This window comes from Natator depressus, chromosome 19 (assembly GCF_965152275.1).
Source record: "Natator depressus isolate rNatDep1 chromosome 19, rNatDep2.hap1, whole genome shotgun sequence".
NCBI lineage: Eukaryota > Metazoa > Chordata > Testudines > Cheloniidae > Natator > Natator depressus.
Genome location: NC_134252.1, coordinates 11,713,186 through 11,783,167, shown reverse-complemented (window position 1 = coordinate 11,783,167; position 69,982 = coordinate 11,713,186). Strand labels below are relative to the sequence as shown.

General features: G+C 52.2%; 2 protein-coding genes and 1 long non-coding RNA gene across 3 annotated transcripts in view; all 3 read left to right on the top strand.

Moving 5' to 3' along the window:
* Positions 1–5,260, top strand: part of LOC141974547 (uncharacterized) — a 5,934-nt gene extending 674 nt beyond the window's left edge. Inside the window, exons 2-3 of the long non-coding RNA XR_012635767.1 lie at positions 673–730; positions 5,239–5,260. This is a non-coding gene — a long non-coding RNA (uncharacterized LOC141974547). The remainder of the gene's footprint in view (positions 1–672; positions 731–5,238) is intronic.
* A 9,880-nt stretch (positions 5,261–15,140) lies between these two features.
* Positions 15,141–34,587, top strand: CATSPER4 (cation channel sperm associated 4). Its single transcript, XM_074934330.1, is given in 11 exon segments — positions 15,141–15,272; positions 15,645–15,728; positions 17,597–17,740; positions 22,445–22,546; positions 24,210–24,307; positions 26,630–26,750; positions 27,701–27,834; positions 28,742–28,934; positions 30,690–30,904; positions 32,190–32,352; positions 32,658–34,587. Coding segments are annotated over 11 exon segments (1,503 nt in total). The 3' UTR covers positions 32,775–34,587.
* Positions 34,588–44,454: 9,867 nt separating this feature from the next.
* Positions 44,455–69,604, top strand: E2F2 (E2F transcription factor 2). Its single transcript, XM_074934275.1, has 7 exons — positions 44,455–45,323; positions 59,495–59,600; positions 60,262–60,481; positions 61,701–61,861; positions 62,778–62,890; positions 66,389–66,545; positions 67,170–69,604. The coding sequence occupies exons 1-7, from the start codon at positions 44,856–44,858 to the stop codon at positions 67,382–67,384; spliced, it is 1,440 nt and encodes a 479-aa protein (XP_074790376.1). The 5' UTR covers positions 44,455–44,855; the 3' UTR covers positions 67,385–69,604.
* The last annotated feature ends 378 nt before the right edge of the window (positions 69,605–69,982 follow it).

Sequence of the window (69,982 nt, the reverse complement as noted above, 5' to 3'; positions counted from 1 at the left end):
AAGCCTCCGTTCTGCCCCTGCCTTGGCACCCACAGATTTCTGCTGAGCCAGTGGCAGTCGGGCTACGGGCTAGCTAGAAACCAGGGCAATTTCTGCCCCATTGTTAGCTGCTGACAAACATTCCCAGGTAAATAACCTGTTGTCCCAGGCTGGCAGAGCCTCGTAACTGGCCACACAAGGCTGTTTGGGAAAGGGGCATCGGCGATCGTTCCGTGGTGCTCCCTGCCTGATTCCCAAAGCACTTGGCTAACTAGGGACATTGCTGTCAAGCGGAGGTGCCTGCCTGTGGGCACCCAAACGAGAGGCCTGAGTAGGGTGACCAGGCAGCAAACGTGAAAAATCGGGACAAGGGGAGGGGTGTAATAGGAGTCTATATAAGAAAAAGACCCAAAAATCGGGACTGTCCCTATAAAATCGGGACATCTGGTCACCCTAGGCCTGAGTTTGAGGACCCGAGCACCTGCTGTTCCTGAGGGACTTTGATGGCACTTGGGGGCACTCAATGCCTCTGAAGATCAGGCTACTGCTTAGGTGGCCAAAATGTGGATTTAGCTTCCTACCGTTAGGCCCCCAGGCATTGAGGAACATTGCTGACACCTGCGAAGGAATCTGTTCCTCTACCAGTGAAGTGCAGCTGAGTCAGGGGTGGAACATGTTCTCTGTTTGGAACAGGAAGGATGCCATAACCAGTGGGAACGGCGAGGGATTATTGATCTGCTTGTCAATGCAGGTGAGGCATTCCTAATGGACCCGGCACCACGTCTACACTGCAGGTTAGGTTGGCTTAGCTACGGTGCTCAGCGGTGTGGATTTTTCACTGCCCCGCAGGTCAGCTTATTGTTAAGTATAGTGTAGGCTGTCCAGGCCCAAGTATCTAGACACTAGATCAACTGAGCACAAAAGAGCATTTATCACCTTCCACCCCTGCCCCCAGAGGGAACCCAGCCCTCCTCTGGTGCCCTTGGAGATTCTGTTCTCGTTGGTTTTTCCATCGGTGTAGGAACACCGTTTCCCCGAGTGCCAGTAGCTTGGGCCACAGAAGTTGTGTCTATGCGAGGGGTTAGGTCACTGTAGCTCCATTGCTCAGGATCAGATGATTTGTCGCACCCTGGGTGATGCAGCTCGGTCACCCTAAATTTTAAGTGTAGACTAGGCCTGGCTTACTGGGTGACCTTAGGCAAGTCACTCCATCCACCTTGTTTGTGCCTCAGTTTCCCCATCTATAAAAAATAGTCACGTACCTCACAGGTGCATTGTGAGAATTATGATTTGTAACGCACTTTGAGAGCCTCATTTGAAAGGCCCAATGCAAGAGCAGGCTGCAGAAGTGCAAAGTAGGGTTATTATTTTACATGTGAGTTTCCTGGCTTCTGCTGGTTTACAGCACTTTCCATGTCTGTAGCACCGTGAAAGATCCCAACGTATTTTGTAAATGATATACATGCACCACTGAAATGCAGCCACCTCTGGGGTGGAGAACATTAGCCCACCAACAGTGCACAGGATGCCACACAAAGCTGGGGGTTGGGAAAGGCAAGTCCTTGTTTATGCCATGCAGAGCAGCCAGGATCTGAAATATTCAGGACACCCAAGAATAAAAATTGGACTGCTTTTGGAACAATTTGTATAGTGGGGGTGCTGAGAGCCAATGAACCAAATTGTAAACACTTCTGTGATAGAAACCACTTGGAGCCAGGGGGTGCAGCAGCCCCCCCAGTTCTAGCACCTATGGCTTTTGGAGGGGGATGTTCTGTGTCCCTGCTGCGGCCCCAGGGCTGAACGAGTTTACTCTCACCCCACGGTCCTGGGGCCGGAGGAGGTAATTCTCCCTGCCCAGGCCCTGGAGCTGGAGGAGTTCTGTGCCCCTGCTGATTTCTGGGGGACCCCGTGCTCCTGCTTGGCCCCCTTGTGCACACCCCTCAGGAATCCTTAAAGTGTCCCCCCCCCAGAGCAAATTGCATTGGGATTAAGTGCAGTCACCTCTGGGGTGGCACACGGCAGCTGCTTAACAGCGCTACACAATAATTTAGGACAGGAAACTGAAGAGGGATATTCACTTGATAGGGGATATTCAATTGAAAATACTGTGGGGATGTTATTAACCAACCTAGAATTGGGACTCACATGGGAAGGATAGCCCAGCTAAGAGGGAACATATGTGATCGTTCAAAAATCCCCTTCGAATTGAGAAATAAACCCTAAGAGACACTTCTGGGTCTGAGCCATAAAATCAGAATCCAGATAGGGCGACCAGGCAGCAAGTGTGAAAAATCAGGACAGGGGACGGGGGGTAATAGGAGCCTATATAAGAAAAAGCCCCAAATATCGGAACTGTCCCTATAAAACCAGGACATCTGCTCTCCCTAAATCCAGAGTTCAAATATTTGGGGGAGCCCACATCTTGGGGCAGTGGATTAAGACTCCCGTGTGGGAATCACGCTCTCTATTTAAGGCCAGGCAAACTTTCCGCACACCCCGTCTCCTGACCCACACACAGGGGAAAAGTCAGACCCCCGGAAAGAGGGCGCCCCCCCAGACTTGTTCCTTTCGGGGCGGTGGGTGCGTGGCCTCAGGGGATCAAAGAGAATTCTCCAGCTAGTGAATGTTTGAAAGCTCTTTTGAACCGAGCAACACAGAGATGATCCCCCCCCCCAAAATCCCTTTGTCCCCCTCCCCTTAAAAACAGGAATTTGCCCCGGATTGCATTTCAAGCGTAATTGATGGGGCTTGGAGCAGGGCTGGAAAGTGTTACTGGGGCCGCCTTTGCTCCCGGTCCCTGGGCTTGTTTGCCGACGTGTGAATGGGAGAGGGAGGCGCTGAGTGGACTTGGAATTGGAGGCGAGCCAGAGAGCAGGAGGGGGCGGGGTGGAGGGGAAGGAGCAGGGCCGGGAGCTCAGACAGCCCGGCGCCAGCAAACACCTGCAAACAGCTAACAGGAACACAATGGCAAACACAGGTGGGGGAGTGCTGTCATCCCCAGCCGCTCCCCTCTGTTAATCACAGCTGATTGCATCAGTTTCCAGGCCCTGCCAAGACCCACCAGCAGCAGCAGGAGCCGCCGCCGCTGTAGCCAGGCCGGGGTTATTCTCTGTGTCAGGAGTTTGCTAATTTAAAGCAACTTTGCGTTACTTTTCCCCCCTTGCAACACAAAGGGGAGTTAAAAACAGGTGGGGGGAGGCTAGAGCCAAGCCTCGCTTCAGAGTAAAAGCCAGCCCAGATTGGCCTGGTGCTTGGGGTTTGCCCAGCCCCGGCGCCTAGGAAAATGCAGCGGGAGGCAAAATGCCAGGCCAGATAAAGTCCAGGGCCTGATTCTGGTCCCGTAAATCCGGAGTAGCTGTATTGTTGTCAAGTCAGGCCTAGTGTAAGGGAGCGTAGAATCATGGCTCAGCATTTCTGCCGTACCAGGGTCCAGGATACATTTTTTTGTTTTTAAACACGGGGTCCCCTGGTGTGTGCTAAGCCCCCGTCTCCCGAGGGACATGTGGGGCGGAGAAGAGCCAGGAGGGACTGGGGAGCGGAGCCACTTGTTTTCCCATCACCCAGTCTGAGGAGGAGACAGCAGACGCAAATCAAAGCTGCACATGGCTGGAAAGATTTTTCCGTTTGTTCCGGGAAACTTTCTGGAGTCCTGATGACACAGAGGAAGAAGAGAGACGGGCTTCTGCCCTGGGATGCTTAAGAGTACTTTGCACAGGATGCAGCAGGCTCCGTTCCAAAGGTTTGCTTCTTCTGACCGAAGTACTGAGCCGTAGGGATCCAGCACCCCTGGCTGGGTTCAGCTAGGAGCCAAAAAGGGGTGATGTCCCTGACGCAGATTGGAGTTCATTCTACCCCAGCAGTGAGGTGGTATCACGGACCTGCTTGCTGAGCGAATGCCGTATTGGGAACTGTCGCTTTTGCCATATAGGCTCGGTTTAATCACCCTAACAATCCTGCATTCATATAAGGGATGATCTTATATATGGCGGAGAGGTCCTTTCACCTACCACTGAAATGCAGCCAACTCTGGAGTGGAGCGTGGTAGCTGTTTAAGAGCAAGACATAACAGTTCAGGACAGGAAGTGAACAGGTATGCTGTATCCACCTGAAAAAACAGCAGGAGGGAACATTGTTCTTAACCAAACTGGACTGCGGCCCCATTCTGGGGATATCACCATAACTCTTGCAAAAGGAGGCTTGTGGTTTTGGAAAGCCCCTCTGTGGTCAGGCCCTTGGTTTGATGTCTCACTGTATCCCCTGTGACCGCGCTGGGGCCCTTGGTCCGATCATTTTTCAGAGGGAAGAGTAACCTCTTCTCAGCCACTGTCTGCTGCTCGATTGGTTTTTATTTCGGCACTGAGCCTGACTCAGCCCACCAATATTGCTTAAGCTTATGAGATCTGACAAGATCACATCTGGGGGCGGTACCCGTATGGAAGCCAATAACTGTCATTATGCCCCATTTTATAACAAAGGAAAGAAGTGTCACAGACAGCCTTTCCCACCCCCCCAGTTTATACACAGGGAGTGGCTAGGGGTGTTTATAAAGCGTACAATTACTCTGTTATTTATCTTGGTGCAGTCCTTCTGATTAGACACCTGGGCCCAAGGCTACATGGCTCTCTTCAATTCTAAGCAGCTCAGTCTCAGCAAGCCTGGATTTCCAAGCTCAATAATAATTCTGGCTCCTTTAATGCCTTTCACGGAGGATCTCAAAGCACTTTTAAAGTACTAATGAGTATCCCAACCACCATGTTGCGATAGGTGGCGTTGCCCACTTTTAACACATGGGGAAACTGAGGCACAGAAGTGGCATGGCATGCCTGGAGACACCTATTTAGAATGGATTTTTGCGCGAGCTAGAGAAATTACCCATTGTTGAGCGGTGGTCAGCACGCCCCCTTCACCTGGTGTTCGAAGTGGTTGGGTTGCTACTGCGGACAGGCCCCAGTTGTTTTCAGTGCGATCAGAGGTCCCTTTCCTTGTGCCCTCAATGTCGAAAACGCAGCTCAGACTGCGTCGCTGCTGAGCTCCGACAACGTGTCGGTGCCCCAAGAGAGCCACACAATTATTGGATAGCGGCTCACAGGAGCTCCCAAAAGTGTCACTCAGGATCAAGTCCCCATTGGGCTGGGGGCTGGGCACCCACACAGGAACAGCACCCCCAAGTCTCTGCCCCAGAGGGCTTACAATATAACGTGCGCTCACGCTCTGTTGTGTTATGGTGACTTTTGCCCTCCTGATTCTTTTTGGTTACAGATCTACCTGCACAGCGCTTGCACACGAACGTCCCTCCCTAGGACTGTCCTTGAATCAAAGGTTGTTCCTGGGCAGACGTGCCAGCCACTCAGGATAATTAAACTGGATTCTTTAATCAGGCAAACTTAAACGCTGCCATAATGTCTGTCTCCTCCCTTCCAGCTTTCAGGGGCCATATAGCGTTGGCAGGTATGTACTGCACCCACTCACCCTCTATTCCATTATTATTATTATTTGATCCAAACCCCAAAGCTTTGACATTTTAAGGCTTGGAAAGATATTTTTGTCACCTTGTGGCAGCTTTTGCCCTCCTGCATTCTGGCCAGAACAGGCACAAGGGCTGACATGTAATAATTACCTCTGATCAGCCCCTTTGCTCAACGCAATTTACATAGGGAGGCTAGTATCTTTACAATATTCTGATTTTTGCGGATGGGGAAACTGAGGCAGGTAGGGGCAGAGAGAGCAACTTGCCCAAGGCAAGTGGCAGAGGTGGGAATGGAACCCAGGTCTCTCAACTCACAGGCCTGTGCCCCACCCACTAGACCACACTGCCTTTCAATACAGCCAGGTATGGAGGAAAAGGGCGGTCTTTTCCTGGCCCTGGCCCTCTGTGGGTTACTGTAATTCACCCTTCTGATCCTGTCACTGTGGCCGACCCCTACAGTTGCTAGACCCCACCTTAATGAGGAGCATCCCTGACTCACCAGCTGTCAAGCCCCCTTGCTACGCATGCGTCCATGTGCCATGCAGGCTACAGATGTCCTCCCCTGGTCTCCTACATGCTGTAGTGCACAGGGTGTGTGGCCCTGGCCACCCCGTAATGCCCTTTGCATCACGTGCGGCCCGTATGCAGCTGGGCCCTGTTGTGCGGCGCTGGGCCAGAGCTGACAACAACGTGCGCAGTCACTGGCCTCCTGGGTATTTCCTCTGTAACTCTAGATGAGAGCGAGTCTGAGCCCCTCATGAATTCTTCTGGGGGGCAGGGAGCAGCCTCGCTCTGCTTGGGGTTACGGGCTAGTGAGCTGGTCCCGTCTCGCCCCCAGATCCAGTTTCCTAGCTCAGCAATGCAGGAAACGCCAAGCTGGGCTTGGGCCATTGTCAGCCGGCGGCCTTGAGGGGATCCTGGGAGACGGCCGACTCTCCCTTCTGTGCACATCCACCAACTCTGACCGGGGCTGGGGTGAGGGGGGTGATGGTTTCCATCCACTTGGCGCAGACACTTAGTCAGAGCTGGCCCCCTAAACAGCGTCCAGGGCAGCCCACCCGCCTGTTCTATTCGTTCGGTAGGATTACAAATCCTTTGCACCAGCACCTTCCACCTGAAGATCACAGTGCACCCAGCAGGTGATTTGGGTGGCGTTGCCAGGTGCCCGCTACTCCCATGAACATCAGCTGGAGATGTGGGGGCTCAGCACCTTTGAAAATTAGGGTTGTCATCTGCGTAAGCGCCTTGTGGGGGTGGGGAGGGGAATGAGAATGGGGAAACTGAGGCACAGAAAGGCAAAGTAACTTGCCCAAGGTCTCACACAACAGGACAGGGGCAGAGAAGTGCATAGAACCCAGGGAGTTCTGGCTCCCAGGTCCCCACGCTCCACTCTGGTCCCCTAGCCTGTCCCTTTGACCACAATATACACCCACCTGCCACTCACTGTTAGCATCGCTGTCGGATGGAGTCATTTGTTTGCCTGCTCTTGGCTCCCTCGAGCCCTGCTCTTGGCTCCCTCGCAGGCAGAGCAGGGTGACAGGAGCCATGGGCAAAAGCACGGAGCAGATTGATCCACGCTCAGTGAATCTCGTCCCTTCCCTCTCCCCATCGCCTGAGTCCAGGCTGGGAGAACTGTCCCCGCAGAGCCAGCACTTCTGGGGCAGCCACAGCCCCTCTGCAGGCTCCTCTGCAGGGCTCGACATTCACCTCCGGCATGCTGGGGAGGATCCTGCAGCTATACTGGCCAGCCCTGGTGGGGAGGGAGCAGGACTGGGGAGAGCTTGGCTGTGCCCAGGTGGACTGATCCCGTCTCGTGGTCTGCTGTGAGGAGACACCACTCTATGCCTCATTGCTGCTCCCCTGACTTCACCCACCACTGAGTGCCTGCTTCCCGCTGGCCTCCCTGGGCCCACCCGCTCTGCCCCCTGCAAAACCTCTCTGACTCTGTCAAGTAAGGACCAAACCCCAGCCCTGCCTCCACCCATCCAGATTTACTTACAAGCCGTCACTAAATTGCTGCTCAGCCTTGGGTACATCCCTGCCCCTCCACGTGCCTCAGTTTCCCCCCTCAAGCAGGGAGGATAGTACTTCCCTGCCTGCCATGAGGAGCTGCCACGCTCCGCTCCTTACTGTGCATAAAGTGCTTTGAGATCCAAAGTACCATGAGCTTGGAGGTGGTGTCTCTCTTTGGGCCCAGCTCTGATACGGATCAAGGGTAAAAAGCTGCTGAGTCTGCAGGTCACATCTTCGCTGCCCGTGGGACACTTGCCCTGTGCACAGGTCCCTGCTGATGCAGGTGGGGAATATCTGCAGGGCTCCCCAGTGGGGTAAAGGCTCTGCTACGGGCGCTCTCCCCGCTGTCCTGCACTCCCCTCACTGGCTTGATGTATCCACCTAGAGCGTAAGATCTTTGGGGCAGGGACCCTCTTTCTGCCACGTGTCTGTACAACTTCCCAGCACCACGGGCCCTGATCCTGTCAGCGTTGCCAGCTCTTGTGAGTTTTTTCCCCCGCGAGACTCTCGATAGTTGCTATTTTGGTTAAAACCCTGGTTCCCGGATGCAAAGTTACAACACCACCAGAACTGTCCCTTGTGCCGTCCTCCTCTAGCTGCCACAGATCTACTGCCATCGATATCCGCCACCTGTATCAATCCTGTAACCACGGTTACGTGGGCAAGACAATTAGTTGCCCCTTCAGCATGCAGCTGCAGGTCTTGTTAACGCAGCCGCGGCAGGGGAGGAATTAGATATAATTATATGCCTGGGTGGCATCCCAGCTGCGGTGGAGGGGCACTGCCGGAGCTAGCAGACTGTCGGCATTTCCCGGCTTGCGGGGATCAAACATTGTCTGTGAAACGTCTTTCCCCTGGGCTGAAACTGGGCAAGTGTGGCTCAGTGGGGAGACTGGCTTCCTGGGGGAGCTGCAGCCGCAGCCAGGGGAGGCACAAGCCGGGCCACAGGGCACAGCAGTGAGAGGAAAGAATATTGGCTAGGTTTGGCAAACCCAAGGTCGACCAGAGCCTGATCCAAAGCGCTGGGGAGTGAATAAGGATCATTCCATTGACCTCCATGGATCAGGCCCATAAGGATGAGTTAAGACTTGGGGATGGAGGGTGGGAGGTTCCTTTGTTGTTTGAGTCGTTTTAGGGCAGGTGAAAGGAGCTGGTTTGAAAACCCTTTGTGATTCCACAGCTCAGGTTAGACAAGAGCAATGCTAGCTTCCCACAGAGCTCGTGTGACTCAGCCCTGCCTTCTAGAGGGGAGAGGAAAGAGTTTGATCTCCAAACCCGTTCAGTCCGTCTGCCGGGACTGCCAACAGGCCTGCAAAATAGATGCTAACAATGTGGACGTCAGGTTTACTGGGATCCTGACTGAGATCCACCAAACTCATTTCACACAGGCTGCCAATCCATCAGCAAAGAGCAAAATCTTTCCCTGGGTTGGCTTTGACTCAGCAATCAGGCAAGGAAAGACCTTTGTCGCTAATTTCCCGAGCCATCCTCCAATCGCTATGCATCCAAGAGGCAATTCCTGGCCGGGTGAGACTAAAGGGAAAATGACCCCAGCATCAAAAGACATTGATGGCCTTTCTCCATCCAAAGGCTTAAAATGTGTCATGGTCTCTTCATTATTGACCAGTCATACTTTAGCAGGGGAACGACCCTGATCCCTAAAGCCCTGTTATTTGTACCAGCATAAATGTGACTCCTTCGCCCGATACAGATTGTTATGTAAAAATCTATGCGTGTGTCGAATGAAGCCAGTTCTCTCACCCCAGGGAGAACTGGCTTGTATTGGGTACAGTGAGTTCGGTCCACAGCACAAGACAAAAACCATCTGCAGCGCCTTCAGGCCGCTATATGCTCTCATTTACTGCCCCCTAGTGGCATTCTGGCATGATACGGAATGTATTTTTTAAACAAATATATACTTGATAAAGGACCATCTTTCCTAACTGAAGTGGAATTCACTTCAGGAATTCCTCTTGGATGCATAGCGATTGGAGGATGGCTCGGGAAATTAGCGACAAAGGTCTTTCCTTGCCTGAGTGCTGAGTCAAAGTCAACCCAGGAAAAGATTTTGCTCTTTGCTGATGGATTGGCAGCCTGTGTGAAATGAGTTTGGTGGATCTCAGTCAGGATATATGGAAATAATTGTGGACAGGGAAATATTAGGAAGGGGTTTATCAATCCAGGACAGATTTGCCTTTTCTCTTCTCACCTCTTCCCGGTGGTGGTGTTGGGAGGTCAGAATCTCAATAAGGGAAAATAAATGATGACAGCAGGACCCAACGGAGAACAGCGTCCCAGTGTGCCAGGCGCTGTACACGTGCATAGTAAGAGACAAGACAGATAAAGGAAGGCTCTTTATCTCCATTTTACAGACTGGGAACTGTGGCATATAGAGATAAGCAACTTGTCTCAAGTCATGCATAGTCTGCGGCAGAGCCAGGAAATGAACCCAGGTCCCTGGCTAGTTGTCTAACCATGAGACCTTTCCTTCCATTTGGGAAAAATATGGCTTTGGGCTGTTGTGATGGGAAAAGGTGCTTTCAAACTTGGTTATATGAGGAATAACAAGGCAGCTCTTTCTCACTGTGCTGCTGAAGGACTCATTGGAAGAGTCAGAGATGTGTGTTGGCGGTTCTTGCTGCCTGTAATTGCAGGGACGGGGATTATTCTTTAACAAAAGCCTGGTCCTTCCAACTCTTTGACCGGCGTTGAAGTGAACTGGATGCTGAGCAAAATGCTCTGATTTCATCCAGGCAAGCCCTTCCCCGTCTCGGCTAATCAGGGTTCACATCCTGGGTCCCCGTGATGTCACAAACCTATTAGTTGTCCAGTCCTGCATGGAGTGTTCCTGGAAGAAGAAAGGGGTAGTGTGAGAGGGCATCAGGGAGCTGGGTGTGGGAGTGTGTGTCAGAAAAGGGTGCCCACTCCTCCCTATGCTCAGCCTCACCTCTCCCCTTCCCTGGCCTCTGGGGGTTTGACGATTTGACTCTCCATGCAGGGGGTGGCTGGTTCTAGGACTCAAACAGAGTGGGCTCACTGGAGCCTAAGAATGGCCATACTGGGTCAGACCAATGGTCCGTCTATCCCGTCTCCTGACACTGGCCAGTGCTAGATGCTTGAGAGGGAATGAAGAGAGCAGGGCAATTATTGGAGGATCCATCTCCTGTTGTCCAGTTCCAGCTTTTGACTGTTAGCAGTTTAGGGACACCCAGAGCATGGGGTTTGTGTCCCTGACCATCTTGGCTAATAGCCATGGAGGGATCTATCCTCCGTGAACTTCTCTAATTCTTTTTTAAACCCAGCTGGCCTTCACAACATCCTCTGGCAATGAATTCCACAGGTTGACTGTGTGTTGTGTGAAAAGGTACTTCCTTATGTTTGTTTAAAGCTGCTGCCTGTTAATTTCATTGGGTGACCCCCTGGTTCTTGTGTTATGGGAAGGGGTAAATAACACTTCCCTAGGCACTTTCTCCACACCATCTGGAGTGAGGAGGGCAGGAGCCACGCACCCCCATGTAGTGATTTAACTGAATCTAGGACCTTTGCTTCTAAAAGGTTGAGCTTCTACAACGTGAGCTCCAGCACCCATCTCGTTAGCTGGGCTGTAGCAGGCTCATCCACCTCTGTCTCTGGCCTCCTGACCACTAGAGGGGGAGAGAGCGCCACACTGAGTGGGTGTGGCTCACACCAGCCTATGACTGGCTGGGGGCGGGTGGTCTCCGAGATACATATGGGATCAGCCAGTGTCACCAGCTTAGTTGAAAGGGGGCTGCTGGCGATGGCCAGCGTGGCAGGCACTGGACGGGGACATGGGACAGGCCTTTTGCGTAGGGATGAGGTCGCTCCAAGCATTTTGTGACCCTTGGGCAAAGGATGCTACAAAACGCATCTCATTGTGTTGACTTGGTCACTAAGCATTTTATTGCACAGCCTAGGAGCCCAGGCATGGACCAGCCAGCACCCCATCGTGCTAGATCACAAATTCCCTGGGACAGAGGCTGCCTCTTGCTCTGTGTCTGTAGCTCCCAGGACAATGGGGCTGGGTTCCTGAGCCGGGCCTCCAGGTAATAATCAATAGGCTCCAAATGAGAAAACCACCAGAGAGCAGGCTTGCTGTGGCACCGAGGAATGGTCAGCTGGCCACTAGAGGGCAGCCTCACTTGCTCACTTATTCACACCAAACCAGTATGTTACCAGGAGCGAGGGAAATGGAGCAGAAATGGGTGTGGAAGCATGGCCAGGATCCATCTGGGTTTGGCGGGCCACCCCCGAAGCTGCTGCTAGGGGCCTCGCGCCCATTGATATTGTAGATTGTGAAAGGGGGGGGAGGGCAGGGGGGGATGAGGGCTGCCGGGCTGAGGTGACTGAGCAAATACGTTGGGCGGAGTATTTAGTTAGCAGCAGAGAGTAGCTGCGTCCCCACTGCATCACGAGCTGGAGTATCAGCAGCACTTGAGCTTTAACCCCCAACAGGCCGGTTAGCGTGGGTCTAATACACCACCTGACTCGAGCTAGAGATTTTTAGGTGTGGACAGGAGTGGGGTTAAGGGCAGCACTCAAGTTCTACCTCGTGCTAACACTGCAGCGAAGACCAGCCCAGAGAGAGGCCTTGTCTGAACATGCCCAGGCGTTGGAAGCTGACCATGGACCGAAGCCAGATCACCAGATACCAACCCGTCTGAACGTGCAGGGCATAAAAAATCCAGGTTTGAATGTTCCAGCTGGAACTGATCTCTGATCACAAGTCTCTGAATCTGCAGGGAGCAAAGGAAATGCAGCCTATGATATGATCCAAACCCTGAGAAGGCTTCTGTTCAGTAGGGAAAGTATCCCATCTCCATTCTCCCCCACAACCAGTCACACCAATTCAGATCTTTCTTGAGAGGAGGGGGCAAATTCCAGTCTCTACCCCCTGGTGGGGACCCCATGCCAGTCCCCATTTGTCCCCCCTCCTCCCATGCAGGGTCCCCCGATTTCCTTTGGCTGGGGATTCTCCACTCTCTCTTACCCACACAGCACATGAGCCAGTGCCACCAGGGGTCGAGTTCTTGGCAGACTCCCCCACGCTTTGCCATCCAGGACCCGACTCTTCGTCCACCAGATCGGAGCGCCATTTGGCCCGGCTGCAACTCTGTCTGGATGGAGAGTGGCTGGGCTAAATCTGAGTGGCATTCTCAGCCCATGCACCAGGTCGCAAGACCCCTCATTGCAGTGTGGCCTGGACCCCCTCCAGCTGTATGGAGGGGTGGACGGGTGACATTTCAGTGGCGTTGGGACCATGCACACAGGGCAATGCTCTGGATTACTCTGGCAGCAGCTGTACTGAGATACTACGGGACCATGGCTGAAAAGTAGTTGGACCAGGGCCTCCCCCGGCTCCATGGCCAATGGAATTTTGAGCAAGTGTAAAAACCTGGGGGGGGGGACGGGGAAGGAGGGGGATTTGCTCCCCCTAATTGGCACAACTACCTCCCACCTTCCCCTCCCTCTGCTGTTCCAAGGTCTTCCATGGTGAACACACTGGAACAGAACTAGAGAAGGTCCCCTCTTTCCATCAAGGCTGGGATGAGAACCAGCCGTGACCTGTTCCTCAGCCTTCCACTGGCCTCTGGTGGGACAAAAGCGCAACTGCAGGCCCAGCAAAAACGGGCGTGATTACAGGCAGAAAAATGAAAACAGAGGAAAATGACCTACTGTAGAGGTTCGACCACCCCAAGGAGACTGGGTCCTGGCAGGGGTGTTGGAACAATTTTTATAGTGGGGGTGCTGACTGAGAGCCATTGAACCAAACTGTAAACCCTGCATATAATGGAAACCACTTCAAGCTAGGGGGTGTGGTAGCACCCCTAATTCCAGCACCCATGGGTCCTGGGAGCTGAGGTCTAGTCGGGCATGGGGTGAGGCGTGGATGCTGGTAGATGGGGGGCAGGTTGGAGGGGGCTGATATTGATACAAGACTTTGTTGTTAGGACAGGACACTGGCAGAAGGCAGTATCTCCAGCTGGAATTTGGCCATGGCGCCAGGGATATCCCCCTTTGTCTTGTGAAAAATGTCATGGGATCGTTAATGACAAGCAGACAAGCCCTCATCTGAAAGGGGGCTACTGGAGGGACCATCTACGCCTCACGCTGAGGCTTTGGCTCAGTACTGGGTCATCCCAATATTCCTTCCCTGTCATCCGTTACCCCCTTCTCAGTTCATTTTCAGACCCTGTCCTATGTGTCCTCCACTGAGTCTCCACCAGCCTCAGTCCCCCAAGCCTCTGTCCCCTGTTCACTCCCTCCCACCCTCAGACCCCCCCATTCTGTCTCCCCATCAGCCTCCATCCCTTTCATTCACCAGAAGGCAAATCAGAAGAACCCCAATTATTATTTCTAAAAAACTCCTGATTTTTAAGCCAATCTCATTTTTTGGGGGGGGCCCCTGACTCATGGTTTTTGGATGCTTGGTGTCAGTGTTCATAAAACCAGGTAGAAGAAACAAAATCCTCCTTAATCACCTTGTACAATCCCATCCTAGAGCCGGCGCCTTCTAGACCCTTGTAAATATCTTAGGACGTGTGATGTTGCATGAAACAGTAGCCAGAAAAGTTACTCATGGCAGGAGAAGGATGGCCTAGTGATCTAGGACTTGGAGACCTGAGTTCAAGTCCCTGTTGTACCACAGACTTCTTGTGTGACCTTGGGCAAGTCACTTAGCTGCACTGTGCCTCAGTTTCCCCATCTGTACAATGGGGATAACGACACCGCTCTACCTTCCGGGGTGCTGTGAGAATAAATACATTTCAGATTGTGAGGCCATCAGATACTAGGGTAAGGGCAGCAGTACCTGGCACGTTTCCCTTGTTTTAGTGACACAAATAAAAACCGGTATTGACAGCGATTCAGGCATGGGCCTCGTTCTATCCAGTGTTAATAGCCAAAGCAGCAGCACTTCTTAAGGCCGTGTCCACACACACACCCAAGTTGTGCCGCTTGAATGAGGTCATTCTAGTGGTACAACGTCCCCTAGTGTGGACGCGGTCACACTGGCATAAATGTGCTTCTACTAGAATCGCTATTCCTGGGTGGGAAGGGGGCTAAGCTGTACTGTCCTAAGGCATCTTTATACCAGTGGAAAGTCCGCACTAGGCCCTGCTAGTTCCTGCTCTAACTAGATCAGTAAAAGTCCCATCCCCTAACCGACAAAGTTATACCGGTCCATCCGTGTGATGTGCAGGCCTAAAATGCAGAGAGCAGGCTAGAGTCTGCGGCCTCCAAGTAGGGTGACCAGATGGCAACTGTGGAAAAAACGGGACAGGGGGTGGGGGGTAATAGGCGCCTATAGAAGGAAAAGTCCCCAAAAATGGGACTGTCCCTTTAAAAACGGGACGGACGGTCACTCTACCTCCAAAGACCCTAATTCTTCTCTCCCTTACTGTGGGGTCAATCAGGAGTGACTCCACTGGGTCACTGAAGTTACTTCGGTTTAAAAGGGGGGGATGAGACCAGATTCCGACTCCCCCTGCCCAGCTCCCCCCTTCTCTAGACCTGCTCCTGGTTTCTGGCTCTTTTTTTTGGCTCTTCCTTCCTTCTCTCTTTTTCTCTCCGTCCCCAGCAGCCAGCTCCAGCGGTTTGCTCATCCCTCCCCTGCCGTGACGGGAGGGAGCAGTGACCGCAGAGAGAGCGGGCCGGTGATGACATGCTTGGCAGGAGGCATCCATTGGGTTAGAACCGTGATGTCATAATGCCGGTGGCTGACATCAGGCAAGGAGGTGCAGCTCCGAGGCGCCATGCTGGAGCTGAGATGGCTGCTTATCTGGGGTCCCGCCTGGTGAGAGAAAGGGGCTGGTGCCCTCAGCCTGGGGGACAGAGGGGTTTGCAGCCCGTCCCCTTGAGGACCAGCACTCTGCCCACACCCCCCATGCCATCCCTCTTGTGCCTGGAACCACAGAGACCCTGCTCCTCCAGATGTGTCTTCTTCCTGCACATTACAGATGTGCACAGCTGGAAGCCCACGCTGGACCCTGCCTCGCTGCCCCCCTCTGGCCTGTCCCCCAGTGCATGGGAAGCTCATGATGGGGTGGATGTGTAACCCCTGGGGGAGGGCAAGCTAGGATGGGCTTGTGGGTGTGAAGGATGACTGGGGCCCAAAGATGGGGTGGGGGTGAAGGAAGGGTGTGTGTGACCGCATGTCTCCTACCAGTGGAGGCATCATACCATGCACCAGGAGAAGGAAGCCAAGGAAGTAGAGCTGAAGATCAACTGCAGAGACATCATATGCGTCCAGGTATGCGCTGCCCCCTTCCCCTGCGGGACTGTACCTCTCGGGGCTGGATCCAAAGCCCACTGCACTGGATTGGGCCCACAGGCATGCAGGAGAGCAGGACTGGGAGATGTCCTACTCTCGCTGCTCCCCATGTTAAATGGCTCTGACAGCTCACGTTGATGATTAACCATCTGTGCCTCTAGCCCCTTTTGCCTGCAGAGCTCCATCCCCCAATAGAGGTGGGACACCCCCATTTTACAGATGGGGAAACTGAGGTCCAGAGGGGGGAAAGTGACTTGGCCGAGGTCACTTGGCATATCGGTTGCAGAGATGGGAATGGAACCCAGGATTCCCAGCCTCCGGGCCCTGCTCTAACCACTACACCAAACTGCCTCCCGTTTCAGTGCTTTATGTTGGCGGCAAGTTGAGCATGTTCATAGTTTACAGGAGCTGGGATGTGCCAAGGAGCCTGTTTGCAGTGGAAGACACTGTCAGTGGGTATATCCGGGTCTTTATCCAGATCCTTTTCTCTTTAGCTGAGCATCCTGTATTGGTACTGGCAAAGGGGGCTCACTCACCATGCGGGGCTACATCTTCATGTGCCCACAGCTGGAGCCGGGTTTTCAAAGGAGCTCAGCTCCCAACATACTGAGCTCTTTGGGGAACCGGGCCATTGCCTTCCTGCTGTGACATGAGGCCCCAGGATGAGACGCTGTCTGCGGGGATTGAACCCACAACCTCTGGCTCGCAGCCCCTAGTGCCTGAGCAAACAGAGGCAGCTCCGTTGAATGACACTCTTTAGCAGCCTCACAAACCTGTATGTGGTCCAGCGACTTGAGGGCAGAGAAGAGCCACAGTGTGTTAGCCCGGGGTGATACTGCAGTGGGCTGACTGCTTGAGCTGGTGGGAGAAACTTAGCAAACCATATTCCATCGGCACATGCAGGTCTGTCCACGCTGGGGCAGTTTCGCTGGAGTTTCAGACTGGGGAAGAAAACTGGGGCAGGTAGGGCAGGGCAGAGGAGGTTCTGACCTTTTCTGAACAAAGTGTTTCAATTTGTTGTTTGGAAACGAATTTTTGTTTAGAATATTTTGGTTTTTGTATCGTATTCATATAACGTGGTGAGGAGTCGTCCCTGAACTAGCGGCCTCATTGAGCCACATGTGGTGATGAGTCACTCCTGTGCGAGGCTCCAGCCAATCCGCAAGCCAGGAGTTGGTCAGGTGACTCTCAGGGGAGGTATATAAGCCCCACAGGAGAACGAGCTGCCCAGTCTGGCCAATGTCACTGCGTGGCAAGGAACCGTCCCCTGCCTGACAGTGGTGACGGACTCCGCAGACCTCAGCCTGCTCTGGCACCAGCTCCAGCCTCGTTCCCAGTCCTGCCCTTGTGCCAATCCATCTCCCGGCCTTACACTTGCCTTGTTCTGACCCCACTCTTGACTCCTGGCTCTGGTTCTGACCTCTGGCTCTGGTTCCCAGACCAACCGCCAACGCACCAACCAGTAGGCCCGTCTCCCACTGCTCCAACCATAGGCCTTGCCCATCCATGTCTTGGTTTCTGACAAGGAGAGTTCTGCAAGACAACATTTTTAAAAAGGTTGAAATTGAAATGACTGGGTCACAACAATGTTTTGATCGACCCAAAAGGATTTTTCTTTTCATGTGGATTTTTCCTTTTTGGAGAATTTTGAAGTTTTCAGGTTCCGTTGCTCTTTGAAACCCTTCGTGAAATGGAATTTCCCTCCTCCACACACCCCTTTGCTCCCCTCCTGCAACACAACAGGAAAGAAGAGGAGCCCACAACTGGGGCTGAAATTTCTTCCTGCAGACGGCTGGCTCGGCCCACTTCCACCCCGGTGGTGACGCAGCTCTCTGCTTCCCCCCTAGGATAACTGGGATGTGGAGGAGTTTGTCTCAAAGGTGTGCATGGGCAGGTTTCTTAATCATCCCGCCTTTAAAATCATGCTCGCTGCACTCATCATCAGCAACGCGCTCATCATCGCTAGCAGGACGGAGGCGGGGGTCGAAGAGGTACGTTTGCGATGTCTGAATCAGTCCAGCACGCAGCAAACTCTGAGCAAAGGTAAAGCACAAGCTCAGACTCGGCCTCCTCAGGACTGAGACCGGGACCCCGTTGCGCTAGGTGCTGTCTATACGCATCGTGAGAGCTGCTGCCCGAAAGAGCTATTTTCATTTCCATGCTTCCTCTCCCCTTTTCCTTTTCTCCTATTCTTCTTCCCATGCTGGTTATATTTAGTGCTTTGCTAAAGACCTTAGGGCCATGCTAATCAGAGAGAGAAAAGACACAGTGGGCCAATCCTTGCTCAGAAAGGGGCGAGAGGGCAAAAGCAGATCAAAGGTCCCTTAATCCTGGGATAGCTGGGTGCAAAGTCAGTGTCTCAGCTTCAGGCTACTTAAGATGAAGTCAGCAGTTAACAACCCAATACAACGGCTGGGGACCACTGGGGAAAAGAAGGCCTGGCTCTGTCCTCTTTCCCCTGGCAGCCTGGAGCGGGTGAGTGTAGAAGCTGCCACGCTGGCTCTATTCCACAAGTGGATCTCCCTACAGTGGTGTGATTTACCCATGCCAGCTGGGTGGCACTGGAGGATCTGGGCCCCATGAGTTCATTCCCCAGCTAGTGCAGGATTATTTCCTCATTGTCATTTTCTCACGCATTGTGCTTGTTGCTTTCCAAATTCCTGAGCAATACGGCTCCCATTCGTTCATTAGTCTGGAAGCACTGGTCGCTGTCCCCGAGTTAAGGCTGAGTGGGTTTTGCACTTCAAGCAAGGCCTCTGCGATGGAGGGAGAAGGCTGCGTGTTCTCCCCACTCCCTCTTTGAGGACTAGATGAATTTTCTGAGCATCTGCAAGTAGATCGTTTAATTCGTTTATGAAAATGTATTTGTATTGAGGCAACACCGAGGAACCCCCAGTCCAGGGTCAGGGCCCCTTTGTGCTAGATGCTGTACAGACAAAGAAGGAAAGATGGTCTCTGCCCCAGGCTGTTTATAATCCCCCAGCAGTTGATTCCACCTCTGAGTAGATTTCACTGTCAACGTTTTTCCGCCCCCTAATATTCAGCCACAGTTTTGTCGTTCTAAAGTTTGTTCCACATCACCCTCTCCTATCTAATTAGCTAGAAGATCTCCGAGTCATTGTGGACATAGGCGCTGACTCTGTGGGTGCTCCAGGGCTGGAGCACCCACGGGGAAAAATTAGTGGGTGCTCTGCACCCACCGGCAGCTAAGCTCCCTGCCCCCCTGCCCCACCTGACCTCCTCCGCCTCCTCCCCTGAGCGCGCCACGTCCCCGCTCCTCCCCCCTCCCTCCCAGCGCTTGCCGCCGCCAAACAGCTGTAGCAAGCTCGGGGAGGGAGGGGGGAGGAGAGGGAACGTGGCGCACTCAGAGGAGGAGGTGGGGAAGAGGCGGGGCTGGGGCGGGGATTTGGGGAAGGAGTCAAATAGGGGCAGGGAGGGGGCAGAGTTGGGGTGGGGACTTTGGGGAAGGGGTTGGAATGGGGGCAGGGCACGGATGGAGTTGGGGCAGGGGCAGGGAGGGTCGAGCACCCACCGGTGCCATTAGAAGTTGGCGCCTATGATTGTGGATAGTTCTCTGAAAACATCCACTCAATGTGCAATGACAGTCAAAAAAGCAAACAGAATATTGAGAATCATTAAGAAAGGGATAGATAATAAGACAGAAATTATCATATTGCCTCTATATAAATCCATGGTGCACCCGCATCTTCAATACTGCATGTAGATGTGGTTGCCTCATCTCAAAAAAGATATATTGGAATTGGAAAACGTTCAGAAAAGTGCAACAAAAATTATAAGGGGTATGGAATGGCTTCTGTATGAGGAGAGATTAATAAGACTGGGACTTTTCAGCTTGGAAAAGAGATGACTAAGGGGGGATATGATAGAGGTCTATAAAACCATGACTGGTGTGGAGAAAGTAAATACGGAAGTGTTAAGTATTCCTTCTCATTACACAAGAACTAGGGGTCACCAAATGAAATTAATAGGCAGCAGGTTTAAAACAAACAAAAGGAAGTATTTCTTCACACAACGCACAGTCAACCCGTGGAACTCCTTGCCAGAGGATATTGTGAAGGCCAAGACTATAACAGGGTTAAAAAAAGAACTAGATAAATTCATGGAGGATAGGTCCATCAATGGCCATTAGCCAGGCTGGGCAGGGATGGTGTCCCTAGCCTCTGTTTGCCAGAAGCTGGGAATGGGCGACAGGGGATGGATCACTTGATGATTCCCTGTTCTGTTCATTCCCTCTGGGGCACCTGGCATTGGTCACTGCCAGAAGACAGGATACTGGGCTAGATGGACCTTTGATCTGACCCAGTATGGCCATTCTTATGTTCTTATCACCTGCTATTTATTCTTTTCTTCCTATCTTCCTCTTTCAATTCCCAGATGCCAGTCACGTCGCTGACTGCCCTGCTGGAAGGCACTCACAGCGAGGGGCAGCTTAGAAACCCGCAGAGAACAGGACAGAACTAGAGCTAGTTGAAAATTTCCACTGCAAATGTTTTTCAACGGAAAATAGGGTTTTTGACTAATCAATTATTTTGCAAAAAGTGTCTATTTTCTGCCAAAAAATTCATTTTTTTCTCAAAAAAACTGAACACCTGAAAACCATTTTGGGGATGAAAATTGAATTCAGTTTGGAAATACTGCAGCAGTGCCTAATGAGAGTTGTAGTTCATAGAATCATAGGACTGGAAGGGACCATGAGAGGTCATCTAGTCCAGTCCCCTGCATTCAAGGCAGGATTAAGTATTATCTAGATCATCCTGACAAGTGTTTGTCTAACCTGCGCTTAATAATCTCCAATGATGGAGATTCCACAACCTCCCTAGGCAATTTCTTCTAATGTTTAACCACCCTGACAGTTAGGAAGTTTTTCCTAATGCCCAACCTAACCCTCAGCCTTCTCTTTTCCAGATTAAACAAACACAATTTTTTCAATCTTCCCTCAGAGGTCATGTTTTCTAGACCTTTAATAATTTTTGTTGCTCTTCTCCGGACTTTCTCCAGTTTGTCCACATCTTTCCTGAAATGTGGCACCCAGAACTGGACACAACATTCCAAGCTGAAATCTTATCAGCACAGAGTAGAGCGAAAGAATTACTTCTTGCGTCTTGCTTACAACACTCCTGCTAATGCATTCCAGATTGTTTCTTCCTAAATGGAGTACTTTGCATTTCTCCTTATTTAATTTCATCCTATTTACTTCAGACCATTTCTCCAGTTTGTCCAGATCATTTTGAATTTTAATCCTATCCTCCAAAGTACTTGCAACGCCTCCCAGCTTGGTATCGTTCAAAAACGTTATAAGTTTCCTCTCTATGCCATTATCTAAATCATTGATGAAGATATTGAACAGAACCGGACCCAGCTTCCAGCTTGACTGTGAAATGCTGATAACTACTCTGTGGGAACAGTTTTCCAACCAGTTATACACCCACGTTATAATAGTTCCATTTAGGTTCTGTTTCCCTAGTTTGTTTATGAGAAGGTCATCCGAGATGGCATCAAAAGCTTTACTAAAGTCAAGATATATGACATCTACCTCTTCCCTCCTATCCACAAGGCTTGTTACCTGTCAAAGAAAGCTATTAGGTTGGTTTGTCATGATTTGTTCTAGACAAATCCATGCTGATTGTTACTTGTCACCTTATTATCTTCTAGGTGTCTGCAAATTGATTGCTTAATTATTTGCTCCATTATCTTTCTGGTTACTGAAATTGAGCTGACTGGTCTGTAATTCCCCAGGTTGTCCTTATTTCCCTTTTTATAGATGGGCACTATCTTTGCCCTTTTCCAGTCCTCTGGAATCTCACCCGACTGCCATGAATTGCTAATGGTTCAGATATCTCCTCAGTCCGCTCCTTGAGTATTCAGTTGCCTCATATCCACATTCTCCTCTATAGGCCAAGCTCTCTCTGGCTGGACTACATCTCTCATGATGGATCATGGCCAGGCACTCCCATGATGCACTGCTTCCTCTCCCCAAGAGAGGAGACTGAGGTGCATCATGGGAATTGTAGTCTGACCAGGGAACGTGTCTCCTGGAGGAGAAATGGGAGCATGAGACACGGAAATTACAACTCCCATGAGGCAACACAGCAGTATTTCCAGACACAAATATTTTAGTTTTCAGCCAAAATATTTCGGCATTTGAATTTCTGCCAAAAAAAATCAGTTTTTCACAGAAAAAAAAAATTGTTTTGACCCTCTTACTCGTTCTGTGATTTCTTTTCTTTTTAAAAATTGTCTTTTCTATCCCCAAAGGTTTTTCCTCACCCATATTTTTTCTTGCCCTCCTTTTACTATTACCTTTTCTTCAGTCTTTGCAGCACTTTTCTTTGTCTCTCCATTATACATTTTCTCCTTCTGTCCATCATCCCCAGCCCTCTGTCCACGTCCCTCCTCCTAGCCCCGAGTCAGCCAGCCACTTAAGCACCTAAGTAATCTCCTCCCTATTCAACAAAGCACTTACGTGTGTGCTGACCTTTAAGCATTTGCATAAATCCCATTGAATTCAAGCCCATCCCTAAGGGCTTTGCTGAACTGAAACTGTCCCCTCACTCTGAGCTAGGACTGATTTTGGTTTTGACCACAGTTGAACAGTGACATAGGGTGAGCAAGACACAAGCAGAGTCCCCTGGGGACATGGTTGAGTTTGTTTTTTCTTCTGTTTTCTATTGTAGAAATACTATGGGTTGTTCTCTGCTATAGATAACATTGTCCTGACTGTCCTTACCTGTGAAGTGCTTCTCAACTGGTACTATGGATTCCAGATGTACTGGAAGGTGAGTGCTGAGCACAGCTGTTTAGATCCAGTATTTCCTGGGCCATTAGCCACATTCCTGTTATTCTATCGCCCTATTCCCATTATCAGGGTCCCATTGCAACTCTTCCTTGCCCCTCTCCAAAGCCTACAATGTTGTGCCTCGAATTGTATCACTTATCCTACCTGCCCTGCCAGGCTTTGCACAGGTCTTACCGTTCTGCAACATGATCATTGTTAGAGGCCAAGAATAATCATCGCCCTATATTTGATTGGATCAGGTCTATCAATCAAAGTATCGAAAGCAGGGGACATGCTGTCCAGAGGTTAAAGCAGCCAATTGGGAATGAGGACTCCTGGGTTCAACTCTTGGTTATCAAATCACTCGGACCTTGGACAAGTTACTTTGCCTCTCTGTGACTCAGTTGCCCTGTCTGGGTCTAATAATCCTTACCTACAACAAAGGGGCTTAATTATGCTTTGGGATGAAAGGAACAATATAAGCACTAAGTATATGCAAGATTATTACTTGCTTATAATAGAGAGCATATGTTTGAGATGCTTTGAAGTAAAACTAATTCAGATTAAGGGCCTGCTCCTTCTCTTAAAGTCAGTGGGAATGTTACCATTGATTTTTCAGTGAAATGACTAAAAGCACACTTGACAGGCTATTCATATCTGTGTGGAACTGTGAATAATGTCTATGGGCCGTGCCAAGGGCCTTCTGGAATAGAATTGTCTTTAAAAGAAACAAAAACAGTCCAAAAACAATGAGGAGTCCTTGTGGCACCTTAGAGACTAACAAATTTATTTGGGCATAAGCTTTCGTGGGCTGTAACCCACTTCATCAGATGCATGGGGTGAAAAAAAGTAGTCAGGTATAAATACACAGCACATGAAAAGATGGGAGTTGCCTTACCAAGTGGCAGGTTTCAAAACCAGTCCAGGTTTCAGAGCTAGACACTTACTTACCTAGGGCCCAATTCTCCATCGTCCAGCACCTTGTGTAGTTGTTTGTTTAGTGCAAAGTGGGTGTGGCAGCACTACCACTCGGAGTCAGTGGTGTCGCACGTCCGCTTTGCACTGATGTAAAGGACTCCATCAGGTGTAGGACAGCAGAGAATCAGGCTCTGCATATTTTTCATCCATCAGACCTCAGAACACTGAAAGGTGGGTAAGTAGCACTAACCTCATTTAACAACTGGGGAAACTGAGGCCCAGCGAGAGTGTCTTGTCCAGCATCACATAGTAAGACCACGACTGAGCTGGGAATAGAATGTAAAATCCTTCACATTCTTGATCTGGCGGTGAGTGGTAAAATCAGATTTTAGAGATGTTTTTATGGGTCAGATCCTCATCTGGTATAAGACAGAATTGTCCCATTGATTTCAACAGAGTGATGCGGATTCACACCCACTGAGGATCTGGCCCTTCTTATTGGCAGGTTTCAAGCCGAGATGCACCCCCTCCCTCTGTTCTTTCATTATTACCATGTATTATATGTATTATGGTAGCTCCTAGAGGCCCCAATCTGGGATCAGGGCCCCGTTTTGCGAAGTGCTGTGCAAAAATACAGTCCCTGCCCCAGAAGCTTACAATGTCATTGCTCCTAGGGCCTGTGCTGACCAGCCCTGCTGTGAAAGCTTGTCCTCTGCTTCTCAGGGTGGGGTTTTCTCTTCCCGCAGGATGGCTGGAACGTCATCAATTTTTTTATCGTGGCATATCTCTGTGTGGGGCCTTTCATCTCTGTGCTGAACAACCAAAAGATTTTCTGGGTCCTCAGGTAGGGAAAGGGCTACTTTGTCTTAAAGCTTGTCAGGCTGTTATTATTTGTTTGTTGACAAGATCTTGGTAAAACACAGATCAGGCCCCATTCTGCGAAGTCCACATATTCCTAGGGTGTGTCTACCCTGCAGTTAGCGGTATAGCTGCAGCATGTGTGGACGTACCTATTGGCTCAAAGGTGGACCCAGTTGTTTGACTACAGACATGTTTTGTTCTTAAAAATGTTCAAGAGTCCAAATAACCAAACATAGCCAAATTTATTGTCCCAGGAAAAACAGTACAATATGGAAAGGAGACACAGATGCCCTCCTTCCGGAAAGCAAATTCTTGCAGCATGTCCACCTTACACAGCCGGCGTGCTTCCAAGATTTGCATTTCAGCTAATAGCATTTAAAGGATGATTTTCCAAGTTACAAAACTTTTCACGCATCACTCAAATCCAACCCACCCTGTTCCTTAACTTGCTGTTCTGAACTTTCCTTCTCTTCGTTTTGGATACTGGCATTCCAGGTACTGCTCCGTGAAAGTACCTCCCCAGCTCGAACCAGGCAGAACACTCGTGTATTTTGCCTTTGACAGGTTCCCTATTTTCTAATGCCAAAGCACACTTTAGCTTTGCAAAGTGCTGTGAGATACTTGACGTCGGTGAACAGAATTGTGGGAAGAGCAGAATACTTAACATAACTTCCCAACACTTATATTCATTCCGTGCACATAATATTTATAAGCCTGGTGTATACTACGCCTAACATACATACATTGGCTAACATGCCCCACCTAGCTTTGATCTGGCTACCTCCAATAAAAACAGCAGCGATGCTGCCGCAGCATGGGTTGTACGATGCCACTCAGGACCCTGGAGATGTAGTCAAATGACTAGCCCATGCTATCACCTATGCTGTTGCCAATCCACTGATATTGTTACTGAAGCTAGCCAAATCAAAGCTAGCTCAGGTATATCTACTATGCTGCAGTCACACCTCTGACTGCAGTGAAGACATACTCTAGTAAGAGACAGTCCCTACCCCAAAGAGCTTACAGTCTCGATAAGTCAGACAAAAGGTGGGAGGGGAAACTGTGGCATGCAGTGAGGCAGTGACTTGCCCAGAGTTGCACCGCCAGTCAGTGGCAGAACTGAGAGCTCCTGAGGGTATTGCTGGTTGGGACTTGTTCGACAAATTGTTTTTGAAAAATTGAAAAAATGCCAATTTGTCAAGACAGAAACTGTTTGCAAAGCAGGGTTGGGTCTGGCGAATCTCCCGACTCGATAAAAATGTTCAGGAAATGTTTTAGAACCATCAAAATGTTTCGTTTCAACGCTTTCGGAAAGAAAACGCCCAGTTTTCTGGTTCAGAACAGCATTTCATTTCAGAATTTAAGCTAATGAGACCGAAAAAAAGTTTCAAAAGAGAGGAGGTGAAAAAAAGGTTGGAATCAAAACCAAAATATTTCAGAATGATTGGGAAAAAACGGTTTCAGTTGACCCACTGTGGGGAAAAAAAGGTTTCGATTGACCCAACGTGGGGAAAAAATATTGCTTCATTTAGCAAATATTGGTGAATTTTCAATGTTTCATCCCGATCTGAGATGGGACAAAGTTTGGGACTCTTGAGAGGGAACAACGTTTCCTGCCCAGCTCTGACTGAGTCCCAGTGTTGGAGCCTGTGCTCCCTCCAGACCGAAGTGGGTCTCTAAGAAAGAAAATGATCCCGGGCAGAGCAACCCCAGCACTGCACTGCGAGTCCCGGTGTCTACAGCAAACTTGGAGTCCACTCGTGGGAATGTCGGCCTCATTGACGTGTCCCTGCTCCCACAGTAAATTTGGGTGAGGTTACGCTTGAAACGCTGCAACAGCACAGCTGCGATGCTTCAGCACAGCCACTCGTTACCGCAACCAGAGGATTAATTACTGTCACTGTAATAAATCCCCCTGCCTGAGGCAGTCGCTAGGTCAAGGGAAGAATTCTTCCATCGACCTAGCGCTGTCGACACCAGGGGTTAGGTCGGCTTAACTGCGTTGCTCGGGGGTGTGGATTTTTCACACCCCAGAGTGCCGTAGCAGGTCGACTTAACTTTTGCGTGTTGACTGGGCCATAGTGGCAGAGCTGGGTGTGGAACCCAGAAAATCCTGGCTAGCAGATTTCTGCTCTCGTTCCTGTGTTGAGCTATGCTGTCCTTGCTGGCCTGAGCCGTGGGAGGAGCTGCTTGGAGTCTGGAAGCCCCGAAAGATTCTTCCAATGGTTTTTCTTCTAAGTCACGTGGACCTGGCATCATCTTCCTCCCAGCACACGCTGCTCACGACTCCTCTGTCTCCTCTCAGGGTGATGAGGCTGATGCATGTCTGCACGCTGGTCAAGGGGCTGGCCAGGATCATCCGGGTGATCCTACAGTCCATCCCAGACATGACCAACATCTTGGTCCTGCTCTTTGCCATCATGCTGGTGAGCTAGTCAAGCCCTTTGGGTGGGGCCCAGTATAAAACTGGAGTTCTCCCTCCTTCCTTCCCTTTCCACTTCCCTTCTTCTCCTCTATGTCTTTCCTCTTCTCCTTTCATTCCACTTCCTCCTGTTCCCCTTCCCCTCCACCGTGGGCCTTCTGGTTGGAAGGCAACGCCCGTGGAAACTCCACACAGTGCTGTGCCGGGGGTCCACAAACAGCGGTGGGAGCTGGCCTGTTTGTGAATGGCATCAAAGAGCCTTCATCTTAACCTGGTGCAGTAAACGGGAGATCCACAGGCGCCGCCTTCCTCCTTGCCCCAGGGGTGCTCAACCCCAGCTCCGCCCCCGGCCCCGCCCCAGGCCCCACCCCTGCTCCACCCCTTCTCCCAAGCCCCCCGCCCTGCCTCTTCCCACTCACTTCCATCCCGTTCCTGCTCCCACCCTTGCCTCCCAGCACCTCCTGCATGCCCCAGAACAGCTGATCGCGGCAGACGGGAGGTACCAGGAGGGAGGGGGAGGAGTTGATTGGTGGGTGGCGGGCGGGAGGCACTGGAGGGGAGTGGGGAAGGGGGAGCTGGCTGCCGGTGGGTGCTAAGCACCCACTAATTTTTTTCCATGGGTGCTCCAGCCCTGGAGCTCCCCCAGAGTCGGCGCCTGTGAGGAGATCTGGTTAGGGATCTTTGAGCTGCCTGTGGACTCTACCAGGGGTAGATTAAGGTAGCAGCTGGATGGTGAAAGGGTGTGGATCAGCCTAGAACAAGCACAGAGTTCAAGGAGAGAGAGAGAGAAACCTAGTTCCGGAAACGCCCACCTGCCTCCGAGCCCTAGTCTGTGAGGGGTTTGTTTTACGGTAGATTTGTGGGAGGTGGCTGCTCATTTTAGCTGTCTGAGGCTGACCATGGGTCTCGGGCTGGAGCTGGCCAGAGCTTCCGGCCAGCGCTGTCTCTCTGCAGGTCTTCTCAGTGTTTGGAGTGACTCTCTTTGGAAATCTGGTCCCGATGCACTTTGGAAATCTAGGGGCGGCTTTGTATTCGCTCTTCACCTGCCTCACGCAGGACGGATGGATGAACATATACGAGACCTTTGTGTGAGTGAACACGTTAGGTTTCAGATGCACCCCCACATCCTCCATAGGGAAACAAGCCCCCCCCCCACAGCATACTCTTGCCAGAGGAGTGCACCCCCACTGACACACACGCACAAGCAAACAGCACAATGCTTTCCTCGTCTCTGCAATGCACAGACACACCCAGAGATAGCTAATGCGTGCACACGGACACACCCACAAGCCGGTAATGTAATCCATACTAGGAGAGTGAGTGTGGGTCTTTGGGCTCCTTCCATCTCGGAGGATAAGAGTCTGCTACAAGTACCACCAGCAACTTCCCTCCTTTAGCTCAGGTGGTAGAAACTGAAGCCACTGGTGCTAAAGATTTGGGGTTCAAGCTCTGCTGGTGACCCGTGGCGGTGGATTGTTACGTAGATACAAGCAAGCCTCTGCGGTCAAACCCCTTCCTTTGTCCTAATTATTTCAAGCCAATTTGAGAGGGTCTTTAATTGTGATCCGAGCAGGCGGCAAAGCCTGGGGTGTTTGGGCAGAAGTTAGGGTGACCTGATAGCAAGTGTAAAAAATCGGGACGGCGGTGGGCGGTAATAGGTGCCTATATAAAAAAAGCCCCCAAAATTGGGACTGTCCCTATAAAATCAGGACATCTGGTCACGCTAGCAGAAGTGGGAAGTCTGACCCCCATGTGGGACCTTGGATGGCCTGCTTTTCCTTTCACATGGGGGGTGAGAGGGAAATGCGGGAGGTTCCCCCTAGTTGGGGCTTAGAGGAAAATTGGCAGGACTGCTTCCCTTCTCCTGATTTGGGAAACAGAGGGGGGATGGGTGGGGCTCCCCTCTGCATAAGTCTCTGAAGGCTTTACAGGAAGGTTTTGCAGAGTATCCCTGCTGCTCACCCCCATGAATGAAATTCCTTCTGTCCCCATCAGGGAAGAGGGGATCGCCCTGAAAATAGGGGGTGCCCTTTACTTTTTCATCTTCATCACGGGCGGGGCCTTTATCTGCACCAACCTACTGGTGGCCGTGGTGACGTCAAATCTCGAGCAGACAATGCTCGCCTACGCTGAGGAGAAGAAGAAAAGAGACCAGCTCCTCTACCCCGACAAGTATGTGGACCAGGAGGTGAGTGCCGGGTGCAGCCAGTGTGATGGTTGAATCCTGAGGCTTTTGCTCGCGTTTTGCTCCCACTAGGAGTTATACCTGAGTAAGGACTGCGTGAACATTGATGAAGGAAGAACCTCAAGATCTGGCCCTAGAGTATTAAAGCAAAGCACTGTAGCTTGAAAAAATTCAAAGATCCTGTATTTTAGGGTGAGCTACAGACCAAAACACAAATGCCCCAAAATCAAAATTTGGAAATGCTGCCATGGTGCCTCATGGGAGTTGTAGTTCAGTTGCTGGATGTTCCCATTCACTTCTATGGGTTGGCTCCCCAGCCAGACTACATCTCCCATGATGCACTGCCTCTTCTCTCCAAAAGGGGAGCCTGTGGTGCATCTTGAGAGGTGTAGTCTGACCAGGGAGCCCCTTTTTTGACCAGCTGTACTACAGTCTCCTATTGGGGATCGCATTCCTGTGCTGAGAGCCAGCACAAGGTCTGGGCACTCCACTGAAAATCGGTGTTGGAGGCTTGAGGGTACGTCTACACTACAAGAAAAAGCAACCGACAGCAGCGAGTCTCAGAGCCCGGGTCACCTGACTCAGGCTCCCGGAGCTTGTGCCATCGGGCTAAACATAGCAGTGTAGGTGACTGGGTTTGGGTTTGAGCCCAAGCTTTGAAACCCTCCCACTGCACTGGGTTTCAGAGCCTGAGGTCCAGCCCGGGTGGGAAAAGCCACAGTGCTGGTTTTAGCCCTGCAGCGCAAGCTCGAGTCAGTTGACCCAGGCTCTGAGACTTGCTCCCCCGAGTCTTCTTGTTGCAGCGTGGACACACCCTCCAGGACATTCCTATGGTGCCTGGAACCTGCACACGGGTTAACTTCACCAGGGAAGAGCCATTATGCCTGCACAGCATGGCAGTGGTTGAGCGCGACCCAGTCCCTTCTCTGAGCTCGTCAAGAAAGGTACCAACCAGAGCTGAGCAAAGTTCCAGAATTTCTGTCCCGGGGAAATCCCAATACGCCAACATTTGCTTGAGTCCCAAATTGTGAGGACATGTCAAAACCCCAACACTTTGATCAGGGTGAAATATTCTGAAACATTTCAGTTTGACATTTTCAATCAAAATTAAACACTTCAGCCGTCTGAAAGAGAAATGTCTCATTTTGGTTCTTTGAACTAAATCAAAACCCTTTATTTCGAGCCAGTTTGACATTAAACTGCTGTGTGCCCTATTGTGACGCATTGCTTCGTGAGATTTATATTTCGGAAGCCTGATACACCCATTCTTCACGACTGGCCAGATCCCTGGTTGAACTAAATGTCTTACAATGCACCATGTGATTCCTGGGGAGCACCACACAGCTGGTTTAGAGGGGAGTTCATAATATCGTCCCTCAAAGAGCCCAGTCCGTTGGAGAGAATACGCCACAATAGGGAGGTGCAGTTTAGTGTTGCAACTGGCTCGAAAAGAAAAATTTGGGGTCAGTTCCATAAAATGAAATACTCTGATTGGGGTTGAACCAACTTGGATCATTCCTGACAAAATCAAAAAAATGTCAGCAAAATTGACATTTTCCTGTGGAAAATTTTGATGTTTGTGGAAACTGCATTTTCTATTGGAAAATTCCATGGGCGACAGGGGATGGATCACTTGGTGATTCCCTGTTCTGTTCATTCCCTCTGGGGCACCTGGCATTGGCCGCTGTTGGAAGACAGGATACTGGGCTGGATGGACCTTTGGTCTGACCCAGTATGGCCGTTCTTATATTCCTTCAGTCCAATGTTGGGGATGACGACTCATCTCCGGAGCTGAACCTGGTGCATTTGAAAGCAGTGATGCAGGATACCGCCATGACACATCGCCAGATGCCACTGATCTACGGCAACCTGGGCAACCTGACTGAAGCTACCTGTGATGATTTCTGTCTCATCTTGGAAGGGATCCAAGAGAACCTGAAACGATACAAAGAGATCCGGGATGAGCTTAGCACGTAGGTCCTTCCGTGCACGCCCCTCTCCTGTGCCGGGTTTGGGATCTCCCTGGTGGGCAGGGTCAGGGTCAACTTAGTTATATTTCACTTCATCAAAGCAACACAGGGCAGATGCAGCCACCCAGACTCCAGAGAGGGAGACCTATGTGCCGTGGGGGGAGAGTGGCCATGTGCCATGATCGTGTGAGTGGCTGCGTGGGGCTTATGGCTCTCAGTTGACAGATCTTCCTGTATTAACATTACATCTTTGAAAGTGCCATGTCTTGGGTTCTGTGGCAGGAGAGTACTGGTGGAAGAGCATGACTTTGAAACCCAGGGAGGAGAGTTGGTGGGTAAAGGGCAAAGCTCAGAGCCTTGGCCCTAGGACCATTAGAGAATTGGAGGATGATGTACTCAGTGGTGGCAGAAGATCGTGGTTCCGCTGTCTGTGTAAGAACGGGCTATCAGCATTGGGGTACGGGCTGTCGTACCCTCGGGGCAAGACTATAGTAACAGAGCAGGCACAGCTTCCTCAAGCTGCCCCCCATCATCATGCCTCAGCCTTACCTTGGGGATCACCTCTAGGGCATTCAGCCTCCACGGTCCATCAAGTCCTAGGCTCCTTCACTGAAACCGCCAACAGGGCCCACAGCATGCTCATCGCTGTTCCGTTTGGACACTTCTCCACTAACCCTGTGTTGAGACCACCAAGGTCATGTCCTACAGGCATCCCTGTCACTCCTAATCTAGGACGGATGCAGACCTGCAAGGTAGAGGCGGTGAGCCCCACTGCTATCTCCTGAGCTATCTAGTCTTCTGGCTGACTAGTACTTGATGAGGGGAGCTTCTAGGCTTGGGGCCTCTGGAGCAGAACTTCTTGGGTGACAGTTCTTGATCTCAATAGCATGGAGGGGACAGTATGTCAGCGTCTAGCCTGGGAGGTGAAGTTTGGAAGGAGATGGCCTGACCCAAAGCCCAGTGGAAAGACGCCCAGCAGTGTCAGTGGGCTGTGATGCAGGACCATACTGCTTTAATGGTTGAACCTTACTGTCATGGGGTCCAGGAAAGAGAGCTTGGGGCATGTGGTGGTGAAGTTTCCTGGGGAAGGAGAATCTGAAGTGGTGATTTAAAGGTCTCATTCCCTACTGCCTTGAGGATGGGAGAGTGGAAGACTAGGCCATTTGGGGAGTGGAAGCCGTGCAGTGGAGACTTGGAAGTGGATTTTCTCAGAGCTGCAGAAGAACTGGGGGTGAATGTACTTGCTGGCAGAAGCTCACTGCTTACTTACCCGGCTTGGTCCCCACAGAATAGTCAAGGAGGTAAGGTCCATTGCATTCAATAAAGAACAGGAGGAGGAGAGGGTGCTGAGAAACATCCAGAACACCAACATCTCCGATGGCCTGCTTTGCAACGAGGTGGCTGCTGGGAGGTCTGGAGATATCCTGTCCACGCTGATGACTCTGGAGAAGGTACAGTGTAGAGCCAGATCCTCAGATGGTGTCAGTGGAGGTCAGTGGTGCCTACGCCTCGTGCTCTCTCTCTGCCCCGGGGTGAATTTCACTCCCTGTGCAGGGCTATGCGCCCTCCGCGCTGTCTGATTTCAGCTGCAGTTGAAAGTACCGTGGCCCCTTTGCATGAAATGTGCAGCTAGCATAAGATCCCAAACCTCTTGGAGGAGGGCAAGGGACTGCAGGGGTAAAGGCAGCAGCCTGGTTTCTGCGCTGGGGTAGAACTGGCCTTTGCTTATCAGCCTTGTTCTTTTTCCCTTCGGTAGGCGAACATGATTGACCCAGAGGATGTCACGGCATCAGGGTACCACAGGGGGGCAGTGAAGATGGCCTTCCTGAAAGCCCGGCGCCATTCTCTTCTCAGCCAGTCAGTCCCTCCTTAGCCGTGCTGGAGTGGGACCACGGAGCTGGGAGTGGGAATCGCCCCCTGGACCGTGCAACCGAGGAGCTGTTAGTGGAGCTGCGGCGTAAATGCTTCCTTTGTAACAAGGGGGGATTTATTTGCTTTGCTGAGGAGACGCTTCTGTCTTTGGGATGCCGAGGAGCGAGTGTGGACAAGGGGTCAGCGCTCCAAGGAGCATGCATCATGAAATACCAGCTTCTAGGTGGACAAAGCCAGACCTGGAGGAGTGGCAGGAGATTGGATTAATGCCAGGTCTGTCAGGTTTGCTGAGTCCATTTGGATGACTTTGGTCTGGCCTGGAGTGTCTCTTGGATGGAGACCATGTCCAGAGTATTCATGGTCTGGTGCCTCCAAAGCACAAAGCAAAGAACATCAGGGAGAGAAGAGTTGCTGCAGAGCCCGTGCCTGTGGTCAGAGCATCGGCTCCCACCCTCTTTCCCAGAGCACCTGGGCATGTGTCTGTGTAAGTCTCGGGGGAATTCACCTTTGGGTACCTTTGTATAGGTGAGTACAGAGCCCTCCAGGTGGTAAGAGCAGGGATGCAGGATGAAGCATTGGGTGTTCATGCTTGTGCCTGTAAAAGGGGGCTTCTCTTGCAGCATCAGGAGCGGACGCAATGTCTAAATCTGGGAAATGTGTGGTGGAGCAGAAGATGTATTCATCCCGTTGTCCTGTCTGATGTCTCCTTGAGACTCTACCGACAGGCAGCTACAGGGAAGTCCAGGGCTAGTTTGCGCAGGCCCTGCCCTGTGCAGTGAGTGGAAAAGGGCTGATGAAATTATTTTCCACTTTTAATACCCACTATCAAGTTCTGGACCATGTTCCCTGCCTTGGCTGCTCGTGATGGTGAATGACACAACCCAGTGAGGTGCTGACATGTCTCCTGGATGGGATTGTTTGACTTTCCAAAGCCTGGAGGTGCTCCGTCTCACATCTGCATTTCCCACCCAGTGCTCTGCAAACTCCAGGCGCAGAAGGAGATTGCTCTGCTTCAGCTGTGTCTGCCCCTATGTTCGCTGGACTGGATGCACTCTAGCACTCATGTAGCCATGCATTAAAATGAGCAGTGTCTGGGGAAAGTAGCTGGTGCCAGCATATTTGAGACTAATACTTGTCAAGAAATGCATGGCTCGTGTCGATCAGCTGTGATGCTTGTGCTGGTCTCGGATGAATGATCATAATAAAGAGCATTGAGCTGTGTTTCTGTGGCCGTTATGTTCCCGTTTCACCTTGTTCAGTGTTTTGAGTCTAAAGGAGTCTAGCCTGTGACTGCAGTGTATGTGTGACATTCTGTACCTTGGGGGAGCATCCTGTAACCCCCATATTCCTCATTTTTATATAATTGTGATCTTCGTATAAAGCAGGCCACGTGAGGTATCAGCATAAAGGCTTTGATCTGCTGAAAATAATTTCTCTATCCATATATGTGTATCATTAATGCATATGAAGTTAAGAGAATTGTGTTGGATGGTTTTCACTAAAACATGCTGTAGTTTGGGTAAGCAGCCAGATATTAGCTCCCCAGAGGCAACAGCAAGGGAAGTAACCAACACCCGGGCAGGGTGACAAACAACCCATCGACAACCATTGTCCACCAAGGGAGCTACAATTCAATGACCGACCTACATGAGGCCACACCAGGGGAACTGCTCAGCCTTGCCTGGAGACTCAGCAATGCTCCCCAAGCACATGGGACTGAGGCTATAAAACAGAACACAGTGGCCACATGCTGGGCCTTTCTCCTTCACCCACCTATGCTGCAAGCAACAAGGACACTGAACAAGACTTGGGACTACAACAGAGGAGACTGGCCCAGATTTGAGGGACAAATCTGTATAGTAAGGACTGCAGTATCCAGTGGGGTGAGAAAAACTGCTTAATCTACATGTTGCCCAGTCTAATAGGGTTCAGAGTTTAGACTGCATGCTTATATTTTCTTTTCTTTTGGTAACTAACTCTGACTTTTTTCCTAACAGTTACAGTCACTTAAAATCTATCTTTTGTAGTCAATAAATTTGTTTAACTGTTTATCTTTACCAGTCAGTTTATATGAAGTGTGGGGCAAATCTTCTCAGGTTTTGCAAAGACTGGTGTATATCCACTTTCCATTGATGAAGTGGTGAACCAATTAATAGATCTGCATTGCTCGCCTTGAGTAGTGCAAGGTGGTATATTACTAGGGTACAGTGCTGGGACCTGGGGGGATTTGGCTCTGGTGCCTTTCCCTGTGTGATTCATGAGTGGCTCTGGGAGCATTCATGTAATCCAGCTGGGTGTTGGGCTCCACATGCTGTTGTGCTGAGTGATCACAGCACCTGGAGGGGTTTGCTGCTGGTCACTAGCAAGGCATTGTGACAGACAGCCCAGGCTGGAAAGAGTTTAGGGGGAACAGCGATCCTACAGTCCCAGGCTGCACCCTAGGGATCCCATCACAGTGGCGCAGCGAGCAGGGTGAAATACACAGCTTGTTGTACTGAGCAAAATTTGCACTTCATACACTGGTGTAAAGATTTTAAGTAGGGCTTTCAGTATGGTGGCTAAGGACAGTCAGGAGGAGGCCACCGGTTTGTTATTTTCTGTTTGCTTATTTCAGGAAAGGGAAGTAGGGACAGAAAAGCAGGAAAATGACGGAAAGCAGTGAACGGTTTCAGAGTAGCAGCCGTGTTAGTCTGTATTCGCAAAAAGAAAAGGAGTACTTGTGGCACCTTAGAGACTAACCAATTTATTTGAGCATAAGTTTTTGTGAGCTACAGCTCACTTCATCGGATGCATAAAAGTGGAAAATGCAATGAGGATGTTTTTATACACACAGACCATGAAAAAATGGGTGTTTATCACTTCAAAAGGTTTTCTCCCCCCACCCCACTCTCCTGCTGGTAATAGCTCATCCAAAGTGATCACTCTCCTTACAATGTGTATGATAATCAAGGTGGGCCATTTCCAGCACAAATCCAGGGTTTAACAAGAACGTCTGAGGAATGAGGGGAGGGGGAAGGGGGTAGGAAAAAACAAGGGAAATAGGTTACCTTGCATAATGACTTAGCCATTCCCAGTCTCTATTCAAGCCTAAGTTAATTGTATCCAATTTGCAAATGAATTCCAATTCAGCAGTCTCTTTCTGGACTCTGGTTTTGAAGTTTTTCTGTTGTAATATCGCAACTTTCATGTCTGTAATCGCATGACCAGAGAGATTCAAGTGTTCTCCGACTGGTTTATGAATGTTATAATTCTTGACTTCTGATTTGTGTCCATTTATTCTTTTACGTAGAGACTGTCCAGTTTGACCAATGTACATGGCAGAGGGGCATTGCTTGCACATGATGGCATATATCACATTGGTAGATGTGCAGGTGAACGAGCCTCTGATAGTGTGGCTGATGTTATTAGGCCCTGTGATGGTGTCCCCTGAATAGATATGTGGGCACAGTTGGCAATGGGCTTTGTTACAAGGATAGGTTCCTGGGTTAGTGGTTCTGTTGTGTGGTATGTAGTTGCTGGTGAGTATTTGCTTCAGGCTGGGGGGGCTGTCTGTAGGCAAGGACTGGCCTGTCTCCCAAGATCTGTGAGAGCGACGGGTCGTCCTTCAGGATAGGTTGTAGATCCTTGGTGATGTGTTGGACAGGTTTTAATTGGGGGCTGAAGGTGACGGCTAGTGGCGTTCTGTTATTTTCTTTGTTAGGCCTGTCCTGTAGTAGGTGACTTCTGGGTACTCTTCTGGCTCTGTCAATCTGTTTCTTCACTTCAGCAGGTGGGTATTGTCTGTTTTGACCTGCTTCTTGGTAATGATTTTTTCTGTGTAGCTCGGGTCACAGTATGACCGCAGCTTGTGTAGGCATATCTAAGACAGCTTTACTCTAGCTAGCTTGGGTTCTGGAGGAGCAGAACCGTGGCAACACAGGCTTCCATGTGGGCTAGCCCCGTGAGTAATTATCCAGGGCTTTGGGTGGGTTTCGGACACGGCGTCACAGCTACTGGGGCTCATGCTAGTTAGATTAAAGCTAGTTTCTGTATGTCTAAATGAGCTGCAATCAAGCACAGTAGCCAGGCCCTTAAGTGAAACAGAGTTGTTCCAGGTGGGAGATTAGAGACATTGATCACTCCAGCCCCGGACCCTGAAAAGTTGAGAGGGCTCTGAACCTTGCAGGCCTCTGTGTGAGGCGGCCATCGACAGACGGCCGATCTGCTAGTCTGCTTTGCACAGGTGTTGTGTGAGGAAGTCAGTGCTAACGTTACACTGAAACACCCCAAGATCCACAACGAATGGCAGCGCACAAGAATGTCTAACAAAGCGCTTAACCCCTAGGCCACCCGTCTTTCAAGGTCTATTGCGTGGGATGGAAATCTTCTCCTCATTTGTCCTGTAGCACTGCAGTGGGGAAAACAATGAACAGAATCATAACAAGCCTATGCACATGCATCCTAGCACACTCCAGACCTGGATGCCGATCGGAGGCTAATGGTCCCAAATGTGTACGCTTTCCCGCCACATCAAACCATTCTCTACTTGCTTGGAGATGGACTGCCAGAGGGGGAGGGGTTAGTGAAGGATGAGAGAAGAGCTATCACATCTCGATGTCAAACCAGATGGACATTTGTCAGATTGACATGTGGGTATTAGAATTTTTACTTACATTTAATTAGTGTTATTCTGTAAGATGCCAATGGAGGAGGGAGGTCTCCAGCCCAAAGATAATCACAGACCTCACGAAAGCCAGTGGGGGTACCCTTTCTTTCAGGCTCCACAGAAGAAGCAATCAAACCCCTTTGTGTAGTAAAAATAGCTAGGAGCTAAGGGGCTACTGCCAAGGCAATAGGCCGCACGTTGGCAGGTCAGAGCTAAGCCGTGCGGGCTGAAGGGTTTCCCTGGCTAGGGTATTGGTTGCAGGCTTGCATGTGTATTGGCAGGGAAAGCCAGGAGAAGGAGATGAGAGTATGATAATGAGAAGAAACTGAGCAGGGATGGAAAATCTTGGGCACAGAACTCGCTGGAGCGGTAGACCTGGGGATTTCTGAGCAAGGAAACTGCCTGCAGTTCTTGGATTCAGGGAAACAAGGCTTTGGTTACAGTTTGTTGTAAACAGACAAGATCACACCAAGAATAGACCTGATGCTCGTCAGCCATTTCTCATCCTATTGGGAATGACCCTGCAAGGCCCCGAACTTTTGACTCACCGCGTGGGCCAAAGGGGCAACGTTATTATCCCGAGTCTCGGCCCAGACTTGCAGTCTCAGGTGGCTGGTGGCAGGGGCATTTTAACGTAGTTTAAAGTGGGGGCAAAATTAAGGTTGAGATTTTCAAACAAACGTAGGGGAGTTAGACACTCAAATCCCCTGTTCCTTTGAAAACCTTGGCCTAAACATATAAGAGCAGTTCAGAATCAGAGAGACAAGGTGGGGGAAGGAATCTCTTTTATTGGACGGACATCTGTTGGTGAGAGAGACAAGCTTTTGAGCTAACACCAAGTTCTTCTTCTGTCCTGGGAAATGTACTCAGAAATACAATGTGTTTCCCACCGATCTTGTCTTTCTGATATCCTGGGATCAACCCGGTTACAACAACACTGCAAAGAGTTCAGAATCAGACCCACTGAAAACTAGAGAGTCAAAATGAGACACCCTGGCACAAAGCAATCAAGCAGGCTACAGATAATACCTTTAGACAATCACAGCAGCAACACGATTATTATTTCTATTACACTAGTATCTAGTGACAGTGTTTTGTCCCCTATAAGGGATCATGGGGATCTTCTGAAACCTAGGAAATGGCAAAAGCAGATGCTGGGAGAGAGAAAGTGGTCCCAGGATAGTAGTGTCTGGGGGAAAATCCAAGTTACTATTTCTTTAAGGGCCTGGGACCAGTAGACTTGTGCTGTAGGGTGGGACAAAGCTCCACTCTCTCTCAACCAACAGGACAAGTTCTGGGAAAGAGAACAGATATAATCTGCCTCTTCCTTCATAGCGAGAGAGTTGTTAGCAGGAGAAGGACTTCTTACCACTGCCAGCCCAGAGGGAAAAGGCCTGAGCTGGTTTGACTTTGGTCTCCAAGTGGTGAGGATGGTTGGAAGACATCAGGGTGGAAAGGACTTGGTTATAAAGAAACAGACCCGCTCCGAAGGGGACTGTTGCTCTAACTACTCTGGACTGTGCAAAAGTTGGTGGGACTCCCAGGAGGGAATTGAGGGTTAGGGGCCATAAGAGGGTATGCTCTGAAGATGGCGTCCTGCCACAGGCCTCATTGCACTAGGTGCTCTACACACACAAAGGGCTTATCTACACTTCAAACACTACAAGGGGCACAGCTGGGCCACTGTAGTGCTTCATTGTAGACATGACCTGTGGTGATGGGAGGGGTTCTGCCGTTGGTGTAGGGAATCCATCTCCCCGAGAGCCAGGAGCTAGGATGATGGATAAATTTTTCCAATGACTCAGTACTGTCTGCATGAGGACTTTGGTTTTTCATAGTTATGAGTAACACAGTTATGCTGACCTAATTTTCTTGTGTAGACCAGGCCAAAGAGACAGGCTGTGCCACAAAGAGCTTACAATCCAGGCAGGAGCAAAGAAGACCGCAGTCTGAAACATGGGACAATCATGTCACCTTGTAAGATAGCCAAATTTGAAACCTAGCTGCCTGTGGAAAAGTAGTCCATTCCCCCTACCTGACTGGGAATGAGAGTAATGGCATTTGGCTTGATCACAGACAGAGGGGAGAGAGAATGTCCCATTCACTGGCCTGGCTCGGGGAGGGGACACAAGCCTTTTCTCTTCGAACTAACCAAGACTCTCCATTTGCTACACTAGTTTATGGCCAAATTTGTCAAATCTAGCTGTCTCATAATGGGCACCTAAACAGAAGCTTTGATGGTGATTTTCTGACCTCACTGGGGGGCTGGGACCTGTACAAATCAGTCTTCTGTTTAGGATTTAGGAGACCGGTTTTAGGCACCCGTGTTTGAAATGTTTGCCTTCTGGCCCAGCCAGTGCAGGATGAAATGACTTCAAACAGGCAGATTTTTGCGTTCCAGCCAGTAGAGGGCAGTGGTGAGACATTGGTCCATACCTCAGTCACAACTGATCCGCCTGCCCAGGTGAAACATGGCCCAACAGCCAGATGTTGGGGAATTGGTGTCTCTCGTGGCTAGGGCACGGGCTTAGGCAGCAAGAGACTTGGGATCTATTCCACCATCTGCTGCTGACCTCAGGAAAGTCCTTTCCCCTTCTGTTTATGCTCCAAACACTTTAAGGCAGGGACTTTTTTTTTTAGCACGTCTGTAGAGCTCCCAGTACACTAGGGCGCAGATGTCAGTTTGGGTCTCTAGATGTTACTGCAATAGAAATAATATTTATTACATATTTACTGAAATGATACATAATACAGGCTTTGTAGACACACACTTTGCCAAACCTTTGTGTTCCCCTGAAGCTAAAACAATCCTAACAATCCTTCCTGAAAGTTTTAAATAACCAAGACTCCCCGAAGAAACAATCAATCAGACAGAAAACAGTGAATAGGAAAGATACGAACCAAAATATCACTTACGTCACTCATGACCAGGGACAATTCCTAGCCTGCTCACTTGGGCACCCACAAGTAATTAGGAATCATCTCCTGTGGGGGGATAGAATATTTTATTCCTATGTTGTTTCCAGTAAAAATTAAAAGATCCATGTGACTTGTGTTTGCATGGAGAAGTGTATTAGCCAGACAGCCTAGGAGACCAAAGAGGCTAAAGGGGAGAGGATTGTGTGTGCGTGGGTGTCCCTGTGCAGAAAAGGGGAGCACAGCGCAGGGGGGCTGGAACAATTTGTATAGTGGGGGTGTGGAGAGCCACTGAACCAAACGGTAACCCCTGTATATCATGGAAACCACTTCAAGCCAGGGGATGTGGTAGCACCTCCAGAACCCCGAGTTCCAGCTAGGGTGACCAGAGAGCAAAGGTGAAAAACTGGGACAGGATGTGGCGGGTAATTGGCACCTATATAAGACAATGCTCCAAATATCAGGACTGTCCTTATAAAATCGGGACATCTGATCACCCTAGTTCCAGCACTTATGGCCCACTATGGATGTGATGGGTTGGATCACAGAAACCCCCTTGGAGGCTGCCACCTGATGTGCCAAGACTACTTCTGTTCCTGCTTTCCTGCCCTGGCAGTTTAGAACTCCAGCCCAACTCCCAATGGGGTCCAAACCCCAAATAAATCCGTTTTACCCTGTATAAAGCTTATACAGGGTAAACTCATAAATTGTTGGCCCTCTATAACACTGATAGAGAGACATGCACAGCTGTTTGCCCATCCCCCACCCCCAGTATTAATACATACTCTGGGTTAATTAATAAGTAAAAAGTGATTTTATTAAATACAGAAAGTAGGATTTAAGTGGTTCCAAGTAGTAGCAGACAGAACAAAGTGAATTACCAAGCAAAATGAAATAAAACCTGCAAGTCTATGTCTAATAAAACTGAATACAGACAAAACCTCACCAGTTCCAGTAAGCTTCCTTTTACAGACTAATCTCCTTCTAGTCCGGGTCCAGCAATCACTCACACCTCCTGTAGTTACTGTCTTTCAGGTATCCTTGGGGGTGGAGAGGCTATCTCCTTAGCCAGCTGAAGACCAAATGGAGGGGTCTTCCACAGGCTTAAATAGACTCTCTCTTGTGGGTGGAGACCCGCATCCTCTCTCCTATGCACAGTCCAGCTCCAAAGTGGAGTTCTGGAGTCACCTGGGCAAGTCACATGTCCATGCAGGACTCTGTTTTTACAGTCAGAAGCCATTGCCCACATGGTAACCTGAATGTCTCCAGGAAGACTTCTTATGTGGATTGGACCCTTCCAAGATGCACTGTTCCTTAAGTGCTTCTTAATTGGGCACTTAACTTCATGAATTCCTTTCTCCAGGAACTGACCAAATGCTCTACTATGGGTTATTTAGAAATCAAGCCAGTGCACAGACAATATTCATAACTTCGAATACAAAAATGATACATGCATACAAATAGGATTAATAGATTCAGTAGATCGTAACCTTTGCATAGATATGTTACATGGCATATGTAGCTGTGACGAAGTGGGACTGTTCTTAACGTTTTCTCTGAAGACTGTAGGGGTGCCTCAGTTTCCCCTATGCATTTCTTAAGTCTCTAGGTGGTGGGATAAGGGGGTGTAATTGTTGCAGAGCAAAGGGCCAGTGTACATAAATGGCCGACACTCTGTTTCCTGGCAACTGAGGGCCTGGGCCCTTCCACCCTGCAAGGTGATAGCTAAAGGGGTTGGAGAACAAAGGAATCAGGTGACCTCCTGGCCCGGGAAAGGGACAAAGCCCATAGGAGGAGGGGCTGGAGGGTGAGTCAGTTTGGGGCTGTTTGGGGATGTGGAGTGAAGTGCAGACGTCGTTGTCTGGCTCACTGCCCCCCAAAATGGACCCGGCTGAGGGGTCCTGTTCTCTGTACCTACAAGCTCTGTTTTAGAACGTGTTCCTGTCATCTAATAAACCTGTTTTACTGGCTGTCTAAGAGTCATGTCTGACTGCGGAGTTGGGGGGCAGGACCCTCTGGCTTCCCCAGGACCCCACCTGGGCGGACTCGCTGTGGGAAGCACACGGAGGGGCAGAGGATGCTGAATGCTCCGAGGTCAGACCCAGGAAGGTGGAATTGAGCTTTTTGAACTTTTTGCCCTGAAGACAGTCTGCTCACAGAGAGGAGACTTCACCAGAGTCCTGACTGGCTTCGTAGGGAGCAGTTCCAGAGCATCGCCCGGGGACTCCGTGAAAGTAGCATAGAACATATTCCAGTTATGTCATAAATATTCATGAACATATTTCCATAAAGCCTTATGGGGGGCACCGTCACAATGGAAAAGATTGAGAACCACTAATTTAAACTAGCCCACAACCAGGGCAATCCCTCGGGGAGTGCAGGGCCCGGGGTGGAAGTGACGGATTCGTCTCTTCTGGAGCCGACCGCGCTGGCCAATCGCACTGGCCTACGGGGGCCCCCAAAGCATGGGGCCTGGTCCACTTGCCCCGATTCGCCCTACCCCCGGGATGGCTCTGCCCACAACCCCTCCCCACATATACAACTGCAAAGGGTAGGGCTGGGCAGCATATTCATCCCAGAATAACAATGAATAGGTGTTTGGGTCAAACCTAGTTGCCTTCCTTACCACATAAGGCCACATTAATCTGCTCTCCAGGGTTTCTGCTTTATGTTCTTGAGACATATGAGCTCACCGTGGCATGCAACTGATTATTAGTTCCTATTTGCAGAGGCTACTCAACACACTCTGCTGCTCTAGGCAACTTTTCAGTGGGCTGTCCCTGACTCACTCAGCTTTGGCCCGGCTGCCCCTCCGTCATAAAGGGGTGGCCGGGCCAAATTTTGAGCCAGTAGCATTGTGACCTGGTGCAGGGGGTTGCACTGCCGCTCAAAATTTGGTTTGGGTACCCTAGACAGCCGCCCAGAAATTGGCCAACCTAGGCAGCTACATAGCATGCCTATCACTAGAGCGGCCTCTGTCGATTTGCATTGCAATAGTTTCCTGAGATCAGGAACAGGGTGCCATCGTGCTAGGTGCTGTACAAGCAAGACAATCCCTACCCCAAAGAGTCTTGAAAGGGCACATTTGCCCATAGGGGCTGGAACTAAGGGTGCTGCACCCCCCTGGCATGACGTGGTTTCCATCCTACCCAGGGTGTACAGTTTGGTTCAATGGCTCTCAGCACCCCCACCCTGTACATTGTTCCAGCACTCCGGCATTTGCCAGTGGGATCCCAGTCCTGTTGGCCCTGCAGCCGGCCATTATGAAACCCAGCTATCGGTTGCTTTCTCCGGCTGACTGCCTCAGGGCTTTGTTTGCAACAACAGCAAGTCCCAGCGGGGTGCATGGGAGGAGCAACCTTTGCATAAGAGCCCCCCCCCCCCGCTAGGCTCCCCCCAGCCACAGCTCTGACAGCTGGTCCAGCCCAGGTCACTTTAACTCTTGGGGGGGGGTCTGCAGACGGCCCCTAGCTCTCTTTGCATGGACACGCCCCTTCCCGCCACTGCCACGCCCACTCGGCGCGTGGGGAGGGGGAGAGCCCGGGCGGAGCCAGCCCCCGGGAGGAGGGCGCGCGCTGAGCGCTGCACCTTTAAGAGCGGCCGCCTCCCGCTCCGCATAAAGTATCGAATCCGGTGGGCGGGGCCCCGGCCGGGTTGCAGTGACCAATCAGGGCGCGGCCTTTGCCGCGGGAGATCCGAATTTCGCGGCACGTCGTTTGGCGCTTAAAAAAAAAAAAAAAAAAAAAAAAGACAAGAAAGAAACCAGCGAGCGGCGCCGAGAGCCGCGGGAGACGGGGAGAGAACCGGGGCCGCTCTGCAGCCATCGCCCCCGCTGCAATCCGGCCCCATCCCGGCCCCGGCCCGCTGCAGCCCCGCCGGGAGGGAGCCGAGCCGCGGCCGCCAGCTTTGCAAGGGGGAGCCGCTCCATGAGAGACAGTGGCGGGGCCTCGGCCGGATCCAGGGCCCGGGCCGGGGGCGCAGCTCCCCCTGGCTTGATGCTGCTCAGCCCCCCCGCGCTGGGGGCCTCGGGCGAAGGGGCCGCCAAAGCAGAGATTTAGGGGGGTGATTTTATGATTATTATTATTATTATTTTTAAATGCAACACGCTCGGGTGGGGGTCGATGCGCTCTCTGGGAGCGGAAAATCACCAGTCCCTGCAATAACCTGCACGTTACCCGGCTTCTGCAAGCTGAGGCTCGGGTCAGTGACCTGGCATCTGAGCCCTGCAAAGCCCCGGTCCCCTTAGGACAGGCAGTAACTTTTAATTGTCTGTGTTTTTATAAAACAGCCGGCTGCAAATTCTGGCCGGCCGGGTAAAGGATCTTCCACGAAGAAAGGAGGGGGTTCGAGCTTTCTGTCTGAATGAGGAGAGAGAAAGGAAACAGTCATTTTTATTCTGGGGCTGGTTTAGTGATTTCCCCTCCCTTCCCCCCAAATGCGTTTTAGCAAAAATTCCAGCTTGATTTTTTTTTTTTTGAGACAGCCTCAGACTGGAAAGTGGGGGCCATTCACTGATCCTGCATGCTATGCCCTGTGTTAAATGGCTGGGCAATGCTAGGAGCAGCCTCCGACCGCTCCATCTACCCTCCATGTCTCAACTGCAGCTTGGTTTTTAAGCACCCCCCCTTAAAGCTGTGCAAGTGCAACATTTCTGCCCTCCCTTCCCTGCCAGCTGGGCTTCTCAGAAAGGACTTTGCAATGCTGAGAGTCAAGGGAGTGTCTTCAGCCCCAGAAAGGGGGGGCTGTTCCCTTGCCTCTCTGCCCCAGCAGCAGCAGCAAAAGAAAGTCATGCCTGTGATGAGCTCTGCAGACTTGGTGACTTCCAGCCTCAGCAGCCCTCAGATGCACTCCATCCCGGCCAGCTACTTCACGCAGCTGTACCCTCAGAGTGTGGCTACTGCCCCTGCACCCAGGGGCAGTTGTCTCTACGCTACCCCTCATGGACCTGAAATCAGAACCATCCGATCTGCCTCTGCAGGAAGGCTGCCGGTAAAGTGTCTGACCCTTGTGCTTTCCCCCTGTCTGTCTGCCCTTTTCAAACCCTCTGTGTGTTGGGTCTGGTGTCACTTGTATGTAGCAGAGTATGAACCCAGGCGAAATGTGTGATCCAATAATCTCTTCCTGGTGAGGTGCTCTGATGCTACTGTGATGGGTGACATTATTAAAACCAAACACTAGCTAGTGTATTGAGGGATTGGGATTTCTTTAATATGCAAAATGTTAATGGCTTGGTACTAGACCATAAGTCCCAGCACAGTGGCTCATGTATTTCTCAACTTCCCTTCAACTCCAGTTTACCCCACAGAAAGCTGCTGTCCTCTTCCTCTTTTCGGTTCTTGCAAGTAGCTATTACGGCCCATCAGAAACTCCAGCCCTGACATCCAAGGCCGTAGAAAATCTCTTGCATTAAGGAAATGAATCGTACCTCACACAGTTTCCTGCAGAGTGCCTTTTGCCATCTGTTCCCTAGGCTCTGACCCCAAATCAGCCCTGGCACAAGTGAGTGTCTTTCCATTGACTTCAGTGGAAGTTAGCTCGCTCAGGGTAGGGCCCTCGCTCTGTGGCTGGCGGGTGGAGCCCTGTACAGAACGCTGCTGAGTTGAACAGGGCTCTGCGGTGATAAGATCCGAGCCTAGGGTTGTAGTGGGGTGAAGTCCGTAACGGGGTGTAACTTTCTTTTGTGTGTGTGTGTGTGTGTGCGCGCGTGTGTTGGGAGACTAAATTTGAATAGGATTCCATATGAATAGCAGGGACGCCCTGAAATATTATAGCTTAGGAAATCTGTACGAGAGGGACTGCAAGGATTTGGACATTAGTGGACAAGAAAGACCCGTGGAGGGAGGAATGGCTGAGTTTCCTGGTGCCCTGCTACCGCACTGCTGTGCCAGGGTCAAAATCCGTCTAAAGGGCAAATCCAACCTTAGTAACTAGTGTTCGTCATCTATAGATCTTAAAGCACGTCGTAAGAGTGTGTGTAGAAATATTATTATTCCTGTTTCACAGAGGGAGAAACTGAGGCACAGAAAGGTGATGTGACTTGTTTGAAGTTGCACAGTCAGCAAAGCTAGGAATAAAACCCAGGCATCCTGATTCCAGTCCTTACTTGATCACATTGCCTCCAGGAGTCACATGGGGTTGTATAAATAAGGCCTAGAGAATCGTGTTTCCTCTCCATCATGGGGGAGGAAAGGGGTTACGGTTTACTTTTTTGAAGCATGTGACGCTGGCCTCTGTCAGTCAGGATATTGGACTATGGACCACTGGTCTAATGCGGTATGGCCTGTAGGAATTTAAAGTGCTCGTGCCCCCGATGATGAGTGGAGCTATATATGACAGCCCTGCCATCACAGGGATGTGTGGATTGCACTGTAAACCAGAAGTAGGGAAAGCTCTGGAGGAAGAGCAGTCATTGCTCAGGGCCAGATCCTAGAGGCGCTGAGTGTCTTTGGCCCTGGCTAACCTGGGATGAGTCAAGCGCGTTGAGTGGCTGTGGGATCCAGGCCCTCTGGCCCTGCTGGCTTATCATTCACTTCCTCTGGGAGCTGTGCTCCCCAGGCTCTGGCTCTGTGAAAGTGGAGCTCAGACGCTGGGTAGGGCAGGCAGTTTTAACCAGCTTTACCTCCCCTTCTGTAGGCCCCTGCCGAGTGTCTGTTGAAGGCCTCTGCCAGCCCTGCTAATTGGCAGAGAGGGCTGGCGTGTAACTGCTGCTCCTGAGGCAGGCCTGGGAGCGATTCCCTCTCTCCCTGCCTGTCTGTGTTCTCCCCCAGAGCTGGTGATGCCTCCCGACAGGCGTGGGCTCTGCCACGCTCCTCTCTGAGGGCAGCCTGCGAGCGTGTCTCTTGGTTTCCCTTTCTCTGCTTGATCCATAACGTTCCTGCTCTGCTGGGGCAGTGGGTGCTGATCTGGCTCAGGGTCCACTCTCTGCACAGCCCCCGTGCCTGCAGGCTGCAGCGGGCTCTGGTGGCACCTGTCTCGTCGTCTTCGCTGCGTGTGTCTGGCTGCGTTTATATTCTAAACACAGAGCTTAACGTGAAATGTATCCTCCCCAATGCCTGGTGTAGCTTCGAGGGCTGTTGTGTGCCGCGGGAGAGACCCATGCTGCTAAAACCCTTCCCCAGGCTGAAGGCAGACCGTAGCCTTCGCAGAGGTGGTTTTACAGCCACCCGCTAAGGGCCTGATCCTGCAACCTATGTGTGGGTCAACTGGGATTCATGCAGGTGCAGGGTCTACTCGCACCAAAGTGCGTGCATGGCAGTGGCCTAAAGAACAAATTTTCCTTTCAGAAACACCCCTCTTTCCCTGCCCCCCGGGTCACCTGAGGATTTTAAAGCTCTTTACCAACTCCTAGTGATGAAGACACACAATAGTCATGTAAGCCCTGGGCTGTTGTCCCTCTGTGACAGATGGGCAGGAGCCAGGGTACAGAGAGGGTAAGTGACTTGGCCTAGGTCATGTTGTGAATCGGTGGCAGAAGTGGGAAGCGACCCCTTAAGGCTGACTGGCTGCTCTGACCACTGGACTACACTGCCCCTTGTTAATCAAAGCATGCTTGGAGCCCATCGAAACATCACTTGTTGCCCCTGGATAATGAGTGATATAGCTGCCTTGCAGTGAAGTCACAGTGTTGTAAAAGAGAGAGATTGGGCCCTGGAATGGTCTAAGTAAGACTGTTCATGCTAAAGCCCTAAATCAGCTGTCATGCCCTCTCCCCACCCCCTGCCCTGCACACCTTGGTGCTGTAGATGGACTCCTTAGGAGGCTGTCTATTGTTTGGCATGGTGGAAGGTGCTGGCTTTCTAATGGCTAATACCTCTATTTTAGGGGAGAAACATCAGGCAATGAACTGGTGGGTGGACAATCCATGTGGAAATCTAAGCAGATCAGGAGGGTTTGATGCTCTGCATCCCTTGTGCATTTATCCCTCCCCTTGGTGGGGCCCCACTGTTCCCAAAGGTCTCTTGCTTTCCCCATCTGATGTTTTTTCCATGCTTTAACTCCCCCCTTCCTTGGGGTCACTGCCTTGCTGTGCAGCCACTCAGGCAAAGGCTAGGACAGGGCAGCCGGCAAGGTGGCTTCTTGGACTGGGTAGCTCCATCTGCAGTCCCATCCCTCGACCCCCACCCGGCCTGGGGAAGGGGGTGTCTCCTGGCTGTAGAAGGAGGAGGAGGAGGAGGAGGAGGAGGAGCAGAAAAGGCCTTCATGGGCTTTCTCCCTCACACTGACCCATGAGTGTCTCCAAAAGGGGCATTGGCCTTCGGGGCATCAGGCTGCCTGGCCAGTCCGCGCAGAATCCCCTCGCCTGCCTTCTCGTTCCTTGCGGCCGTGTCAGTTCCATGGGCCCCATCCTTGTGCGTGTGATGCCTGCACGCTCCATCCTGCTGTCACATGGGGTGCTGCTGCCGGGGTCCTGGCTAAAACGCCCCCTTTCGCAGGACCAGGTTCTAGTCCCCTCTACCTTGCTCCAGTCCCTGGGGAAATCCTGAATGCATCTCCCACATCCTGTTTCCGGCCAAACCCGAGGGTGCCATGCAGGGCAGCCAGCCCTTGGATTTTGTCTCCTGGTGGCAGCTCCGCAGCAAGAGGAGGAGCGCTGCTCCGGTGGCTGTGGTGCTAGCCTGCACCTTTGGAGGCTTTGGTTCAATCTCCTGCTCTGCCCCGGTGTCACTCTGGGCATATCACTCAAGGTATGGCTACATGTCAAGCTGGGGGTGCTGTTCCCAGCTCCAGGAGACCTGCTCATGCTAACCCTGATGGAGCCCGTGTGTTGCGAACAGTGTGCGAGCAGCTAGCTGCCCAGGGTGTGATCCTGTCGAAGGTGCTAGGCCCATACTCCACGCCGCTAGCCCTTCCGGCTGCTACACTACATTTCTAGCACGCTAGCTTGATCAGAGTCAGCCCAGGTATTTCTCCTTGGGCTGGGAATCACACCCCCAGCTTGAAGTGTAGACATTCCTTTAGTCTCGCTCCGCCTCTGTCACCCATGTGTAGCACCTGCTGTCCTTACAGGAGTTTGATGAGAGCATGTGGTGTCTGACTCCTCTTGCAACAATTTGCCTTTGAACTCCAAGATGAAGGCAGGCAAGCAGATTCGGAGATTTTTAGGATCAGTTGCATGGAATGGCCAAACTGGCTGGGTGGTGCTCTCTGGAACCTTTGAGCTCGATTCCTCTGCAGCACAAAGACTCTTAAGAAGATCAGGATATATTCTTTAAACAAATGCATCCGAGCCTCTCTGCATGTTTGTTTCACTGCTTTTTTTTTTTTTTTTTTTAACCATAATCCTTGTTTCACGTGTCCTTCCAGACCTGTGCATGATCATAATGGGATTCTTGTAGGTTTGGATGCATTGAACACTCTTTGTAAGTGACCTCAAAGGAATTACAGTGTAGCTTCCCTTCTGCCTATTAAAATTCTTATCTTGACTCTTCTCTGTGGCTTCCCCAATCTAGCGGCTTGTCCCAGGCTGCTCTTGAGATGGCTGGTTCAGAAGACTGGGAGTGCAGAGTCCATAGGAGAAGCTGTTTGGATTTGAACGTGAAATGCTGACCAACTTTTTTCTTTGTACAAAGGGCAATTGGTGTGGTGAGTGTGCGGGGTGGTGGGTAGGAGCACAGCCCTCTGGATTTCCTCCTATAAGGTTGATTGTGCTTTCTCCAATTGGCCAAGGGATTGGAACATGACCTGTTAAGTGCCACACCTGTAAATACCTATGAGGCAGGTAGTCTGGGCATAGGTATTCAGTTACCTATCTGAAGTGTTGGTCTGGATGCTTCCTGGGTCTTGTTACAGAGTGGGCTACTAAGGGGCAATGTGGAAGGCTTGCAAATTAATCAAAGGTGGTCTAGGGATTCCTGGTACTATTCGTGGCTTTGTGACCTAGGGCAAATCTCTTTTTATCTAGTCCTTGGTTTTCCCATCTTTAAAATGCTTAATTCTGTAGTGTTCATAACGTGCTGGGAGATCCTCCAGGTGCTGGAGATGGGCTGTTGTGTGGGAGATGGAGAGCCTCTTGTGTGTACTCTAGTCGCATCTCCAGCTTCACTAGCTTTGCCGAGCTCGGTGCATTGCAAAGAGCTGCTTCTGTTTGCCCGGCTGCTGGGTATGGCCAGCGTGTGTATTGCTTGACCAGTGTGTGATATCGTGGCCATGACTCCATACGCTGAATTCGGGAGGTGCAGAAAGGAGGTTCTCTCCCCACTGGCTTTACTTCTATGGCTGAACCCATTAGGGTCCCATCAGGGACTCTGGGTGGGTTGGTACCACCCATTCTGCAGGGCTGTATCGGGCCAGTGTGTCTCAAATTGTACGTCACCTGAGATACAAGGCGATACTACACACTGCATGTGGCCGACCTGTGGAACTTACTGCTTCAGGAGGAGGTCTTGAAATCAAGTATTGCAGCAGGATTTAGGGTGGTTGGTATGTCCAATCGGCAGGAATCCTACAGCTGCGCAGGCCCCAAGAGAGGGATAATGCAGTCTCATGCTTCTGGGTGTAAACTGATGGCTGGAGGGCTCAGGAGGGTATACCTCCTCCTCACTCAATATCCAGCAAGAGACAAACAGGCGGAGGGGCAGTCCTGTCCTGCTCTGTGGGATCGGACACTGGTGGGCTCAGGAGACCAGACCAGAAGAGCAGTGGTCTGATCTAGCTTTGCAGATCCTCTCTTTGCAAAGTGAAGATCAAAGGTCAGGAGGGAAAGCCCCGGCTTTGCCTAAACTAAGCTTATATAAAGGGAAAAGCCAGCACAGAGCTCTATTCCTTCTCTTCCAGCCTCCCTGGGCTAAGGGGCATCTGCACAGCTGCTGTGGCTAAAGACCCCTCTGCCTTGGCCTCCTTTAATCTTGTTAATTTCATTGGGCAGGGGACCCCCTTCTTGCCTGGCCCCTGGAGCCAGGCTCTGCGGCATGGCACGGAACTGGGTTTCTGACTGTGCAATGGGGCTAGGGGTGTCCTTGGGGGCAGGGGTTTGAATTTTCAGCTGGGAATTTTTTTCCCCTTGTTGCATGGAGGGAGAATTTTAAGCCCTGGCCCCTGGGGCTCCATCCCTTGGGCTTGAGCCAAGCTTTGCCCCTTGATGGGGTGGAGAGCGTAAAGCTGATTTTGCTTTGAGGACTTTAAATATGGCTGGGGTGAGTGGTGCCAGGCTCCCGGGCACTGCTCCAGGAAAGGCTCTGGCTTCTCTTCCAGGATGTGTCTATGACTCACGGGTGGGGCCAGAAGAGTGTGTGCGATTGCTGGAGAGTTGTGGTGAATGAGCACGGGGTGTGGGTGAACGTCTCGGGGAATGGGAAATCCCTACCATGCTATGCTAACCCAGATTTCTCAGCTGATCCGCTTTACCTGGGGCTGCCACAGATGCAGTCCTGGGCTACAATTCTGGGCAAGCTTCCACTGCACCCTAAACCCCCTTCCCCACCCTGCTGGAGCCGAGAGATGAAGGCAGGATCCTTGGCAGCTGGAGCCAGGACAGAGCAGCGAGTTTGAGTCACTTGTGCATGCAGCTGACTGCTAGTCTGTTGCTGCCCCAGGAGTGGAGTCTGGGAGGAAACTCTTCTGGGGGCCAGAGGCACTAGTTATGGATCTGGTCGCAGTGTGGAGGGAGGTTCACGGTACCTGTCAGGCCGGCATCCAAGCTGATCTACACCCAGAGCATCAGCTGTGCCCCACCCACAATGGGCAGAGCCTGCCTTGTCTGTGCAGAGCCCTGCTGTGCCCAGCCTCTGGGAGCAGCACCCGGCAGGGAGGGGGGCAACAAACTGCATAGCCCAGGCCAAACCAGAGACCGGGCAGCGAACCCCAGACCCTCGTGAGCTTGTGAAGACAGACAGGTGCAGCTAGCAACAGATGGGACCTCGTCCAACTGGGGCCTTTCGCCAGCACTCAGTTGTTGTCATTTACTGTCAGTTATTGCTGCCACCACGATCCTTCCTCTTGGGTCACGGCTGGATGCCCCGACTTTCCCTGCGAGCCTGGCAGTGCTGCTCCTGTCTGTCCTGCTCTGGCGGTTCTGATGGCCCCTCCTGAGTGGGCTGCCTCCCTCCCTTCTAGCCCTTGCTCCCTGGGGAGGGAGGATCTGGACTCGCATCTTACCTCTGGTGCAGGTGGATTTGTCTGGTCTTTCATTTCTTTGCAACTAACTCTCTCCCATCCACCATGAGCCCAGCTGCTGCTTTGCCCCTGGAGGAGAAATGCTGAACAAGGCCACTGAAGATGGCTTTTCTGCTGACCCCCCCGGGACTGGTGGGGGCGAGGCGGGGGGGGAGGGGGTGGAAGGCTGCAGCACACGGGGATTCCAGGAAGCGGCGGGGGAGGATTGGAGGAGGCGAGCTGGTCTTCCCCTTCATACACAGGCTCGCTGCCAGCTCTCCCTCCCTGGTGTGTGCGTGGAGGGTGTGTGCTCTGGTGCTGTGGGACTCTGTGATAACCCAGTGGCAGTGTTCCCACGCCCTGCGGTGCAAGGGTGTGGGGGGGTGAGGGCAGGCCTCTGAGCTGCCCAGACGGGCCTGGCAAGCCCAGCCCAGTGCTGTTGAGACGAAGCACCCCCAGAAATAAAGGGCAAAGGCGCCGGGGCTGCAGTGGGTGGGCCTAGGTGCGGCAGGCTCCCATCCACCTGTGTCCCATCCTGGCAGCAGCCTTCTAGCTGCTGCCTGCCAGGCTGTGATGTTCCCCTCCCTCAGCTGTGTGGGGCTCTGTGACCTGTAGTGATCCCCCCGCTGCTTAGCCACGGGCAGGTGGGGGTGCAGGGGAAGCTGGCAAGGAGCAGCCAGGCTGAGAGGAGTTGGAGGATGCAGGCTTCCTACGCTGGTTTCTCTTCAGAGCAGTGTGGCCTAGAGCACTGGACTGGGGTTCATGGGACCTGGCTTCTCTCCCCAGCTCTGCCACTGGCCTGCTGGGTGACCTTGGGCAAGTCATGTCATCAACCGGTGCCTCAGTTTCCCCATCTGTAAAATCGGGGAGAGCGACGCTGCCCTCCTTTTGTAAAGTGCTTGGAGATCTAGAGAAGAGCTGGGTATTATAATTATTAAATGCCCTCAGCAGAAATACAGGGGTGGCTTGAGGAAGTTTCCCCAGGCATCCTCTCCATCCCCCTTCTCCTCCCAAATTCCCGTGGCCTGGAAGCCAGGCTGCTGAGCAAAAGCAGTGTCCTGGGGCAGACGGGCTGGAGTCCTACAGGGCACAATGGGGCCCTTGGGCTTTTGTCTGCCCCGGAGCCCCAGCCTCACTGCTCCCCACCCCGTGTGCCGTGGCTGTGTAGGAGTATGAACTCTACCCTGCAGCTGGGTTGGCCAGCTGTTGTGTGGCTAATCCAGCCCCTGCTGGGGCGGGGAGACTGTGCCAGCTCTGGGCCAGGCCAGCAGCTGGCAGATCATCTGCCTTGGGCTTCCCTTTGTCCTTTCCCGCCATCTCCACAACCCCGGGGCCCCTCAAGCATCCCTCAGTTACCACACACTTGGCCTGGGGATGGCAGGGGATGACTGTCGCCCTCCGACCCCAACACAAGAGTTGGCAGGGAGGGTGTGACCCCGCCCCACATGCCGAATGGGAGGCACTGTAAACCCCACCCTGCTCCGACCGCCTGCCCCCAGCAGGGACTGCAAATCCGCCTCCTCTCTGTCCCATTCCCTGCTGTTCGGAAAGAAGCCATGTTCCCCGCATGCTCGCTCTCAGCATGGCAGGGTGGGGTGCACACGTGACCCAGAGACCTGGGAACTTGCTCACTAGCAGAGAAAGCATCTGCTCCTGTTCTTCCCGGACTGGAGCGCCTGCCTTTCGAAGCCTTTCAGGAGCTGGGCAATAGCTCCCAGCCCAGCTCTTATCTCCCAGTTCAGTTGCATCCTCGGACCTGGCGGACCCCAAATGCTCTGGGCATTGCAGTGTCTACTGGGGCGGGCTTCCCCCAGTGCTGAAATGCAGCCACTTCTGGGGTGGAATGTGACTGCTGTGTAACAGGGCTGGTCAGGCAGCAGAATGCAGGGAGGGGGGCTAAGGAGGAGGAACATCGTTCCTGGAGTGTGGATTTGGGCAGGGCCCCCTGGCCAAAGGATCTTTGCTGGTACCAAGTGCCTCAGCCAGAGGGTGGGCGCCCTTCCATCAATACAGCGCCCCCAACGGCGTTAGTTAGGCACAGTACTGCCATGGGAACAACTCCCCCCCCCGGCGCATCTCTGATACCACTTCGGCAGCAGCGAGATTGCCCTGGGCGTCTCCTTTCCATGTCTTAACCAGTCCCCATCCCTGCAAGATCTTTCTAGAGGCCAGGGTGCAGCACTGGTATATCACTAGAGAGATTTGTTTGTCCACGTGCCCTAGATGGGGCACGTTTGTGCGAGGGGAGCGACCAATCTCCTCCGTTCTCAGGAGCTCTCTTCATCCGCTGTAGCGCGGAGTCGCATCTGCCTTCAGCAGTTGCTTCACAGTGGCTCTTGTTTGGGGAGGATGCAGGTACACAGCCAGGAATGGGCCTGGCCCAAGACAAAGGGGTGCTAGGACAGTGCCTTGGGGAGCAGAAGTGGATTCTGAGCTCCTTCTCCCATCACATCTCATCTGGGAGCCTCTTTGCAGTGTGGCCGAGTGGCTAGAACCCTGGACTGGGATTTGAGAGTCCTTGGGTCTATTTCCAGCTCTGCCACTGGCCTGCTGTGTGACCTCGGGCAAGTCACATTTCCTGACCTGTGCCTCAGTTTCCCCATCTGTAAAATGGTGCTAGTGATACTGCCCTCCTTTGTAAAGTGCTTTGAGATCTGTTGATGAGCCATTCAAGATACGAGCGAGGAGTTACCATCTGAATGTACCCTGTGCTCTCCCCTTCCCAGTCATCCAGGCTGGCCACAGAACCACCTTTGCTCTCCCTTTCTTGGGCATAGGGGCGAGGCAGCGTCCCAGCCAGTCTTCTTAGCGCGAGGGGAGTATCTCTAGACAGGGAGGTAGGGAATTTAGCCCTTAAACATCTTGACCTTGAGACCATCTTGACCTCCCTGGCGTGGGCCCCTCCCCATATAACCTGGAAACCAGCTGCACAGCAGCATCCTAAACTCCCAAGCCTCGAACGTCCAGGGGAGGGCGTGGGGACCGTGATGCCATCAGTGCATTGGTAGCTCTGCAGTGGTGACGGCCTTTAAGGGGGCAACTTTGGGTATGCTGCTGTTAGTGAAGAGTAAGCACTGGACCAGCTCCCAAAATCCTCCTTCCCTACACCTTGGCACGGGGGGGCTGGCCCTGCTGGCTGCTGAGCCCCTCCCTGTCTGGCTGCTCCAGCCATGCACTGTCACGGCCACCTGGTGCTGGCCCTCACTAACTCATTTGTTGCCAACAGATGCCCTGTGGGGAGGGGGGGAAACCAAGAAGACCCTCCCCCACTGCTGTCTCTGGTTTCTGGGCCTAAATGCGGGGCAGCCTGGCACAGCAGACGTTTTTGTGATATTACTACTTTGGCAGGTGTTTCCCATGTGCCTCGGTTTAACCATTCGGCTGCCAGGGGCTTCTGTGGGTAGAGCTTGACTGGGGGGGGGGGGGTTAGGGTGAGACCGCGGAAGCAACGCCCACAGGAATGAAGGAGCGTCCCGGACCACCCGGCCTTCCACGCCGAGGGCTGGACCCCTTTCTTTCACTTGCCTTCTCTGTTCTAATGGCAGAGCTGCGTGGGCGTAGAACTGCTCCACCCGCCCCCCACAAAAAAAGACAGCCCTGCAAGACCCCTCGATGTGCAATTCCCCCCAGGGAGAGGGTGAACCACCCGGCACGGATGTTACGTGCTTAATGCATGACTAGGAGGCGCTCAGATCCGAGAGGCGTGACAGCGGTACAGGGACATAGAGAGAATAGACTGGCCTGAGAGCAGCCAGTGCAGAAAAGAGGGGATGGGCATTCACAGGGTGAGGATTGCTGCCAGCTTGCTCTGATTCTGGGGGATCCCTCCTCCCATGGCTTTCTGATCGGCTGCTCCAACGCTCCTGTGATAGGGTTCTGTTAACCACTCAGTTGCTCTGTCTGGGGATGGGGACCTTCCCCCAGTGTGGGCTTGATCCAGCAGACTTCATGTGCCCGTGACTCCCTCTACTCATCTCTATTTCTGCTCCTTGTCTGGCGCCAGCCTCTTTCATGAGTCCATCCCACCGTCTTGCCCCTGCTGGTTCAAGAGCCGTCTCCTCCGCAGCTCCTGCCCCCTGGAGCAGCCCCTCCCCCAGACCTCTCCTGTCACTTCTCAGGTCTTGTCTCTCCGGCACGGCTTCACTTCCCTCTCCCTTGGCATCTATCTGAGCTGGGCTGAACCTTCAGTGTTTCCGGCCGGGCTTGGCTACCAATTTCCGGATCCGAACTTGCCACTGGATGTTTTCGTTACCGAGCCAAAACTTGAACGGAGGGTTGTGTGCCAGCTCAGATGAGGCGGGGACGTTTCGCTGACAGCTGATGTCAGCGTGGTCCAACCCTAGCTCAGCTTCGACACCCTCCCCTGAGCCTAAGGCTAGTCACGATCCAGATCCAAGGACTCCTCGCTTGGTCCGTCTCTAGTTGTTTCTCTCTGTAGAGTTTTGGGGGAGGGGAAAAGATGCACCGTGTATGGAAGATGCTGCTCTGGAAGCAATAGCTCCTGGAGAATAAAGAACCCAGCAAAGCTTTGCTCAAAGCCCGAAGCTGGGATTTCACCTATTGCAGGTGTGCGTGATCGCTAAGAGATGGAGAGGGGAGAGGAGTGTGTGTGTTTGGGGGGTGATGGCCGGAGGATGGGGTAGGGTGTTGTCTGTCTCTGGCTTCTTACATTCCCCTGTGGCCGTTCCTGGTGGGAGCAGAGCTGGTGTGTGATTCCAGATATGACTGAGCAGAGTTGGGGTGATCTCGGGCAAGGCATTTCACAGCATGGTGCTGGAAGTGGCCCTCCCCCAAGGCCCAAGAGACACAGTGGGACTCTCCCGGTTGGGTTGCCCCTGGCTAGCCTGTGGGCTCGGAGGCTCACGGATGGTGAGGCTGTCTCTGAGAGCCGGGTCCCAAGGACCAGGGCTCCTGGCGATGAATGGGGAGCTGGTGGAGTCGCTGGAAGGCTAGTGTGACGTGCTCCTGTCAACCTCTCTAGCTTCAGGTTTCAGAGTAGCAGCCGTGTTAGTCTGTATCCGCAAAAAGAAAAGGAGGACTTGTGGCACCTTAGAGACTAACAAATTTATTTGAGCATAAGCGTCCAATGAAGTGACCTGTAGCTCATGAAAGCTCATGCTCAAATAAATTTGTTAGTCTCTAAGGTGCCACACGTCCTCCTTTTCTCTAGCTTTAGCATGCTGGGTGTGTTGTAGCATCGTTGCAGGGACCAGCCGGGGGGGATGAAGGTGTGGATGGCGGATCACAGCGTCCGGTCCCCTTGACAGCTGGCCGCGCGGGAGCCCTGCCCACCAACACTATCTGCTGCCTTGATTGCATGGTGTCAGTAGCCTGGCAAGTGCTAGCCCGGCCCTGGCCTTCCATAGGTTCAGACTGTGCCAGCTGCTCTCTGGGCATCAGGGGGAGGGAGCTCTCCTCCTCTTCCTCCTTTCTGGCTTGGTGCAATGCCCGGTAATACAGCTCCAAGGGTCTGCAACCCGGCCTGGAGGAGCCGGTGCCAAAAGGGAAGCACTTGTGGGAATGGCAGGCAGCGCCTGGGCCAGCCTCCAGTGCCGCTCAGGAAGTGGGCAGGAAGCGACCTGGCAGCTGCTGGGAGCCGGCCGCCCGGCCTTGCCACGTGCTGCTTCCCCTTCCCAACCCGCCGGGGGTCGCTCGCCCCTTCTGTTGTGCAATGGAAAGGGCTCAGGGCCGGCCTTTTTCCAGGGCTGCCCCCAAGCTCCTCATGGGACGGGGCAATGCCCCCTGCCGAGCCCCTCTGCCCCCACCCAGGGCTGAGCTGCAGCTGGTTCCCAGAATCTGCTGTTGTAACCGGACATGTCTCACGCAAGTGCTTTCCTGTGGCTGGGGGCTCTGATGGCGCGCTTGGTGCCAGGGAAAGGCCTCCGGGCACAGAGCAGCGGCAGGGCTCAGATCCATGCACGCGGCCCCGCGGCCCTGCCCTGGGGGTTGAGCGCTAGGGACCGGGCTCCGTCGGTTCTCTGCCGCCCTGCGTCTGCCAGCAGCGGGGCCCGGTCGTGATGGAGGTTCGGTGACACGGACGCCTGGGCGTCAGCGTGTGGGACTGTGACCCAGCAGCGAATGCCCCAAAGGCCGCGGAGCAACCGTCCCTGGTAACTCCCTGCGGCTGCTCCCAGAGGGCCACCTGTGCTGGGTTTGTACCAGGGCCCCAAACAGCGCCAGGCTTTGCCCAGCTCTGAGCCTGGTGGTGAGCTCCTGGTTCATGGGGTGGGGGGTTGGGGCTGGCTCAGCACAGCTCCCCCTACTGGTGCCATCACCGCAGGGCTGGAGGCTGCTAACTGCGTGTGTTGGGTTAAGCAGGGGGTCCAGGGCGGGGTCTGGGCTGGCGTTGCCAGAAGAGCATTAATATACAATCTGGACTCCTGTTCCTGGGGCTGGATCCTGTTGTGTTGAAAGGGTCTGTTCTAATCAGCCCCCTCTCTGGGAGTGGGGGTGAAGCAAGGCTGGGCCGTCTCCTTCCAAGGTACATGTGCCCCTCCAGGCTTCTGCACTGGCAGCCGGCTTAATGTCCCTACCGATTTGGCCTCAAAGGCAGCTCCAGCTCCCCGTTTCCCTGCCGCCTGTGCCAAGGACCTGTCAGGATCAGGCCCCTGTTGCTCATCTTGCCCTCTGCAGAGCAGCTGGGCCATGATGGAGTTCGTGGTGGGAGGGGGAAGGGAACTGCAGGGATCTGACCTGGTGGGGTAACCGCTTCCTGGGGATTTGAGGCCCCCCTGTGCACCCCCCCTCCCCCCCCCGGTGCTGCTGTGCTGATGCAATCCCCTGCTGTAGACTGGGCCCAAGCTCTGGTTACGATTTCGTTTATGTGCCTTACAGTAGCGCCAGCCAAGATCAGGGTCTCGTTGGGCTAGGAGCTGTACAAAGGCTCCCTGCCCCAGAGAGCTTACGGTCCTAGATGCCGAGGCCAGAAGGGTCTAGTGTGATCAAAGGGCGGTTGATAAGACGGTTGTGGGTGCTGCGTGGGCCTCCAGCGGGCAAACTGGGGTCGTGGGTGCTGTTGGTGGTGGTCAGTCTCTTGAAGTAACTGCACAATTCTCTCTCCTGCCCATCAGGCCAAAAGGAAGCTGGATCTGGAAGGGACCGGCCAGCCGGGCATCCCAGAATTCCGGACGCCCAAGGGGAAGAGCAGGACAGTCACTCGAATCCCCAGCCCCAAGAGTAAGCGGTGCTGAGCTGGCGGAATGTGAGGGAGGGGAGATGTATGCCTGGGTGGGGGGGCTCCCATGCAAAGGACCTGCATTGCCACACGGCTCTTCTGTCCGGAGCAGCTGGGTCCTGGAGACGTTTGTCACCATGAAAGTGACGCGGGGATATTCCATACAGGGGTGGGGGAAGCCAGCCCTGTCGGGGTGGGGCTGCCATGTGGCCTTCAGGCAGCAGTTCCAACATCTGTTGTAGTTAGGAGCAGCCTGTGACATCCTCCTGTGGGGAAGGACAGGCCTGGAGCGAACAGGCATCCATGAGCATCTGCTTCCAGTATACCCCCACCCGGCTGAGTGCTGCCATAAATATAGGAGCACCTGTAACTGACCCTGCTTGGGCCCGCTGTGGGGTTTGAATCCAGGTCCCTCCACACTGAAAGCACGAGTCTCTGCTGCTTGAGCTAAAGGGGAGGGACCCAGCCTCCCTCTGCGCTAGGCTGTTGAAACCCATTGCAGGCTGCGCTCACGGCAGCCCCCATGGGTGGGGCCCTGCGTGCTTCTAGCCAGCAGCTGTTGAATCAGCCTGGCCCATTCTCTGGGCGGCATCGTGACTTTTCTCAGCTCCTCTCCCCGGCTCAGCCAACCTGACCCGTCTCCTCTCTCCCCGCCCACGACAGCCCCCAAGTCGCCTGGGGAGAAGACACGGTACGACACCTCCCTGGGGCTGCTGACCAAGAAATTCATCCACCTGCTGAGCGAGTCGGAGGACGGGGTGCTGGACCTGAACCGGGCGGCCGAGGTGCTGGAGGTGCAGAAGCGCCGGATCTATGACATCACCAACGTGCTGGAAGGGATTCAGCTCATCCGGAAGAAATCCAAGAACAACATCCAGTGGATGTAAGGGGCTCTGTGCAGAGGAGACAGTGCGGGCAGAGATCTGGGCTCCCAGCAGGGCTCCAGGGCTGGAATCAGTTATGCTGGGACCGTCCGCTCTAAAGGGCCTTGTTTGTTCAAGTGCAGAGTCTTGTCTGGGGGGCGGGGGGGGGGGGAGTGACCTTCCCTGTGTCTATTCTGGGGGGTTGCACAGATCTGGGTCTTTGTCCCCAAGCCAGCACAAGAAGGAGCACAAGTTAGGATCCAGGGTCAAACATGATGCCAACTAGGCTGGTTTCTAACATGGTTTGGCCCGTGATTCTGGATGGGAAGGGCCCCCATGAGAACAGAATTTAAACCCAGCACCGTAGGTGAGGCCAGAACGTAGCTCTTCCAGTGATGTGGCATTTAAGCTGTCTGGCTGAACAGTCCTGAAATAGCTTGTCAGCCCTGCTCCCACCCCAGCCTGGATCAGGCAGTAGGACAGAGCAGAGTTTGGACTCTTATCACACATTAAGCACAATGGTCTTGTTCTCTCCCCACACACACTACCACAAGAGAGAATACAGTGAATACTTTTACATGATCCACAAGATCACACTGAGGTCAACAGCTCAGCAGGATCCAATGCCCCCGGCTGTTACAAACCCTGATGCTTCACGGCATAAGCAAAGCACTGACTGCCTGGGGTTAGGAGACACTTCTTCTATGGCAGGCCGCTCTGTAATTTTCCACCGTCGGAGTCTTGCACCGTGCTCTGCTGCGTCAGCTGCTAGCTGTTGTCAGAGACGTGTGGTGAGCGGGCAGGAGTACGGGATCTGATCCAATGGAGAGTCCTGTGTTCCCAGCCTCGCTGGCAGAGAGGGGGGTACATGTGCCAGGTTATTTTACGATGGAATGAACACACTTGGAGGCAGCTGTCACCGAATCCAGTTTGCAGAGAGCGGCCCAAGGCCCCCGAGCATGGCTCTGTCTTTGAACGGTTTTAAAATCCTGGCTCTGGGGGCTCTGCTTTCCGGCCGATCTCGGGCTCTGCTTGTTTCTTTTCACAGAGCTGTTTATCTGCAAGTGTTTACGATGCTGCTTCGCAGAGCGCTCGGAGCTGCGCGTCTTGTGAAAGCGACATGCTCCCTCACAGGAGACCTTGCGCTGTCCCTGCTGAGGCGGATGACGCTCCCCTCCCTCCCCCGCAGTGCGCTGCTTTCCACTGATCCTCAGTGACCGGCTCTGCTTGTCTTCCCAGGGGCACAGGAATTTTCGAGGACACCTCTGTGACGGTGAAGCATCAGTCCCTGCGCCAAGAGCTGGCGGAGCTGGCCAAGATCGAGAGAACTTTGGACGAGCGCATCCAGGACTGCACCCTCCAGCTGAAGCACCTGACAGAGGACGAGACTAACCAGAGATATCCTTCATGGGGAGGCAAAGGGTTATGGAGAAAGGGGGTTGGGGCGGGGGGAGTCTCTGAATCACGAGCAAACCCAGTCTGAAAATGACCTTCAGAGGGATATTGGGTCTGAGGGAGTATCTAGGGTGAGGGCTGAGTAGCCCGGAGGGAGGAGCCTGGGAGCAGCCCAACCTGGGGAAGAGACTTGGGCTGAACTTCTGCCTCTTTGTGGATAAAACCGCCGCTGAGTTTTGACTGGTCAACATGTGGGCTCTGTTTGAGCCGTCTGGGGAAAGCGCCTGCTCCCGGTGGGCCTTGCCTTCCTGTCTGAGCACAGTTTGGCTTGGATTTCCTCTCCTCTCCTCTGCCAGTGAGCCCCACGGCTTGGGTTCTGCAGCCAAGAAAGCTTTACCTCCAGCAGCTGTCTTATCCAGGGCCTTTCCCAGCTGTGCTGCCCATGTGGGAGGGACGGGGGATGGAGCAGACGTGGAGATGGCCGCATGCCAATCCTCACAGGCCCAGGGCTCTGGGGTCGGTTCAGTAACAAACAGGGAGCCAGCGGCATTCTTGGAGCCATGGGATGATGGCCTGGCACCAGCCTGTGGACTCGGGCAGGGGCGTTCAGCTCCGTATACCACAATGCCTTGCTGCCTGCCCTGGGGGGAGTGGAAGTGGTAAGTGTGGTGGCCAAGGCCTTGTGGTGGGGAGAGGCAGGTCCCTGTGTCCCTCTCAGGACAGAAGAAGAGGTTTTTAATCTGTGCCTGGCAGGGAGGATACCTTCATGGGCTGGGGTGGGAACCCGGCTGGTTTTGGGGGAAGATAGGAGCTGGGGAGGGTCCGGCACATGAGATCTGCAGAGAACCAACTCTGTTGTCATTTGTGGGCTGAGAAGATTCAGTCTGTGGCTGGTATTTCCTTAATTCCACCCCCCCACATTAGCATATGTCACCTACCAGGACATCCGCTCCATCAGCAACTTCCAGGAGCAGACGGTGATAGCGGTCAAGGCCCCCCCGGAAACCAAGTTGGAGGTGCCGGACTTCAATGAGGTGAGTGCGCCGGAGGAGGGCTCTGCGTGCAGGGAAAACCCATCCTTCTGGGCCACAGCGGAGACCCCAGTTGAGCTCCAGATCCCGTTGTGTGAGCCTACATAGACAGGAAGGGCAACTATCCCCATTTTACAGATGGGCAAACTGAGGCCTAGAGAGATGCAGTGACTTCCCCGAGATCACACAGGAAATCAGTGGCTGGGTGTTGACCCCAGGTCTCCTGAGTCTCACCCTGGTGCCTTAGCTCCAGGACCATTGAATTCTAAGCATGTCCAGTGGGGCTAGGGACACCACCTGAGGAGCCAACCTTGGCTCAGCTGCCCCTTAGCATAGGTGCCCAGACGGGCTAGAAGTGGCTGCTTGGCAGGGAGAACATCAGAACGGCCACACTGGGTCAGACCAACGGTTCATCTAGCCCAGTGTCCTGTCTTCCGACAGTGGCCAGTGCCAGGTGCCCCAGAGGGAATGAACAGGTAATCATCAAATGATCCATTCTTTGTTGCCCATTCCCAGCTTCTGGCAAACAGAGGTTGGGGACACCATCCCTGCCCATCAATAGCCATTGATGGACCTATCCTCCATGAATTTATCTAGTTCTTTTTTGAACCCTGTTATAGTCTTGGCCTTCACAACCTCCTCTGGCAAGGAGTTCCACAGATTGACTTTGTGTTGTGTGAAGAAATACTTCCTTTTGTTTGTTTTAAACCTGCTGCCTATTAATTTCATTTGGTGACCCCTACTTCTTGTGTAATGACAAGGAATAATTAACACTTCCTTATTTACTTTCTCCACACCAGTCATGGTTTTATAGACCTCTATCATATCCCCCCTTAGTTGTCTCTTTTCCAAGCTGAAAAGTCCCAGTCTTATTAATCTCTCCTCATATGGCAGCTGTTCCATACCCCTAATAGTTTTTGTTGCCCTTTTCTGAATGTTTTCCAAGTCCAATATATCTTTTTTGAGATGGGGCAACCACATCTGCATGCAGTATTCCAGATGTGGGCGTACCATGGATTTGTATAGAGGCAATATGATCTTTTCTGTCCTATTATCTCTCCCTTTCTTAATGATTCCCAACATTCTGTTTGCTTTTTTGACTGTTGCTGTCCATTGAGTGGATATTTACAAAGAACTATCCACAGTGACTCCAAGATCTCCTTCTTGAGTGGTGACAGTTAATTCAGACCCCATCATTTTACATGTATAGTTGGGATTCTGTTTTCCAAAGTGCATTACTTTGCATTATCAACACTGAATTTCATTTGCCATTTTGTTGCCCAGTCACCCAATTTTGTGAGATCCTTTTGTAGCTCTTCGCAGTCTGCCTGGGACTTAACTATCTTGAGTAGTTTTGTATCGTGCAAATTTTGCCACCTCACTGTTTACCCCTTTTTCCAGATCATTTATGAATATATTGAATAGGACTGGGCCCAGTATAGACCCCTGGGGGACACCACTATTTACCTCTCTCCGTTCTGAAAACTGGCCATTTATTCCTACCCTTCGTTTCCTATCTTTTAACCAGTTACCAATCCATGAGAGGACTTTCCCTCTTATCCTATGACAGCTTTCTTTGCTTAAGAGCCTTTGGTGAGGGACCTCGTCAAAGGCTTTCTGAAAATCTAAGTACACTGTATCCACTGGATCCCCCTTGTCCACATGTTTGTTGACTCCCTCAAAGAATTCTAGTAGATTGGCGAGGCATGATTTCCCTTTACAAAAACCATGTTGACTCTTCCCCAACAAATTTTGTTCATCTATATGTTTGACAATTTTGTTCTTTACTATAGTTTCAATCAGTTTGCCTGGTACTGAAGTCAGGCTTACTGGCCTGTAATTGCTGGGGTCTCCTCTGGAGCCCTTTTTAAAAATTGGCATCACATTAGCTATCCTCCAGTCATTTGGTACAGAAGCTGATTTAAATGGTAGGTTACAGACTACAGAGCTCTGCAGTTTCACATTTGAGTTTCTTCAGAACTCTTGGGTGAATTCCACTGTTCCTGGTGACTTATTACTGTTGAGTTTATCAATTTGTTCCCAAACCTCCTCTAACGACACCTCAATTTGGGACAGTTCCTCAGATTTGTCACCTAAAAAGAATAGTTCAGGTTTGGGAATCTCCCTCACATCCTCAGCCGTGAAGACCAATGCAAGGAATTCATTTAGTTTCTCTGCAATGGCCTTATCGTCCTTGATTGCTCCTTTAGCATCTCGATCGTCCAGTGGCCCCACTGGTGGTTTAGCAGGCTTCCTGCCTCTGATGCACTTAAACATTTTTTTGCTCTTACTTTTTGAGTCTTTGGCTAGCTGTTCTTCAAATTCTTTTTTGGCCTTCCTAATTATATTTTTACCCTTCATTTGCCAGAGTTTATACTCCTTTCTATTTTCCTCACTAGGATTTAACGTCCACTTTTTAAAGGATCCCTTTTTGCCTCTCACTGCTTCTTTTACTTTGTTGTTCAGCCACGGTGGCTCTCTTTTGGTTCTCTTACTATGTCTTTTTAATTTGGGGTATACATTTAACTTGAGCCTCTATTATGGTGTCTTTAAAAAGTTTCCATGCAGCTTGCAGGGATTTCATTTTGTGTGTGTGTGTGGGGGGGGGGGGGGGGCGGAGGGTAAGAAAACCTGGATTTGTGCTGGAAATGGCCCAACTTGATTATCATACACATTGTAAGGAGAGTGATCACTTTAGATAAGCTATTACCAGCAGGAGAGTGGGGTGGGAGGAGGTATTGTTTCATGGTCTCTGTGTATATAATGTCTTCTGCAGTTTCCACAGTATGCATCCGATGAAGTGAGCTGTAGCTCACGAAAGCTTATGCTCAAATAAATGGGTTAGTCTCTAAGGTGCCACAAGTCCTCCTTTTCTTTTTGCGAATACAGACTAACACGGCTGTTACTCTGAAACCTGTCATTTTTTGTGCTGTACCTTTTAATTTCTGTTTACACAAAAATGAAGAGGTTAGTTAGTCTCCCTTTCTGAAATTAAATGCTACAGTGTTGGGCTACTGCGGTGTTTTCCCCGCCACAGGGATGTTAAATTTAATTATATTATGGTCACTGTTACCAAGCGGTCCAGCTATATACACCTCTTGGACCTGATCCTGGGCTCCATTTAGGACTAAATCAAGAATGGCCTCTCCTCTTGTGGGTTCCAGGACTAGCTGCTTCAAGAAGCAGTCATTTAAGGCGTCAAGAAACTTTATCTCTTCATCCCGTCCCTGAGGTGACTTTAGGGCTCACGGGATGGGGCTGGGCCCCTGGCTGGGAGCTCTGTTTCCCGTGCACTTGTCTTTGCTTCTCCTCCACCCATCTTGAGGGCAAGGCCCTGCTGCGTGAGGCTTCCCCACAGAGTCATCTCTGCTGCAGGGGGGCTGGTAAGCCCCCTCTGCTGGCCAAGCTGCTGCTCTGTGCAGGGAGGGATGGGAGAGGGGATCCCCTGTGTGATGGATCCTGCTGGACTAGTCCCCGCTGACTCCTCCCCTCTCCGGGCAGGAGAACGTGCAGCTCCACCTGAAGAGCACCAACGGCCCCATCGAGGTGTACCTGTGCCCCGAGGAGATCCTGGAGGACAGCCCTGCCAAGGAGAGCAGCTTCCCCACCCCCTCCCTTCAGGACAGCAGCGATGGCACCGACCCCTCCCCAGGGAAAGGTAACGCCCAGCTGGGGCTGCAGCGATCTCTGGCCAGGCCTGGCCTCTCCTTCCCCCAGTCTGATGCTGTCGTGTTTAACTTTCTCTTTCGTGGCAGCCACTGAGCTCTCGCCAGGTGGCTGCCATGCCTGCCTATGGCTCTGTGCCAAGATCCAGCCCTCAAAGCCTCCAGGTCTGCTAATTGCCAAGTGGCCTTTGGTAAGGCCCTGCTTCCCTTATGGCATCCTGGAACCCCGGCCCGCCCTCTCCCAGTTGCACAGACTGGGAGTGAGGGGCATTAGCAAAGCAGGGCAGGGTCTGAGGGCTGGAATTGCACGGGGGCTGAGGGTTGGGATGGAGGGGCATTGGCAGAGCTGTGGGTAGGGTGAGGATCCCCAGGCTGGAACAGCGGGAGATGATAATGAGCTAGAGGCTGGGTTTCAGGGGCATCGATAGGGCCGGGTGGTAGAATCCTACCCACTGTCTGCTCTCACCAGGCTCCTCCCATGCCGCTGGTGAATGAGGGGGCTTGTGGGGCACCTGGCCCACGGTGCAAGGAGGTGCCGGGGGGTCTGCTGGCCCGGGGCAGGCTGCACTCCCCAAGCTCGTTCCAAGCTCTCCCTTCCGTCTTTCCGATTTCCCCAGCTGAGCCCCTGATGGAAGTGGAGGATGGACTCCTGGACATGCCCCATCACCTGCTGCAGCAGACGGAGGACCAGCTGCCCTATGGTGACCCTGCCCCCTTCGTCAGCTTCTCCCCGCCCCTCGACCAGGACGACTACCTGTGGGGGCTGGAGGGGGGCGAGGGAGTGAGCGACCTCTTTGAGGCCTATGACCTTGGTGACCTACTGAAGAACTGAGCCGGCGAGGGGGCCCCTCTCCCTCCTTGCTATGGTGCTAACGGCCTTGCTGGAGTCCGGGGCTCTGACTTGAAGCGTGGACTCCGAGCCCCTGCCCTCCCGGCCACCAGAGCAGGGGCATGGAGAGCTCCTGTGGGGCAGGGCTTCCTCCTGCTCCTCCCCACCCATGTGTGATCTCCACAGCTCCTCCTCCACTCTTCCTTGCTGCTGGGGCCAGCACAGACTGGGCGTAGCAGTCTGTGCAATGCAAGACCCTAGAGGGCAACCTGGGGAAGAGTCTCCCACCACGTGCCCTAAGAACCTACTGCAGGAATGGAGCACCTTTGCCCGTTTATCTTTTTCCCTGCCCCACACACACGCCGGTAACACGTTCCTGGCCTGTCCAGGGATGCTGGGGCTGGGCAAGGAACCCCTGGGAAACTGGGTCTCTGTCATGGAGAGCAAATCTTCTCATCCTGCCCCCGAAGCGACCCATCTGCAGAACACACAGGGCGGCTATGTCTGGGGGGCGGAGGGGGAGTGGAACGCTCTGTGGTCTGCCAGGGGATTTGCGTGGCGGGGCAAGAGATCCCGTTCCCTGAAATCTGGGCAGGGTGGGGGACGCGTGCGCTTGTGTGAATGAAGAAATCCTTCAGCTCCTGCAGCTGCTTGGGGGCCCCGAAGGGATCTGTGACGGCAGCGCAGCTGCGGGACACTTGTCTGTTTCGCTCTGCCGAGCCCGGGCAGCCCCTTTGGATCTGACCCAGATGGGTCTTGCTTCCCCCTCCCTGAATGTTTTGCTTGGAGCGTACGGGGTCCGAGCCAACCCAGAAACGCCGAGTGAAACCTGGTTTGTAATTGCAGCCATCAGGTGGCTTTTGATGTGAACAGTCAGCTGAGAATGCCTCCTTAGGGCCATGGCCTCTAGGGGGACTTACCAGGGACCTGCTCTGACATCTTGTAATGAAACTTGAAACAAAGCGAGTCCAGGGTGGAGGGTGTGGTGAGACAGGGACTCGCCTGCCCACTCACCTGTGATGGGAGGGATTCCAATTGCATCTCCTCCTTCCCCTTCGACTGACCCTAGGCCCCACCCTCTCCCCTCCGTCCTCTCACTGAAATGCCTGGCTGCCTTCGCTCTCAGTGGGTCACTTGGATCTGCTCCATCTAGACTGGTACCAAGCGACCTGCTCCGTTGCAGGCTGCTGTGAGGGTCACATGTATCCAGTAAATGGGCTGTTGTTCCCATGTGAGCCCCTGAGTCCAGGGTTACCCCAGATCCTTCCCGATTGGATCAGCCCTTCTCTAAATTCATTGTTGGCTTAGCGTGGGATCCGTTTCATAGAGTGGGAGGAGCCCCAAGTGCCACAAGCTGGGCTGGGTCCCCTAGGAGACCAACTGCCCCTACCCCTTCTCCTTCCATGGTAGATTCTGGGAACAGGGTGGATTAAATTTGGGATTGCCGAGGTAGCGTAAGAGAGGTCTGAATGACCCGTGCACATGCTCTGTGCCTTGTAAAAACCAGGCCGTTAACCTCCACTGTGTGTCCTGTGAGGCGGGACTAATACCCGCATCCATGTCGTGCTTTGGGATCCTCAGGGACAGGGTCTCAGTGGCGAGATCTGGACCATTATCCAAGCCCCCTGAAACAGAATGGCGTTTGGCTTCCAGGATGTGCCAGGGGCTTGCAGACCACTCTGGTTCACCAAGGTCCTGGTGCTGGTTGCTTATTGACTTGCTGCTTTCTGATTGGCCGAAGCATGACATGCACCAAGCCAATCAGAGACCAATCATCTGCACACCATGAAACACACACCTGATCAGCTGCAATTTAAACTTAAATCTGCTAGTGGGGCATTTAGTGTGAAAATGGTCAAATATGGGGGCCAAGCGCTGTGTGCCTACACGAATATTTATGCAGCTCATTGTGGCTTGATTTTTTTTATTTGAGGTGTTGAGCGTGCACCGCTCCCTCTTTAAAATCAAGCCACTCAGAGGTGCCTAACAATGTGGATTTGGGTGGCAAACCTGAGCTACCGGAGTTCAGAAATTTTGATCTAATCTTACTTTATTTTCACTCATTGCCAGATTTTGAGAATCTCACTAGGTGCTTCTCTGCATTTTTAGGGACCTAAATTCCTCTGAAAATTTGGCCTATAATAATGAGTGGCTCCACCATGTCGCAACCTTGTTAGCCACAGATTCCATTGTCAGTAGTTTTTTTGCAAAATTCCAGAGGGGAAGGGGAAGGTAGCTTTTTATTTCACTCTGTCCAAAATTCATCCCTCCAGAAAGGCTGGATTGGATTTCCAGGTTTTCAATATTTGCACAATAGCTACTGGTTCACGGGTGGGGAATTTTGTCATGGGACATCCCATTAAATTCTGTCTTAAAAATGGAAACAAGCACGTTTTCTTAACCCCTTCCTGAATGCAGCTTCTCCCTGCCTGGGGAGAATGCCAGACGGAGCCTGCAATGGATGCTGGGTGGGTCGCATCCCATTCATATCTGCCCAGTGGCTCTCCCTGCAGGACTGGGGCCTGAGGTATTGTAGCCAAAATGTCCACTGAAGCTAACATTAAACACTTGATTGGCTTTTAATCTAGCAAAGGGGTTTAA

Coding starts and splice junctions, on each gene's coding strand:
- E2F2 (XM_074934275.1), top strand. CDS start 44,856: ATGCTATGCCCTGTGTTAAATGGCTGGGCAATGCTAGGAGCAGCCTCC. Junction 45,324..59,494: donor CCTCTGCAGGAAGGCTGCCG/GTAAAGTGTCTG, acceptor CCTGCCCATCAG/GCCAAAAGGAAGCTGGATCT. Junction 66,546..67,169: donor CGACCCCTCCCCAGGGAAAG/GTAACGCCCAGC, acceptor CGATTTCCCCAG/CTGAGCCCCTGATGGAAGTG.